The 61,191-nt window shown below is 45.1% G+C and overlaps 3 protein-coding genes across 4 annotated transcripts; 1 reads left to right on the forward strand and 2 right to left on the reverse strand.

Moving 5' to 3' along the window:
* Positions 1-26,175: 26,175 nt before the first annotated feature.
* On the forward strand, positions 26,176-37,538 carry LOC142885802 (rho-related GTP-binding protein RhoA-D-like). 2 transcript variants are annotated; one of them, XM_076022519.1, is made up of 6 exons: positions 26,259-26,325; positions 29,648-29,727; positions 33,349-33,504; positions 34,680-34,800; positions 35,586-35,716; positions 35,862-37,538. In XM_076022519.1, exons 3-6 carry the CDS (start codon positions 33,349-33,351, stop codon positions 36,033-36,035), a joined length of 582 nt encoding a protein of 193 aa, XP_075878634.1. In that variant the 5' UTR covers positions 26,259-26,325; positions 29,648-29,727; the 3' UTR covers positions 36,036-37,538. The 2 variants fall into 2 exon arrangements, with proteins under 2 accessions (XP_075878633.1, XP_075878634.1); XM_076022518.1 differs by lacking the exon at positions 29,648-29,727 and having other exon boundaries at positions 26,176-26,325.
* LOC142885800 (putative helicase mov-10-B.2) lies at positions 36,590-47,832 on the reverse strand. The gene is made up of 23 exons (XM_076022516.1): positions 47,397-47,832; positions 47,184-47,286; positions 46,336-46,517; positions 45,702-45,801; positions 45,422-45,566; positions 45,079-45,328; positions 44,851-44,961; positions 44,581-44,758; positions 44,200-44,342; positions 43,897-44,070; positions 41,940-42,052; positions 41,663-41,859; positions 40,356-40,453; positions 40,122-40,219; positions 39,932-40,030; positions 39,735-39,837; positions 39,527-39,644; positions 38,797-38,988; positions 38,625-38,696; positions 38,413-38,538; positions 38,238-38,326; positions 38,016-38,128; positions 36,590-37,932 (listed from the first exon to the last, which is right to left on the reverse strand). The coding sequence occupies exons 1-23, from the start codon at positions 47,528-47,530 to the stop codon at positions 37,859-37,861; spliced, it is 3,012 nt and encodes a 1,003-aa protein (XP_075878631.1). The 5' UTR covers positions 47,531-47,832; the 3' UTR covers positions 36,590-37,858.
* A 636-nt stretch (positions 47,833-48,468) lies between these two features.
* On the reverse strand, positions 48,469-60,426 carry LOC142885801 (putative helicase mov-10-B.1). Its single transcript, XM_076022517.1, has 17 exons — positions 60,256-60,426; positions 60,016-60,160; positions 57,221-57,356; positions 55,967-56,118; positions 55,710-55,874; positions 53,329-53,441; positions 52,708-52,904; positions 52,288-52,385; positions 52,116-52,207; positions 51,924-52,022; positions 51,733-51,835; positions 51,514-51,646; positions 49,497-49,667; positions 49,333-49,392; positions 49,125-49,247; positions 48,957-49,045; positions 48,469-48,822 (listed from the first exon to the last, which is right to left on the reverse strand). The coding sequence occupies exons 3-17, from the start codon at positions 57,338-57,340 to the stop codon at positions 48,756-48,758; spliced, it is 1,782 nt and encodes a 593-aa protein (XP_075878632.1). The 5' UTR covers positions 57,341-57,356; positions 60,016-60,160; positions 60,256-60,426; the 3' UTR covers positions 48,469-48,755.
* Positions 60,427-61,191: the final 765 nt, after the last annotated feature.

Raw genomic sequence — 61,191 nt, forward strand, 5'->3', positions numbered from 1 at the left:
CTAGGCTTACCCTGCACACACACACACACACGCACGCACGCACGCAGAGACACAGAATCCTCACATCAACCCTACCCCCTAACGCTCCTTTCTCACAAGGCCATTCGCCGTTGACTTAAGGTTGGAGACGGAGGGAAAAGCAGGCAACTTGCACATTAGCCACCGCCTCCGTTTGGCCGATGATCTATTCATGAGGCTGGAGAACTCATGTGTTCAGGAGAGGCCTGGAGAAGTTCAGACAGGTGTTGTTTGTGACTTGAAAAGATGTTCCAAAGTTGAGAGCGAGTCGGCGGCCAGCTCCCACAACAACAGAGTGACGCAGCCTCGGTGCCAAACAGAGAGGCCCCGGTCCCGACGGCAGTCGCACTTTTTGATTGTGTTCTGTAATCTGCCCCGCTGACAGCTTTTTTTGTTTTCCTGTCCTGGCTAACGACCTAGTTCAGTCACGCAGAGCGAGCTTTCAATGGACTTTAAATAAATTTGTTCTCAAAACGAAAAAACAAAAAACAAAACAAACACAGACGCCAGTGCTGCTCAAGTGATTCGGTGCGACGTTAAGTGCGCTTACGTCACAGGATGGCGCTATGTGGCAATTAGGATAGTGTGCTCCCTTACTTACTGACTTACTGACTTACTCAAATGCAGATTAAAGGGAGTTGTTTCCATACATTTTCTAATGCGACGTACTTCATGATAAACATCTAAAGCATTTCTGGAAACGCATAAAGTACTTTGCTCCGACACTTTATAATAGGGCTACTGTAATTCAATCATGTATTTGCATTTCAAGCAAGCTGAACCACCTGAGAATCTCTGTTATGTTACGTTGCCTTCTGAAACATGACATTGTGAGGACGAGCACTCAAACGCTTCCTGCCTATCTGGCTCTGCTTATCCTCAGTGCTGCTTTTTCTCTCCTTTTTTTTGCACCTGTGCTTGCTTTGGACATGACCCGCTGGCCTCCTCCCTTCCTCTTTCACCCCCTGAACAAACAGCTCCATGTCGGATGGATTTTCTCTACACCATGCCTCATTGCGTTCTCACTCCTTTACTCGACACCTCCGGGGATTTAAGGACCAAAAAAAAAAAAAAAGAGAGAAAGAAAAACAACTGTCAATGTCAAGGAGATTTTTCAAATCACCAGCCCACCATGCTGAGAAGACTCGGCTGTGAGAAGTCATAAATTTGTGACATGCATACAAAGTAGTTTTGTGTTCAGGGGCACCACTGTAAACATCTTTGTTTTGTTGTGTGTTTTTTCCCCCTGTGGGTGCGCGTCACCCCTGCAGCACCGCGGACAGCTCCCTTTGCCGGCTGCTGCTACTCGGGTCAGCACCCCCAGACAGTTCCCCGGTGTACCAGGTGAGGCACAACTACCGCAAGAAGAAATCAGGACTGTGTGCACTGTAGTTGTTAGAAACAAGACACCTTGTAAGTTCCTGTCACTGAAGTTTGCCATCATTCGCTCCTGTTCTTGTTAATGACCAGCAGGGGCCTTCCGAGGCCTTGTTAGTGCAGTCATTATGAACTCAAAGTGGACCGATCCCGCCTTCAAGGCAGCCTCAAAGCTTAGAGTCTAAGGTCCAGTGTGGTGTAACGTAGGGGGAAAAAAAACAGAAAATAAGAAAAAAGAAAAAAAACAGCCAGTCGACTACGGAGGCATTCGCACATCAAAGACAATCATGTTTATGTCATCCAAAACTGTGAGCTTTCTACAAATACACCTATTCAAACCATCTGTTTGCCTTATTTGTAAAACTCATCGTAACAGAAAACAGCCTGGATCGTAATGTCCTTTTATTGCACCGACTTCCGAATGTTTTTTTTGCAGCGTTTTGCCAACACTGCAAGCATTTTGTTGCCAATGTTTTTTGATTAGCGTTTTTTTTTTTTGTTTTTGTTTTTGTTTTTTTCTTGACGGGGTTTGCAGCAAACCCTCCATACTGGCATGTCCACTTGCAGAATGTCCACCGGTGCTGGCTGGCACTGCTGCTATTAAGGCTTGAACCCGGCACATTCTTTTATGCATTTGTCTGCGATAAGAAGTGCGAGCTGTAAATATGAAACATGTTGTTATTGACCGTCTTGTGCGGGGATGAAAACTAAGACTACTTTTAGTTTATAGTGATTCTACACCTCCGCAAACATTTTTATGGATATAAATGTATAAAATGTTTGCCAATAAAGCCGTCCAAAATTTTGCCCGCTGCAGTTCTGATGACAGGCAAAACATGCAATGTGTCTTGCACGCTACCCAGCACCTTCTCGTTTTCACCTTTTTATCGCACGAAACAGAAAGACAAGAATCACTGTGTGCACGATAACGCTGATCAAAACAGAATGTTGTTCCTCGAGGCTGGAATATTTAATCGCACAACATGCTGTTTTCTTTGTAAAATGCTGTATTTTGAGGAGTGGGGGTCTTGCTCTTTTTCTTAATTAGTAGGTCTCATTAAACAGGCTCAGGGGCAAGAACACATTATGTGAGATCGGTAAACAAGCTGTAAAATTAAAAGGAAAATATAGTGTTGGAGGGGTGAAAAATTGTTAAATTTAGCAGATCTTTCTTTTTATTAAAGTTCAACATTCAACATTTGGGCATGTTTTTTTTTTTTTTTTTTTAAAAAGGCTTTTGCGGCTGCTTTATTTCATCGTAAAAAAATGAAAAAAAAAGAACTGAATATACCAAATAACCCAATAACGGGACTACACAAACTTTAAAGATATGACGTTATAAAGGTGAAGGGGGATAAGGAAGCCAATAAAAACTAATCCTATTTGAATTTTAAATTTCAAATGACTGATCCTCGTCTTTGACCTTCGCTGCCGTCTCATATTGCACAAAAAGTTGCACTTGGCAAAATCCAACTCTCCTTCAGGTGAAGAGGAGGAGCCGCAGAAAACACGTCGCCAGGAGCATTAACAACGCGATTCCTTGTGAGCGAAGCGCCGGAGAGTAATCGCCACCACAAATTAAGCTCCTCTTTGTGCCCTTCGCTGCCACAGCTGCAGCCCGGGAGAGGACACAAGGCTGCCTCAGCCTCATGACATAAAGGCAGGCGGAATGCTAATAAACCTGGATTCAATCAAATTGAAAGCAGTCTTTTGGTAATTCATGGCTTTTAAAATTAGAATCCTTGTTCTGTATTCAGGGCCTGTCTGTCTGTGTCTGCCGGGCTCAGACTGGGGTAATGTTGGGTTTTGGGTGAATGTGCCGGGGAATTTGTCAGCTTTAATTGCGTGAAAAAATAAAGAAGAAGAAGAAGAAGAAGAAGAAGAAGAGGGAAATACTGAAAACCTAGAAACAGTGTGACTGTGATTAAAATCCAGTTATTTTACAAAAAAAAAAAGAAAAGAAAACTGAAGAAGCACAGCCAACGCTTCGCTCTCTGCAGCCTGCACTGTTTTCCTTTACGTGGTGCCAGTTTTTCAGCCCCATCCCCTCCTCCACCGCTTTGCTGTCAGGAGGCAAGGACGCATGCCTTTCACCCATTCCTGCTAATGGGAACACATATCTGCTCATTCACTCGGCCCTTCTTTGTCGTAGTCTGAGGTGATGAGCAGGACGCTGGAAGGCGTGGAGGTCCTCTGAGTGCGTGGGAGAAGCAGAGGCTGTTGTTGCTGACGCTAAATGCATTTCAATTTTTTTTAATGTACGAAAGTCACTCAGAGCGGCTCGCGTGTGAATAGCAGCAGGTCCCTGAACACCCCCCCACCACCACCACCACCACCACCACCACCCCCACCCGCTTCTTGCGCTGTGGCCGATGGCAGTGCCTTAATATTAGTCATATTAAGAAGCTGGGATTAGTGAAAGAAACCATCTTAAGGATGTGATCCGAGAGGGGGGGGGGGGGGGGGGCAGATAGCACTTGTATTACTGTCAGTCGCCGTCTGACTCACACGCGCACACACACACACACACACTGGGAGCCTAGCGGCCTCGCCCGCTCCCTTCAACAGGATCTGTGGATGAACACGACACCCCCAGCAGCACCGCCCACTGGAGCTCCTGAACACCTCCTGAACACCTCCTCCACTGGAGCTCCTGAACACCTCCTGAACACCTCCTCCACTGTAGCTCCTGAACACCTCCTGAACACCTCCTGAGCACCTCCTCCACTGGAGCTCCTGAACACCTCCTGAACACCTCCTGAACACCTCCTGAGCACCTCCTCCACTGTAGCTCCTGAACACCTCCTGAACACCTCCTGAACACCTCCTCCACTGTCGCTCCTGAACACCTCCTGAGCACCTCCTCCACTGTCGCTCCTGAACACCTCCTGAGCACCTCCTCCACTGTGGCTCCGTTTGAATATCACCTATTGCAGTTCCACTGTTGTGGCACTGTTCACTCGGGTTGCGTCTACAGAAGGATTTAAATCGGGGGTCACCGACCTTTTTTAACCTGAGAGCTACTTCATGGGTAATGAGTCATATGAGGGGCAACCAGTTTGCTGCACTCTTCTGAAATGTCAAGTTTTCTTAGTTTTATGTGTTTGTTCCATATTATTATTATTGATACTCAGCCGTAGGAAGGCACTGATCACGTTGATTTCTCACAAAATATCAACAATGACTTAACAAGGTTGGAACCCATAATATCAATATTAGACACTGCATTATTCACAGAGCTCGCCTAAACTTCTCTAGACTTCATGTATAATTCAAGAAAATAGATAAAAACACAGACTCTCCAAAAAAATAACATTAAAGAGGTGTAAGGCCAAAAAAAATCCAATCGATCCAAAAAACAAAAAGAAAGGCGTGCAACACTCAAGTGTCCATCTCAGAAGACTTTAAAAGTCTTAATGACAGGCTAGCAAACACAAACGCGTGTCAAAGTCTTCCTCAGTGTGTCATGATATATGTTTGATCATTTTATTTTTAAGATATTGTCATTTTTAAATCCACATAAATGCAAGTGTAATTACAAAACAATATCAACAGAATAAAATACATTTTTAGCTGTAGCTCACTGGCTCGTGCTATTTTTAGAACAGGCCTGCGGGCGACTCATGTGGTCCTTTGGGGAGGGAGACCAAGCGCCCGCGGGCATCGTGTTGGTGACCCCCGAAGCACATCAGCATTGTTGGTTATGCCTTCTGCTGCCTGGTGGCTCCAGTTTCCCACTTCAGCTTCGAGTGGTACAAGAAAATATTGAAGCTGCGAAAAAAAAAAAAAACCCCGGCGGAGCAGACTTCCCATCTGATCGCATTTCTTCTTCAAAGAGAACTCAAGGAGAAGTGGGTGTTTTAGTGTAATAACTCCCATGAATTGCGTTGACCTCACTCATAATAAACCCAGTTGAGAGGATAATTAAGCGGAGCGCCGAGCGAGCTGAAACTGACCTGTTAACACAGTCAAAAAGCCATCCCAACGCTGCGTGACACAGCCTCGCCGTTCACACAAAAGAGAAGCAGAGAGGAGGAAAAAAAAAACCGCACACGTGGAGGTTCATTCTGGTTCTTCACACGTCGAGGCGGACTGGATGAACCCTCGAGGTCTCAGGTAAACACGATGGCGCTGGTTCAGCTGCGGCCTGGGATGAATATCTTCACACTCTCTGGCAGTTTAGCCAGAATTCTGCTGCATTTCAATCTGCCAGTCGCATTGCTGCTCTAAAACTTTTCACCTGCTGCTGCTGCTGCTGCTGCTGCTGCTGCTGCTGCTGCTCCGCGTCACTCCTTGTTCAAAGACTGCTGTCTCACGTTCACAGTTTGAACTCTGGTCTGATACAATCAGGCATCGGATGAGCGCGACCTTTGACCTCTGTCTGTTTGCAAAGCAACGCACGTTGTGCGGGGGGGACTTGTGGATACACCAGCTAGCCGATCAGACACGGTAGAGAGCAAGAAGCTCCATCCTCTCAATAACAGACCAGATAAGAAAACAGAAGCAAGGTGGGAGTCAAGCGCTCAAACACACCACAGCCGCCCACAATAAACACTGGGCTGCATGGCCAGCACTCTGCACGTGTGCTTCATGCTGAATTCATCATCACATAATTAGATATAATTGCAGCTACTCTGTGGGGGCACGCCTGGCAACCTAATGAAGCGTTCATAAAATAGATACTGGTCCCAATTAGAAGCATTTAATCGTGGGCAAAAAAGATGTACATGTAGAATAAAAGAATAAATGAATAAACAGACAAACAGTGTCAGGGGCCCACCAGCGGGGGGGGGGGGGGAAGTTAGACGCTATTAGTTGCAGAAAGGAGTCAGTGAGCAGCTCTGATTGCACTCTGTCAGTGGGGCCTGGAGTCTTCAGGTGTTGGGTTGTCCGTGTCGCGCCTGTGTGAAAACCTCCTCATTCACCGTCCTCTGCTCCTCTTCGTCTTCATCACCAGAGGAACAACCAAGATAAGGCTCGGAAAGTCGCTCTGGTGGAGAGAGAGAGAAGGGACACGAGCGCCAACCTAGTCTCACACACACACGCACACACACACACACACACACACACACACCCAAGGCCGGGACTAACTAAGCCCGTCTAATGAGCACGGTAATTGCTGTCTGGTTGCTCCACCACCACCGCCTCCTCCTCCTCTTCCTACTCCTTCTTTTCTCCTCCTCTTCCTTCCTGTCCTCCTTTAGTCCTCCCGCCCCCTCCACCTCCAGCTCCTCTCCTCCTCCACTTCCTTCTCCTCCTCCTCCTCCTCCTCTTCTTACCCCCCTATTCCTCATCCTCATCCACCCCCCTTCCTCCTCCTCCTCCTCCTCCTCCTCCTCCTTCAGCCGTAATGAGTCAGCCCTGACACCAACCACAGCCGCGCTTGTCTGTGTCGGTCCATTTGTAACTGCTGCTGAAAGTAATACCGTTTTCACAGCCCACACACACACACACACACACACCCACACACTGGCGGACAGCGCCGTCACTACAGGTTCATTAGCAAGGAGTCACACCAATCCCAACGCATCAAACGTCTTAATAAGTTGTGAGCTGTTTTTGCTGCGACGGCGTCACCCCCGCAGTTCACCGTCTGAAGGACGGAGTAGAACTGTAGCGCTCTGTGAACACCGTGAAATCAGCTGAAATTTCCAGGGTGAATTTTAAACGGAACCATGGATCAACAAGTCCAAGGTGGTCGATCACCATTATGGAGAGTGACGCTGAGCGCGGACAGAATCGATGCTGGAGGCACAAACCCATCTGTCTGTCCGCCTTCTTTCAATTTAATGTTCTTTTGATTTATTAATTCACTACCAGTCCTGAGAGGGAGGCCGTCAAGTGACGCAAGAGCCTTGTCTGTTGCCTTATGGAAACCTGTGTACTGTTACTTGACGGCGGCCATGGAAACCAGACTGAGAGAAGCAAAGGCCAACATCACTGGCGCGCTTTAGAAATACAAGTTGTGTTTGTAGTGCGTGTTGCCATTTTCTTCTCGAACATACCATCAACAACACAGAAACCTAGAGGTGACGCAAATGATGCACTGGTGGCTCGATCAGCAGGACATTGAACTCACCACACACAACATATTTCGCCCAGTGTATAACAGGAGGATCATAATGGAGGACTATCGTGGTTGAGTGGTGAACCAGGTGGAACGAGTCCATTTTTACTGTGTGATTCATTTCACCACTGCAGTTTTGTTTGCTTTTTTTCTCCAGAAGTGTTACAGCCCCCACTGTCCGGCATAACCTGACACTTTGTTTCAGAGAATGTATTTTTTTTTTTTTTTTTTAAAAAAGGAGCCACACAGCATTAATATTTGAAGCCACACAGCTCACACGGCACAGATCTGGTCCTGCGACTCTTCTAGCCAAAAGAGGCCGGTGGATGTCTCCACACTCTCTGATTGCCATTTCTGATATGCATGGGAGGCAGTTAAACGCCACCGTCATCGCTCACGTGCAAGGAAGGAACGGCCATCCCCGTCCGTAGATTGGAATCCCTGCATCAGGAGCGAGGGGCGGGCGGCGAGGAGACGGTCATTAAGAGTGTAAATGAAGGGAAACATGTAAGGACAGGGCCCCAGAGTCAATGATGAGGCTGATGGATGGCATTCAACGCAAATACACGATAGGTCATCACTCACTACACCCACCCACCCACACACGCACGCACACACACACATGCACACATCTCTGGCACATCTTCACACGAATAATCCCACGCTCATTCTCTCGCTTATTAAGCTCCTGCACATCCACTTACGTGCTACAGTGTTGTTCGGCATTGTATTGATGCCAGCACAATAACAAAGGCAACCTTGGAAACCATTAATGTGCACACACACACACACACACACACACACACACGCACGCAGATCATCACTCACCACTACCCAATCGCATGCCTTCCATTGCCAGGAGGGGGAGCAGCACCACACGTTATTAGCCTTTTTCTGGGTTTGTGTCTCTTTCAACACATCGACTACCTTAATTGAGAAGCTGTGTCCTTCATTTTGCGTGAATTGTCTAACATCACGGAATGCTGAGGGAAAAAAACCCACTAAAGGTCTGAGGAGCGTTTTACACGTTTTTTTAAATGACATTTGAATATATTTTGCTGATCAACTACAACGCTTTAGCTTGAGGCGGTGTTGTCTTTGATTGAAGCGTCTTAGAGCCTCCAGCAGCCCTGACTGGAGGACAAGTGGTGATGGATGGATGGATGGATGGATCCATGACTATATCAATTGTTTTTTCTTCAGGTTCATTTCGTTTTTCTTAAAAGGACAGTGGCCAGGCAGATAAGAAATGTCCACTTTGCCCACTCACATCCGTGTCATGCGGACATTTGATCTACCGAGGAAGAGGTGACAGATGTTTCCCTCCCTGTGTTCAGTTTAAGATACAACATGAACATAAATAGCAGCAACCTTCTCTTTCCTCCTGCTCTCCCCCGCTGCTATGAAGACCCAGTGTGGCTTAGAGCACAAGGTCCTGGGTAAACAGTGGTCCTGTGGAGTAACCCGCCACCCCACCCCACCCCACCCCCCACCCCCCCGGCCAGGTCTGCGTGTACCTGGGTAGCAGAGGCGGCGATGGAGTTTGCTCAGGCCGAGGCAATGACTGCCGCTGCTTCTCTCTCTGTGCGCTGCAGCAGGTACTGATGTCATTGTGGCTGTCACCGCCGCCGTCCCGCACACACACACACACACACACACACACACACACACACCATTTGGGAAGCAATGTGACATGACTGCGAGCGCGCGTGTCGGCGGTTCTTCCGCATGTGTGCCGGCTGCGAATGGAGGGAGTGAGATTCCGCTGAAGGAGGGGTGTCTGTGGGCGAGAGAAGGTGTGTGTGTGTGTGTGTGTGTGTGTGTGCGCGCGCATGTGCGTGTGCATGTGTGTTTGTGTGCCTGCGTGTAAAAAAAAAAAAAAAAAAAAGTATCTAAAAAATATATGGGCTTGGATGTTCACCTCTGGGAGGTGGGATAAGAACAGGGCTGGCAGCGCTGGAATGAATTTACGGGTCCCGATCTCCCAGAAACAATTTCTTTATGTGGGTTACACACATTTAGAGCGGCTACTCACCCCCTCCGGGGCCTCGAGTACGCACACCGCACACGGCTACCGGCCATCTCTGATGAAATGCGCAAAAAAAAATAGCATTTTATGGGGCACCTGCTTTTCATTTATTTTTATTTTCCCAGCTAGCCTGCTTCTCCTTCCGCTCCTCTTCCCTCCCCTCCATCTGCGAGCGCCTCCCCCTGTCCCTCTTCTCTTTTTTTCTGAGTTTCCTTTAGTAGATTCTATTAGCTCAGTGTGCAACAACTATAAGGAGGGGTGGGGCGGTCATCTTTTATAGAATGTAATCCCTCTATCAATCTACAGAATGAGAGAATTTTGGGCTGCCAAGAGGGTTTTGTGGGTGAATGGCAGTGTGTTCTGAATGTACACGTCACATGCATGTGGTGGCATATGGACACTAGTGTTGCCATTGCTGACCCGGTGTGTGTGTGTGTGTGTGTGTGTGTGTGTGAAGATGAGAAGATTGACTTTCAAGGCTGCTCTAGAATGGATCCCTTGCAGGTGGTCTTTATAAGAGCCGAGCACACAAATGAGTTTCCTTAATAAATCATGCAGCCAAACTCAAGCTGTGAAATATGACTCGTACGCGTAAAAAAGCTTTTATTCAATGTCAATATCTGGCCGGTGGCTGAAGACGCCTGCACTTGAAGGTGAATGAGTGTTGCTTGTTGCCCTAATGTCTTTTCACGCCCTTGTGAGAGCGGAAAGTGGGTTCGAATACCAGGGGCGGGCTTCAGTGTGGAGGTTTGCTCTTTGAAAATGAATGACTACGGGAAGAGTGGCGTATATAAGCGTGGATAATAAGGCACTGCTTTGCAAACCTAAAGAGTGTGCGTGCGCACACACACACAGACACAGACACACACACACAAATACAGCATTTCTTTTTTCTTTCTTTCTTTTTTTCTAGCAACGGCAGACTTGTGTTCAGTATATATGATGATGCATTATGTCCATTCGGCTGATGAACAATTCCATACCAGGTTTTTTTTTTGGGGGGGGGGGATTCTTGCCTAAACTTTTGTGTCCAGCCTGTCAGATGTCAGTGAGTGAACCGGAAACTTGCAACATCTCGAGGAGGTGTTCATCAGCCTCAGGGCCACATTAAAAATGCATCCGAGAGGCTGTCCAGCAGCGATTTGATTAAAATCCCCCGACCGGCGTCTTCTTCTCCCGCCAGTGACATCTCACTTGGCTTCACTTTCTAAACTTCTCACTTCTCGCCTTCACTGGGGGGGAAGACAGGAACGGGAGAGACAGCCAGCTCAACCAAAGTTGGGCGAGTTGCGGCGGCGGGAAGACAGAGCGCAGGGAGCCAGACTCATCTCAGAGGTTGTGGAAGTCCAAGAAAGAGTCACAAGTGGCACGAGATAAAAGTGTCCCCTCTTGTACCTGGAGCACCTTGTGGCCTCTACTTTGCCACAAAACGGATGTGCCACAGCGGCCACGGATAAAGGTCGCATTATTAATCACTAACTACAGTGCATCACGTGATCAGATGAGACGTGCAGGGAGGGAGAGTCCAAGGAACAGCAACGTCAGTGCACGTGTGCAGACCGGCCACTCGAAACACTGATGAATGCAACTTTATTTTTATTCCATTTCATTTTTTTCCAAGCTTGGAAAGAAGGGTTGCTCCGCATGCGCGCCGCATCCTCCCTGTAAAATGAGGCAACGACGTGCTCGTCAGTTTGAACACACACCGCCACCTGACTGGGTTTCATCAAGACAGCTGTTCTCGCGCGTCAAACACCTCCCGCACTCCAAAAGCGCACCGAGGCGGACACCTGCCCATTTACGCACAGCCGCGTTGAGTGTGTGTGTGTGTGTGTGTGTGTGTGTGTGTGTGTGTGTGTGTGTGTGTGTGTGTGAGACACAGAGAGGGGGGCGGGGGTGCACCACCACCACCACCTCCACCACCAGCACCTGAAACAACCGCAATCATTTGTCTTTGCCGTTAAATCTCAACCATGACAATAGAAGTGACACCGCAGCAGCGCAGCGGACTGATGGGATATTGCCGTGCAACGTTTCTGCGCAACGTCTCGTGCCTTCATGATAATGCCCATACATGCCTGAAATGGGGCACATGACAATCCATTCTGCGCGCAATCAGGCGCGTAACGCAGGGGTGCCGCTCATTTACTTTTTTTTTTTTTTTCTTTTCTTTTTTTCCTATTTTGTACACACTTCACATAGTTAACACGAAAAGAAAAACGCACTCATACTGTGGGGAGGGTGCACGTCACCTTTGCCGGTGTACCGAGAGGGGGGGGGGGTTCTGTCCTGCGGTGATTCGTACCTGTTGGCGCAGTGTGTCCGTTCGTCCGTTAGCCCAGCCGGGGAACCTCTCTCCTCATAGCCGCTCCGCTATCCGAGACGCAGGGGAGGCTCGCATCCCCTCTCCGGCACCATGCGGGGCTCCGCTGTCACACCGTCCGGCTGTGCGTCGACTGGAGCCGGAAAGTTAGTCCATCGCATCCACCTCCGCTGCCGGGTGTGAGTTAACTGGAAGCCGCTGTCAGCCGAAAACACCCAGCTTTAACCCAGTTCGCACTGTCTTCCGGCGCCCTGAAAGTTCGCCTCCTCTGCTTCTCTTTGGCTCAAGAGGTTAAAAATAGGCAAACACGCCGACGTTGGGGGGAACATCCAGCTTTAACTTTCCAGTGGGGTGTTGCTTCTGTGCAGAGAATCCTTTTTCATCCTCTCTTGGGGGGGGTGGGGGGGAAACACACACACATTTAAGAGTGGCCCAGTGTGGCGGGACAGAGCTGCGATGCAGTCGGAGAGTCAGTCAGACTGTCGGTGCGCTCCAGTCTGTCTGCCTGGACGATGCAGTGGCGCGCCAGCCGCTGTTGGCTGGTGCAAAGTCAAGCAGCGCTCCCTAGCGTTCACGAGGTGGGGGGGGGCGGCTTCGTTTTTTGCTTGGTTGTTGTCGTTGTTTTTTTTTTTGTTGTTGTTGTTTTGTTTTTGTTTTTGTTTGTTTTTTACGTGCACAGAGTGTGTGGCACTCACCACTATTACTGAATCACCAACTGCACTGGTGGTGAAACATAAGTTGTGAGAAGATGGAGAAACAAGAAGAGAGGAAGAGAAACAAGAGCTGCCTACCGCTGGGGCTCAGTCCCGAACAAGAGACAGAAGAAACAGAAAAACTAAGATCAACCGATAGTGCAACTACTAAGTGACTCACTCAATCTCCAGGTTTTAATCCAGAAATGTATTTATCGTAAAAAAAATAAAAAAAATCTACTGTTTACCAAGACAAAATGTGACATCTATTTAGATTTTTTTTTTTTTTTATACCTTTAATAAAAGTAGCAGCAGAATAATTCTCTAGTCAAACAGGCATTTTAAACAAGTAAAAATGTTCCGTGTTGTAACATTCGAAGGACTGAAACTAGACGACAAACTAACTGACTAACTGACGGCTAATAGACTAAAACTAGACTAAGGTGCCACTACTGAAGCCTAGGCTTGACTTCACACGATATGTATATTTTGCACATCCTCCTCCTGCGTTCCCTCCACCCCCAACCGTCCAGCCATGGAGAAGATGCATGGGCAGTCAACATGGCCGTGTGGCTGCCTGCTGGGAAACATGATATTAGCAGAAACGGGGGAGAAAAAGAGCTTCCCACTCTGTGGAGGCAGCGTGGTGGCCAACATGTGTGCAATGTGTGTCACATCAACGAGGGCAAAACAATATTGGCTGTTGCCTGCCGTCCGTCCGTCCGTCCATCCTCGGGTGTCCACTCTTTACTTCCTCCTGTTGAGCTCAGCAGAAGCAGCAGTCGTTTCTGTGGGTTTTGCTGGGTTTGTCCACAAATGATGAAGAAAAAAAGAAGAAAAAAAAAAAGGTTTTGGGTTTGCCTTTTGCTTTTTATGTGTCTTTTTTTTTTTTCTTCTTCTTCATTGCTTTATGTTTTCACGATTGTTTGGGGCACGTGTCTCAAATGTTTGGATTCAAACGTCATTTACGGCTGTATTTAAAAGGAACCGCAAAATGTGGATAAAGAACTCGAGCAGAAGATGAAGTTTTGTCTGTTTTGTCTTCCTTGCTGCTCGGGGTCAACAGAACCTGCAGCAGCGAACTCGTCTCTTTTCATTTCTCTTTCAATTCCATCTGTTGTCAGCTTGTCCCGGCGATATGACACGGCACATGGTTTAATTCACGTCCAATTTGCCATGTGTCCAGAGCATTACCGGGCCAGCAGCGAGGGCTTCCCTGAGGTTGCTGCTGTTAACTCAGATCTATGGTGGTTATTTGGGGCAAATTAGTCTCCGTTTTTGCAGAGCGGCCTTATCACTCCCCACTTGTTACCGAGTTTTAGTGGAGCCAATTTGAACTGGAGGTCAGTGAAATTTACCACCTCGTTCAGCATGCTGTCAAGGCCGAGGGCCCTCTAGCTTTCTGGGGTTTTTTTATCTTCCCGTGCTGTAGTTATTTTAGTGTAATTGGAGCCCAGCAGGTTCTTTGATGGCTGATTCGAAACTGTTCTTTATCTTCTCTTCCTTCCCGTGTGTTTGTGCGTGCTTGCGTGAGTGTGTGCGTGCCTGTGTGTTTGTTTCTCTCGCGAACCAAAGACATTTAAGGGTGTGTTTGCCAATGGATCTCTATTTTGGATGGTTAGGGATCCCAGACCCCCTACCTCTTCACTCAACCCTTCACCCCTTGCTCTCTCTCTCTCTCTCTCTCTCTCTCTCTCTCTCTCTCTCTCTCTCTATCGGCCGTGTGAAGCTCAAATTAAATTGAACACACTTGAGCTGAGCTGGGAGCATTTCCCAGTAGAACACGGCAACATGAGCGGAGGGGTGATCGACAACATGTCCCTGTCCAAATTGACCCGTGAGAACCTGTGTGTGTGTGTGTGTGTGTGTGTGTGTGTGTGTGTGTGTGTGTGTGTGTGTGTGTGTGTGTGTGTGTGTGTGTGTGTGTGTGAAATGGAACTGGCAGACTAAATAAGTTTACCCGCAACAAATGACTTTGTCCAGACTCAGTCACTCTGACCGCCTGACCAGTGCAGTTCATTTGAGGAATCAACCTCAGCTGTGTGTGTGTGTGTTGTGTGTGTGTGTGTGTGTGTGTGTGTGTGTGTGTGTGTGTGTGTGTGTGTGTGTGTGTGCGTGCGTGCGCTATATAAAGACATTAGGAATGAGATTGGAGTTTTTGTCTGTGTGCGTGTGTGCGCTAGTGTGTGTTTGTGTGTGCGATGCCATGCAGGTGATGATGTATGGTTGCACACATGGGTGGGAGGGTGTAATTGATCCACAGTGGGGGGTGTGGCTCGTGGGGGAGGTCTCCCTCCATTCATGTATCATTTCAGCCGGCGAGCTGATCTGTTACCCTGACAAAGGGTTCACGTCGCTGCTGTCTCCTCCCCTCCAGCCGTCGCCAGCACGATCTCCTCTCTTCTCACCCCCCCCCCCGCCCCCCCCGACTTCAGCCACCCGGCTTCCAGGATTTATTGCTCTTCCCTCTTTCTCTGCTTCCCTCTTATCATAGCCGAGCACTCTCCCCAGTTGTTTCTCCCACTCTGGCTTTCTTTGGTAACAGGGCTGAATCGCGGATAACCTCCTCGTGGGATTTGTCCCCCCCCCTGACGCCGCTCCCTCGCTGGCTGGCAACGCATTTAGAACTCAGCATGTGGACCCCAAGATAACAAATGGAAATACACATGCACGCCGGATGCCAGGGTTGCTTGGAAGCTCTCTAAAAATCAACCTAATTCCGGTGGGATCTGTGGCATTTGCGCGGATATGTTGTCGCCCACACACACGCACGGGGCGCTTGCGCGGGCACTTGCGCGTGCACACAACGCGCACATCTTCCAATTGGTGGCCTTCCAGTGACATGGAGAGGGATTTCACATTTGCCACTCAAAGACATCCGTGCATCTCTGCGACACCATAGACAGACGATTCCCAGAGATAAAAGCTAATGCGGGCCACCACGCTGCAGCTTGGTGAGTGCGAGTTGTGATATTGACGCGCAAAGCACAAAAAAAAATACAGCACAATCATATTTATTTGTCAGCTATTTCCTCCAGTCACTGCTCGCTCGGTGGGAGCACATCAACTCAACGCAACGTCTGAAATGGAGACAAACGCAGCTGGATTCTGAGATAAACTCACCGCATCATCACATGCATCGACCTCGTGCCAGGTGGCAAATTTTGCGTCACGGTGCACTAAGTAACTCGGAGACATCGGATGGTCTTTATTCACTCAAAAACAAAATAACAGAATAAGAGAGGCTCCGGCCCATTTCCTGTGTCTTCACAGATCAAGGAAATGCCTCAGCAAGCTGGTTCAATGTCAGTGATTGTTCTGAAACTGCTTTTATTCTCAGCCGGAATGATACAAATCATACCTGAACCTTATACCTGGACAGACCAATAGCAAATCTGGACGTTGGAACAAGTCTTTCTTTCATGAGCATGCTGTGACAATTATCTTGGCGTTGAGCTGTAAACTGATGTCTTGTTACCAATAGGGTGTTCACACGTCACAATTTTCCATTTTCCATGACACAGTCAGGGAAGAGATACTGTGGCTTGTAAACGGATGGGTTAGATATGGAATAAAAGAGAATAAAATAATGTTTACCGTCACAGTTGTTGGAAGGAAGGTTGGTATCAGGAAGCTACAAAAAACTTGAAGAGTAGGGATTAAGATTTTTTTTTTTTTTTTGTGAGATCGCTCAAAACGTTTTTTTTTTTTCCCAGATGGAATTTACTGTTGAGATAGAAAAAAAAAATGAAAAAGATATTTGCAGAGTGACGCTGATGTGACCTGCAGAAAAAATAAACCTGCTGATCTGACCCCAGTTTATTTCTACCCTCGGTGTTTGCAGACAACACAAGGTGCATAAACAAGCTTTGATTTGAGTCTGCGGCTCTCAGGCTCCTGAGGGAGGTTTTCCACTTCCATTTGGCAAATGTCACCCAGTCTGTGGATTTAGTGCGTGATTAAGCATTTACAGTCGTGCGCAGTGTTTGCGGGATTAACCCCCTCACAAGCACCGTGGATTGTTGTGCAAATTGAAAAAAAAAAAAAAAAAAGAATCAATAATTTGTGCCCATCATGAGAACTATAAACCGCTGCCGTACCAGGCTTTTGGCTCTGTGAGCGACGCGCAATTGTAGGTTTTGCGTTTCGTTTGGTTTTTTTTTTTGGGGGGGGGGGGGTTTTCCATGGGACTTGTTGCCAACTGGCACCATGCATTCCACCCGGCACAGAATACAGTGTAACATTTAATGTTAGTGTTACAACATCAAAGTGAGGATGAAGAAGCTTCATGCTTTCAGCGCCATGTGGCTCCTCAGTGGTCGTGGAAATAAACTCGCACACACGCAAGAGGGGCATGCACATTGTTTTGTGAGTTGCATTGGCAGGCGCTAACACCAGCATTAGCATATGAAAGACGGGCAGCTGGAAGCAGTAGCTGTCGCCAGTGTCGCCCGCCAACGCTTGTTGTGGTTTCCATTCGGATGGCAGCTCCTGTGTTCTCTCTCACCTTTGCGTTAACATTCGCCGCCGCACTCCTCCGGTGTGCCAACCTCGTGCTCAGTCCTTTTTTTTGGGAATGTATTTTTTTTTCCTGTGACTCGTGTTTTGACGAGTCACAATTTTTTTTTTAAAGATTGAAATCCTAGAATGCCCCAGTCCTCCTCCCCCCGATCCCACCCGACCCCCTCAAAAACCTCCTCCAATCGGCCAATCTCTCTGTTCATTTATGAATACGAAACAGCTGAAGAAGGCCTTTTTATCTGGCCGTCAGATGTGCCACATCGGCTAAAAGAGAAGGAGGAGAGAGAAAAGTTAGAGTCGATCACTTATCACACGCTGTCAGTGAAGTTGAAAGACAAGGCCGCCCTCTGCAAAGAACACTTTATCTCGGAGAGCAGCGGGGTGCAGCCTACCATCTCATCCCTCGCTCCCCTCGTCTGCTCCTCGCCACGCCTCAACCCAAAGATGTAAATGTTCAAACGGACTAATTCCTTGGCAGCTCCGCCAAGCATGAAAGACCGGTCCCGCCCTCATTGCTAATTGATGGCCTCGCATCACAGTGTGAGCGCGAGATGAGCCATGCTCGCGTCTCTCATTAGCCGTAACTGTACTACAGTGGACCCCATTAAAATTACACTCTAGACATCCAAAGACACACCTTCCTCTGATCTCCTCTCCGTCTAATTCGTTCACTTTAAATGTCACTTCCACAAGAGATACTAAAGAGGGGCCTGACTCATAATGGTGAGCACTAGTATGCATTTAATGGGTCTTGTTCTGTTGCTAGACATAACTAAGGTACAAGACAACTGTATATCATTTATACACTCAAAGCCGCTTATTTTTTCTTTTTTTTCTGCGGCAGATTTGATGGAACGTGAGCCGGTTCAACTTTCATTTCATTCAACTAGATATAAGTTAAGCGTCTGCAGTTTTTCTTCCTTAAAATGATCAACATCATTTTTTTTTATTCATTAAAAGTTCAGTGTGTCAAATTTGGCCGAATTGGCTGATTCATAATTTTCACATTGGAAGAATCTTAATATACTGCCCAACAATGCATTGATAAAAGTGTGTACTCACAGTAAAATAAAAGTAATTTGGTTTTCCTACCTCTAGAACATTTCTTATTTATATATAAGAATAAACACAGACACAGAGCCTTGCTCCTCACTGGCAAGCTCTGGAGAGGGATGGGGGAGTGAAAGAGTGCTGCAATCTAAAATGTCACCACTTGATGTCGCTTTTTCTTCTCAAAATCTCCAAATATTCCCCACTTAACCTTTAGCTTGAAACAACTTGGAATGACAGCCCTGTCAATGACACAGTGCCTCCTGCTGTCCCGGTGTACCTTGGATTTCCTTTGGCAGCAGCCTCTCATAAGAACCCGCCACCGTTTACAGCAACACCTCACACAGCAACATCAGCGTTCCTTGTTTGGCCATAAATGCGAGCTGGCTCACTCATGTTGTCTATGTTTGCAATGGTCCCCAAAAAGGAGTCAAACAAATCAAACATACACCGAAAGAAAATCAGTCGTGGCACATATGCTAGTGCCTGATTCTAAACCAATCTCAGGCCTGAAAAGCTGTCACGAAGCAACAGTAACTTTCTTTTGGTCCTTTGCATTCAGTGGATGATTAGATTAGATTGGATTGGATTGGATTAGAAACAGGTCAAAACAGGTACTTTGGAATTCTTGTGCGTTTCCTGAGTCTATGTAAAGATACTAATTACGAACTAATAACTAATAAATCTAAAGTCTCTTTAGCGTCAATATGGTAAAGCTTGTTATTGAGTCACATCCTGTTTGAAATGTTGTGCAACAGACTAGAACAAAAAAAAACAAAAAAGTGTTTCCGTGCTTCTGCACAGCATGAGATTTGCTGACGGCACTGAATGTCATTCGGTGCTGCATTTGTCACTGTATGAGTGGTGCCTCACACATCAGGGTACAGCTTTGTGTCCTGTGTCTCTTATTAAGCTCCAAACAAACAAAAACAAACCCCGTGCTGTCACCCAGTAGATGTATTTTTGACACTGGGTGACGCGAAATGGATTGAAATGATGCGTCAGCTTAACCACCTCCTTGAAGAAAGACCAGCAGGAAAAGTCCTAAACTATCAGTCCATTAAGACTTTAAGAGTTCCTTGCAAGTCCTACTGCTGCAGGTCACAGTTGGACAACACATCCATGTCCAATGAGCTGTAGCTGCAGCTTTGAATAAACTTTGGTCCTCCACTCTCCAGCGAGGTCGCCGAGTCACAGTGTTTTAATACATCAGACATTGTGATGAGGTTATTTATCATCCCCTGTGATCCCCTCCCATGATGTTTAGAATAAAAAGGGAAACAATTTCACAAATCCTCTTTTAAAATAGACACTCAGAGGCCCAGAGCTCTGCCACAAAGCGCGCTCGCGCACACACACACACACACACACACACACACACATACACACACACACTAGCACACTAGCACAAGGCTCACATTGCACTTAGTGTCCTACATTTGAAGGTCCAGTGTGTGTAAAATTTGGCCTAATTTCTGATTTTTATATTGGTGAAAATGTAATATTATGCCCACAAATACATTATTAAAAGTGTAAACTCAAAGTATAGTGAAAGTAATTGGTTTGCCTACACATAGAACGTTTCTCACGTATATAAAAGAATATACATAGAGCAATGAGGGTCTTGCTCCCAGTTAAATGCAATCTTGCACCGCCATATATCTAAAGAAAGCCAGTGTGAATAATCCACCCCACCTGAGAGCGTGTTTTGTATTTAGGGTGAACACTCACACCCTCAAATAAACCAATGAAGAAGAGGGTGTAGGAGGTATCTAGGGCTGTGTGCAAAGGCCACCGTAGTTCACAGGCAAACTCTGGAGAGGGAGGGTGGGTAAAAGAAGGCTGCAATCTAAAATGTAACCACTTGGTGTCACTGTTTCTTCTGAAAATCTCAAAATGTTACACGCTTAACCTTTAAACGTTGTTAAATGATGATACGATGTGACAGATAGAGTCACAGTTTCCACGACAGTCCAACATATTTCATCAAAGTTGACAGGAAAGCATGTCAGCATGCAGAGACGACTCAGGCCTCCTCTGTTTGGTCACAGTCTCCCTCCTCATGTCTCCGACTCTTAGCTCCGCTCATCTGAGCAGCAGGGCCATGAGGTCATGTTTGTAATCTCCTGAGCACAATGAGATACAGGCGTTATAATACAACAGCACAGCCGTAATCCCAAAGCTTTTCAGGAAAAACAACGGCCATAAAAATCCCGGATTATGTTGTTCTAGGCTACCGGTTCAGGGCCAGTAATATAAATCTTTCTTTCTTTCTTTTTTAATCCTCTCACACTTTTTCCCTCGCCTTTCCCTCTTACAGCCTCACTCTCTTTCTTCCACAAATCCCGTAAACAGCTTTGGTTCTTATCGGGATGGTATCGGATGAAGGGTGGGGGGGGGGAAGAGGCTCTATTCAGACTAAAAAACAAAAAAGTTGAGAGTTTTCTCACAAATCTATTTGGCCACTCCACTCTGCACTGTCACGCAGCGAGCAGAGACGGAGCACACGCTGACACAGACAGGGGGGAAAATGAGGAAGAGCCAGGCAGCGTTAAGTTCCTTCGACTTTAAATACTGTAATTCCGCTCGGGGCTGAAAAGTATAAGCCGATCGTGTGCCCTTAAACCGTCCCTGCGTGCAGCAACCCGCAGCGCCACGACTCTGTGTACACAAACTAGATTAGACGCTCCGACATAAACGCTTTACATACATATGAGAGGCACATCCGGGCACTCTTGCCCAAATGAAACAGGATTAAACTTTTTTCATCTTTTTTTTTTTTTTTTTTTTGCAGTCTCCTCAACTCATCCTTTTTATGCATGCGCACGCGTGGGCCCACTGATCCCTGTAATCCCGGCGAGGAGGTGGAGGAGGAAGAGGAGGGGGGGAGAGGAGGCGACTGTTTTCAAAACTCCGAGTGGAGCACCATCGGCAGGGGGAAAAAAAACAAGCTTCCAGTTCCAGCTTGAGGTGGGAACGCCCACAGGTTTGAGGTGCCTGATGGCCAATAGAGAGCAAGATGGCCTTAAAGACGTGCAGCCCCCAGTGGCCCCCACAGAGGCGGAGCACGGCCACTGAAGACAATTCCGTCCACTCGACGCACGCTGCCAGCAGGACGGCACTGCATCGATTCATCCCTCTGCACGCCTCAACCCACCCCACACCCCTCACCCACTTCCTCATTTCCTGCCTGTTGGCAATCCATCCCCCATCACAGTTCGGGGAGCATTATATAGGGACAAGTCTCTCTTCTTTTCCACCCAGCACGGCACCTGTCTTTTACTCTACTGACTCTACTTTGCTAAGGAAGAAGGGGGGAAAAAAACAGCAGAAGGAGCTGAGATAAAGGACACTTTGGAGGAAATGTGTGTGTGTGTGTGTGTGTGGGGGGGGGGGGGGGGGGGGGGGGCGAGACGAGACGAGACGTGAGCCCACATTTTCTGCTACTAATGGCAACGTTTCAACAACAACAAAATAACAGCCCGAGTAGGGAGCAGGCATCGGAAATATCAATCATTTAAATGTGTTGTTTTTTTTTTTGTTTTGTTTTGGTTTTTTTTTAGCCCACTTATCCTCAATGCGGGAACATGCGTCGTTGGACGGCGACATTAAACGCATGAAACATCGTTTGCAATCAAAAAGCCTCAGACGAACCGACAACAGCAGTGATGGCGTTTGTGGGATTGTGGTGCCCTCTAGTGGCCGTGTTTGCTTCATCATATTTTCGTCTTCAATGACGTTTACTACCCCGCGGCCCCTCATCCCACCACCCCAGCAACCGCACACGCATTTTAATCATTTATTTATGTCCACATAGAAACAATGCATGCAGGGACACAAATAATAAAGGCACATTTCAGTCGGCACTCACAATTAATATGGACGTCGCTATCGCTCATGGGTACAAGGTGCAGCATCTCTGCCATGGCGGCTGCCAATAATTGCAGAGACAGATCAAACCTTGGTGAGCCTTTTAGCTTCCTCTTTGGACATCCCAAGCAGTCATAGTCCTCTGACAATCAACCTGTGGACATGTCCTGGGCTGCCAAATACAAAAAACAAGGAGTGCACACCTGTAGCCTAGCTCTGAGATGGGATTCACGAGAGGTTGGTACTTCAAGACTTTAGTCATGAAGGCCTCTTCTAGGCTTGTGTCAAAGGTGCAAACTATCTCTAATACAGACACTTCTCTGGACTCTTCATTAACCACAACAACATCTGGTGCGTTAGCAGACCAGTGTGAAACAGCACATTGGTCATTACAGAGATGAAACATTAGATGCATTGACACTGGCATGTGTGTACAGCTTCACTGATGCTGGGAAGTGGTGTGGTATGACCTTTACTTTTGGTTCACTGTTCTGTCATGACGTGCTATGTGACAGAGTTTCAGTGACCTGTTCTGTGGTGTGATGCAAGCAATGAGGAACCTGAGTGGAGGGAAACCAGACAGAAAGTTTTAGTCTGGTAGGCAGGACTTGTAATCTGCCCTTGAGTGTGAATATGACAACGTGCTCATCAAGGGCAGTGTTTCTGAGGAAAGAATGAGAAACAGAGTCACCAGCTGTGGGATGACATGCTAGGTTTCCCTGGAGTTTCAGTCCAGTCCAGTGTTGTAGTTGTCGATGTAGGTGGAGGTCCATGAGAGTACGTCTGGCCCCTTTAGATGTTAAAAGGTGCCTCTGTCCAGCAACTGGGGCTGTTGCGCTGACATGTGCGAGACACATATACAGTCCTCTTTCCCACTGGGTTTCCTCTTGAAGCCGAGGAAGTGGGGCTCCACCCCCTCATGTCAAAGAACACGGAGGAGCAGGCCAGCTTCCTGACGTCCTGGTCATCGTTGTTGAGCATCTTGAGAAGATGGGAGATTCTCACGCTTGTGTAGATCCATCCTACATTGGGGACCCAGAGCCCTCCCTCCCACTGCAGGTGAAAGATGATGTCACGGATGCTGTGTGAATTGAGACCGAGCCCCCTTCAGACTACGCTCACCGTCTTGTTGTTGATTTCACACAGCAATTTCCAGGGGATGTGGACATTGGAGAAGAGGTGCTGAACTTTAGACAGGGCCACCTGCCTGATGGCTGATGTTTACTACCCCCGACCTCTCAACCTACCCCGCCAACCACACACACACACACACCGAACTTAATCAAGCTAAAGTAAAATAACAATCAGACCTGTGGAGTCATTATTTATAAACAACATTTTTTTTATTCCCTTGATTCATTATTATGGAGTTCCTGTCTAAAATGTCAGCTGTGAAAATTTTGGATGTGGGGAGCAGCAGATTTACTATATAGGTTTTTTTTGTTTTATTCGGTTAAAAAACAAACATGCTGTTTAGTTTGAGTAAAGCAACACACATACACACACAGAGAGAGACAGACACACCATTAACTCCATGTATCCCGTGGTGCTTTGTGTCTAATGATCTAAGATGGGGCTGTTTGTGTGACATCTGTGCAAAACTCTCTATCCTGTCCAGGTGGTTTCATGTTGACACCACCACTGACCTCAGTGTCCCTGTGGTCTCATCATGGCTCGGCATGATGCACTCAGCCCTGAGGGTAAACTGAGGACGGACGATCCACCTCCGCTTTCCTCTCATGAGTAAACTTTCTCAGAGTCACGACTCAGTGGCTCTCCGCTGCCGCGGGCTTGTTTTTCTCATCTATTTTGACCAGTGGGGGAGGAAGTTAAGCGGTGACAACTTCAGGAAAGACATTAATACTTTGCAGTCAAGGTTACGTGCAACCACAGTGTCAAGGGTTCGCTTATTGTATGTGCATTTTTTGGTGAATAAACTCTGCACTTGAAGTTTGGATATTGTCTTCCCCTCGTAGCAGTTGTTCTTATCAACGCAGGAAAAGGTCTTATTCAGTATGAAAGCATCAGTCAAATGATGTTTTGTCTTCACTTCCTGTCCTCCCAGTCTAATCGCCTCATTCAGCTCAATTCACAGTCAAAAGTGTTCAAGATAGTACATGCTGATGATATGATAAAGATGATTTATGCAACAGGTGGAGTTTGAACTCAGCTGGCTTTCTCAAGACCCCTGGCTTAAAATATGGACATGTACAGTAAATCCATCCAGCAGTGTGACAGCATCTAGACCAGGGGTGGGCAAACTTTTTGACTGGTGGGCCACAAAGGGTTCTAGAATGTGACAGAGGGCCCGGACCAGGAGCAGATGGATGGAGTGTTTCGATGACCCCCCCTCATAGAAGAAAAAATAATAATAATATGGGATATGTAGAAAACATGTGCTTCAATGTCAATTGAAAATGAAAAAAAGCATTGCAACAAAAAAATATGTCTTTGACGCCACGCAGCAAGTTCGGCAGGCCGGATTAAAAAGCTCAGAGGGCTGCATATGGCCCCCGGGCCGTAGGTTGCCCATGCCTGATCTAGACATTACACGTTAATGTCTAAGTTTCCAGACAGTACAAGTTATTAAAAAGAAGAGGAAAGACACATCTTGCTAATGAAAGGATCAACTGAGAAAAGCACACTTGAAAAGTATTGCGGTGCATGATAGCTCCCCACTCAGCTCCAAGTCATTGCAATCAAAATCATTTTCGAAAATTTTTCATCTATCAAAAGTAACGCTCATTGGCAGTTAAACAGACAAGAGTTAACACAGCAAGCAAAAGAAGATAAAAATGTCCGTCCCACTCTCCTCGTGTCAGAGTCCCAGATTCAGCCCTTCAGACAAACTCCAGAAATAGCAGAGAGAGGCTGGGAGGTGCCACTCTGAACAGCTTATCTGATACTACAGCATGAGGGTATAGAGCTCATCGAGAAAGAACGAGCTGCATTCCTGTCAAGACAGTCGGTATTCAGGAGACAGGCTTTTTGCTGGATAAGATTGAGGTTCAGGATTTTTCAAATTTGACTTTGTTATGGATTTTTTTTTTTCTCTCCCACTGAGAGAGATAAAAAAACACTTGTTTTTGCCACCAACAGGATGTTTGTCTTAAGATGAATGATAATAGCTGCATTAGCTTACAATGGCTTACTGTGTAGTGTATCATAATAGGCCTACTGTTGGGTTTTGAAAGTGTTTCCCTTGCCTCTAAACTGCACTGAGCTTTGGGGTAATTGACCCTATGATCCCACAGAGAGAATGGCATGTTAGAAAGCTTAAATCCCAGTTGGGTGATTTCCTGTTGCACTGTGTGAGAAAAACACTGGGTCAAAGTCCATTTCCGCCCACACAGTACAAAAATACAAAAACTTTTGTGATTGTGTGAGATTTTTTTTTTTTTTTTTTTTTCTTAACTAAAAACAACAATATATCAGTTAGGTATCAGAATTCCAACTCGTTGTGTAATTATTTGAAACAAAAAGTATTCAATACGATGGGTCTACTCTAGTTCAAGTTCAAGGGCGGAGGCGGCAGAATAACGGTCAAAATGTTTGGGCCAATGGCGTGCAGTTGCTTATGTCTAAATAAGCGTGCTGCATTCGAGTACACTCGAAATTGTTTCAAACAGAAGTTGAAGAACTGAACGGTGTAACACAAGCAAAAATCGATACCGGAATGAAAGTCGGGGGTGAAAAGAAGATAACGGTTCATACAATATCTCAATGTTCACTGTAGGCTTAACATTGATATCTCACCAAATTCGGTGCAACTGGTTTTACGCTCGGTAAGCAGGTGATCCATTTTTATTGGCCATTTTAAACGTTCTTGTTGATGATGCAAAAATGATTAGAATTGCGCGTACAAAAAGTACTTAAAAAACACAGATTACCGCTGTTGGAAGGATTCACATGATGGGCATTCAAATTCGTTGCACATGGTGCTTAACATTCCACTTCAAAGCCAATTGGTCTGTTTACGGGTTTTACGTTGCCGTTTTTTGTTGTTTTTTTGTTTTTTTGTTTGTTTGTTTGTTTTGGTTTTTATTAAGATGTAAATCCACAAACGGCAGCGGTGCGTGTGTGTGTGTGTGTGTGTGTGTGTGTGTGTGTGTGCGCGCGCGCGTGCGCGCGCGCGTGAAACGCTTGAACGTTTGCGTTCGCAGCCGTGCGACTGCGAACGCAAACGCACTTGCGAGGCGAGCTTTAAAGTCCGAGGCGAACGTAAAGGCAGCAAAGGGGGAGGAGTCTGAGAGCCACACGGAACTTGGGCGTCTGGCGGACCCCTCCTCACTTTGATATCAGCTGCTCCTCACAAGTGCGCTAACCGTCTGGGAAAACACGGCGCTCCTCGGTGTTTACACGCACACAGCGGTTCGAGGTAAGCCGCGGCTGTCCGCTACTGTTTTTATATATATATATATATATATATATATATATGTATGTATGTATGTACTGAGCGCATTTTACAGATATACATTTTTATTTTAATTTTAATTTTAATTTTATTTTTTTTTAATTTTTATTTATTTTAATTTATTTTATTATTTATTTTTTTTATTTATTTTTTTTTTTTGGGGGGGGGGGGGGGGCGGTGCGCAAACTGTAGCCCGATGTCTGTCAAAGCGACCCCGCGGTTCGCCCAAGACAAGTTGGAACCTGTTACTTGTGACGGGAAGTTTCCTTTCGCCATGGACGCGGCGGGGGTTCGTGGGACAGGATGGAAGAGACGCGCGTGTCGTCAGGACACAGACGCGCGTGCTCCCACTGGCTCGGAGGACTTGAGTCCGTTGTGTTGCGTTGCGTTGCGCTGTGCTGCGCTGTGCTGTGATGAAAGGCATGCCACCGTAGTGAGACAAGTCACCACACCCTCGTTGCGCTGCAAGTCAGATCCCCTCGCGTCCCTCAAAGCTTCAGTTCCCGCGTCTTGTCGTGGCTCGTCTCGTCGGAGCAGGCAGTCCTCCCGACACCTCGCAGGCCCAGCATTCCTCCTCTGCTCCGCGACCCCACACTCACGGGGGGGGGTTCGTTCAAGCGTTCAAAGTTTTCTCACATACCTCATTCTCAGTCTTGTATCTGAAACCCTGTTAGGGCTCTTGGGGGCATGACGTCATCTCTGCCCTTACAGCTGATTGCTGACCAATCAGCTGTAAGGGCGGAGAGGTACCGCTGCAGGTAGTGAGCGAGTGAGTGGTCAGAGGAAGGGGGGGGGGGGGGAGTCATCGCTCGGCCAGTGCAGATGCAGTGGGAAGTGATGTGTAAACTGCAGAGACAAACAGTGCAAGAGTGGACACACTGGTCAACATTCAATAACATGGTCAACGCACTGCGCTAAATATTACGACAGTGTTCTCTCCTCTCCCCCTACAGTGCAGATGTGTGTCGAGCTCAGTCCTCAAAGAGCCCTGATAAATCTGGTGCTGTGGACTGACAGCAGGGCTTTTCCCGCGCAGAACACCCTCAGGAAGTGATAAAGATCCTTCTTCATGGAATAGATAATGCGTTACAAAAGTGTAGTAAATGTAATAGTAGCAAATGATATATATTTTTTAAACGGTTGGGAGGGAAAGGTTCATTGCTCATTCCAGGAACAGCAGTGATGAGTTTGACCTCAACCCTTCACCAACAAAATACTCACAAACTGATGTCATAGAGGTTGTCACACAATGATATAACGACTAAAGTTATGTCAACATGGATGCTGGGATCTGGCGGTATCCAATATAAGAGGGATCTAAACTCTTCGGTTTTGTAATCCTGCAAATAATGAATTTGTATCCCAGTTTCCAAGGAAAAAATGTCTGTGGTCTCACTCCCAGTGTGCTTCTAGCTGTAAGCAGGCCGCTTCACCGAGAGTCAAAGAACTCAGTAGGTCAGCGTGAATGACTCCATGGAAAACCATAATAGATCAAAACCGCTGTATACTGGGTGCAAGCACTGCCAGAGGCCATTTGACCGCACCGCTGCTTTTTTATTTATTTTATTTATTATTTTGTTCTCCCGCAGCCTGTTGTCTACTGCAGAATGTCAATAAATGGAAATCTTTGCCCAGTGTTTCCCACAGAATTAGGATTTATTTGTGGTGGTGAGGTTTGGAGAAGGGTTTGGGAGGAGTGTGAGTGGAACCACAACTTCAAATGCCCAAGTCAGTATTTCTTTGAGAACAAAATGGGAATAAAATGAATCAACGGCTGCTTGACCACACATTTTTTTTTCCAGTTAGCTTTGTTAGATCAATGATTTTATCTAGTTAATCAGTTAGTTAGCTAAATAGTATGTTTAGTTCTGAATACGAGTGGGTCTGTTGCTGTCATAAAGCTAGCGCAGGCATGCATGCTTGGAGCATGAACCCATCTAGCCTCGCTCTATAGCTGAATATTGGCGTTCTTGTAGTTGTCCCATCTGCTTGACATCATTCAGCAAACGTATTCAGTTTGCTTAAAATATGAAAATATGGATTTTTACAGCTGGATCAGGTGTCTGTGTCCGATGTGTATCTTGTTTGACTCCCAAGGCTTTAACATGCAAAGGAGAAAAGTGACGTGTTTTATTTTAGCTGTGTGCTTTTAACATTTTATCCTATATTTAGTATTTCTGGCTTTCGCTTTCCCTATGCTTAGATGTTGCCAACTGTGTGAATGGCATAGCCAGCGTTTCAAACGATGGTGTCAGCACAGCAAAATACAATTCAAATAGCTAACTTTTGATGAGATTAATGAGCCTTAAGGGTTAGTGAACAGTGGCGGGCGGTACTGTCACTATATCAGAGGCCTTATCAGGCAGGACGGGGGTGTCGGGACACATCAGCAATAATGTTGTCCTCAAAGGGAAGGATAGACTTTATCAGTTATGACTTCTATGGGTATTTCTCAACTCCACTTGTTGGAAGGAAGTGATGAGCTGATGTGAAAACACTGGAATCTAGTAGTCACAAGAGTTTAAGGTCAAGGCGGGCCTTAAAAGCAGCATAGACTGTGTTTTTGTTTTGTTTTGTTTTGTTTGTTTTTTTTGTGGACGGATCAGATCAACCCAAGGGCTTGGCACACTGTCGGAATTAGGACAGAGAACATTCGTGTATTAAGATGGAGCCAATGAAAGAGTCTGGATGTGCCTCAGGAAACTAAAATTCAAGGGTGAATGCGCGTGTTACTCCTGCAAAGCCAGTAATGAGAAGTTACTGTTGTGCAAGCCTGATCTTTTCTTAATAGATCCTAGTATGTTGTTTGGAGCTGTTTGCTGCCATCGCGCCACTTAATATTCTCCCTAGTGACAATAGGTCAGTACATGCAGGCCAAAGCCTTTTGATGAAGAGTGATAGTGTCTGTGTGTTGTTCTTTAAATTGATCGAACCTGTTGACGGAGTTTGTTGTTGGCGTCATTCAGGGGTTCAACAAATATTTGTTTTTAAAAGAAATCAGTGATTGTAGAATTTCCCAACGATTTAAAATCTGATTAGGATTAGGATTCTTGCTATGATCACTCATCACCCTAGCACCCTGGCAGTGACCTTACACCTTAGCGTGGCATCACTCGACTCAGAGGACACGAGGAATATGCAAGTTCCTTGTGAATTCCTCATAAGCCGTCTCCCACCCAATGACTAATTTATCTGCTTTTTTTTTTCTTTTTTTCTTTTCAACGCTTAAATTATGAATCAAAGACTTGCGTTAAGTTTTTTTTTTATTTTTTTTTTTTCCATCCAGAATTATCCTCTTGCGTTGCCCTACGCTTCACTTTCCAATCAGGAAAGTGTGTGCCAGAGAGTGAGCGCTGTCGAGAACGGGTGAGACATTCCTCATAGTTAATGTCCTCCAACTCCATCTTTACACTGTCACTGTAGCGTGTGTGTGTGTGTGTGTGTGTGTGTGTGTGCGCGCGCGCGCGTTTATTCTGTGACCCGTGCTTAATCATATGGAATGCATTTCACGACTTGAACCAATCAGTGTGTTTGCAGTCACTGTAGCTAGATAAATATTTGCTGCACCAACAAGCAAACCCCCTGTTTACATCTTCACTGACAAGGAGCACGGAATTTATGGCTGAACGCTACTGTGTTAAGCTGTTGAATCAAAAGTCTGGTTTTTCTACTGTTTTCTATCCGTGCTTTTGTTCCACTCCAATTTATAACACTTGTCTAAATCTGAGTCCAAGCCCGGAAACAGTTCACCACTTTTCCCGTGATCGCACAATGTAAAATTGAGTTCTCTGTGAACTTTGTGCATCCGGATCTCTTCTTTTTTTTTTTTTTAGTTCTTGTGTCCATCTCTAGCTGCTAAAGTTAGCCAACAGGGAGGCCAACAGATCCATGGATTCTGTCTTTGTCACATCGAAACAGCGCATTCTCCGCGCCACGGAGTAATCTCCCAGGAATGTGTTTTCTTGTACCTGGTGATGTCACGTGGGGTCAGTGGCAGTAAATGTTGAGCCAAGTCTAATGGCATTTTAGGACCCCTCCCCCCCTCTGCCGCTCTGTGTTTAAACAAGAAAGGTGACTTTTCTCCCTTGCAGGACTAACTTCTTTCCAAACACAGCCTCTCTCATCTTCTTATCCACTACCTCATTTCTCAAGAATTCTGTTTAAAAAAAAAAAAACACTGTCAGAGCGTCAAAGGCAATAACAAGTTCACAGAGCTTCCATTCCAAATATAATACACAAATACATTGCTATCTATGAGAAATAGCAGGCAGGTGAATAAAACCTTCAAGTGGTTGTTGCTGTTGATTTTGAAAAATGCATTCGCCACTACTGCTGTGAGAACCAGTTTATCCCTTTTGGAAATGGGGTGGGAGGTGGGGGGGGGCAGGGGGAGGTCCTCATTTAATTCACTCACAAATATACAATGTATCTTAACTCCAAAATATTATCTTTATTTGTAATGCAATGACATTTTTCCTAATTGGGGCCATCAGTGGTATATTTCTATTTGACTGGGGGTTCTGAATGTGTCTGTGTGTCTGACCTGCTCGTCTGAATTCCTATTGACTCAATCACAATTTTAGTGAGAATTGTAAAAAATTAAGTTTCTTTTGAACTGACTTTCCAAAACGTTGTTGTTATGTAACAACCCCTTCTCCCGCCCCCCCCCCCCCCCCCTTCCCCCCTTCTCCCCTCCTCTGGGCGGGGAGCCAAACATGAGTGCTGGGCCGTTTCCTTCCATTCACTCAAGTTGGCCTGCATTGTGACATTTATAATATCAGCCTTTACGTCTCGTACCCCTTTATTAAATGGGCCAGTAAGTGCTGAGTTGGAGCGAAACACTCAAGTTAGCTGATCCATGTCATTACCGTCTGGGTTCCACGTCAGGAAACGCTTAACAGGAGCTTGCTGGCCCTGCCAGAGCTCGGTGAGAAACACCCTGCTTGATGTGTAACCGCCTCAGGCACCAGCAAAGTCTGGTCCAGCTGCGTGTGTGCCGCAAGGAATGAGAACTTTGACCTTTTGCTGTCCAGCGACGATGGGCATTATGCAAGACGGGGCCAGCGGCCCTGAGACACACGTGTGGGAAGGTATTCCCATGCACATGCACTCTGTCTTGGAGGCGCGAGCGTGTGAGAGTGCCGTGCGGTAGATGCCGTGAACCTACGCTGGCCTCCGTCTGCTCCAATTGTTCTTTGTGCCACAGACTTGTGCAGCTGTAATAATCATGTGACAGTCTGAGTCTGCAGCTCCTCTTGGCGCACTCTGCGATGAGTAATATCTAAAGCAGACTAAGAGACACCCTCTCTTGAATTAATTATGATCACACTTGCACCACCACCACCATCCTTCTTATCGCGATTACACCCCCATCTTTCCCCCGCAAAGACTAACTGAGACCCACTTAGTACGGCATCAAAAGCAGGGCAATCTTAATTTTTGATGGTTTACCATAACACATAACACGAGGTAGAGGGTGACGATATAGAACAAAGTATTGCTGCGCAATAATTTTGGTGCAGGGCAAAAAAGTAGCGCAACATTTAGCTCTTCAAAACGTTGTGGCAGCAGCTTTTGGGCTCGCCGGAACCGGCAACACCAGGAATGGCTGCTCGCCGCTGCACTGTTTCACATACACCGTGGAGGACAGTTGAGGGTCACAGAAATAAACGCAGATCTGTCGGTGTTGTGTTTTACATTGGCTGTCCAAGATGATATTTTGGTATCGTGACGACACTAACCCTTAAGTGGCAAAACAATAAAAGGCCGCAGTTGCTGTTCTGAACAGGTTCATATAGAGTTTGTTGTTTTTTTGTTTTTTTTTCTAAGAACGACACAAAAACTCCCTTAATGTGTTGCTCTGATCACTGGCCCATGGCTCTCGGCATCATTGTCCATAAACTGGACTTCTTTGTGCTGCACAAAATTCTTTGTAGGACCTGACCCACTTTCTGAATCTTTCTGGGTTTGTGTGTGTGTGTGTGTCCCTTCCCTCTGGCAGTGACAGTATGATATATGGAATTGCGGCAGCCTCCTATCACACAGAACAGGTGGCTTTCTCCTGAGACAGGCCAACAACACGCTGGCCTGATTGAATGTAAGGGAGAGGAAAACAAAACCGAGCGGCCGTCCTTAGCGCGCCAAGGAAATGCACTCTGCGTTGTTGCCGTGGAGGTGAAGAAGTGATTAAAAACCTAAGAACAATTCTCATTGAATTAAAATTAAGTTAAAAAAAAAAAAAAAACTATTTTTCTCATTTGCTGCCTGTCTTTAAAAGTCACTCAGTAAGTTGTTGCGTGTGGATGGGAGAGGCATTTATATTTGTTCTTGCTGTGGTCACATGATGCGGGCTGGGAAGATTAAGTGAGTCATTTCAGTGGCTGGTATTCTTCACTTTTGCCAGTATTGCTAACTTGTCCCAAGGGCTCGGTACTGCGTACCCGACTGACTCCAGATGTAATTGGGAAGTGCATCATTTATCTCAACCTACTGACGTCGTACTGTGACGTTGCTTCTTTCTCTGCCTGGCCGCCAGATGCAGACGCACCCTTTAATGGCCTGCAAGGCCGAGAGGCTGGAGAAGACGCGGTGTGAGCAGCGAGCCACTGGGATGCAGAGGCTGGCGGCTGCTGTGATGGCGTGTGTGTGTGTGTGTGTGTTTGTGTGTGTGTGTGTGTGTGTGTGTGTGTGTGTGACTCCTCCTGTTAACTTCTGTTTTATTCGGGGGGTTTTTTTCCCCCCTGCTGCTGGTCCAGTTTTTCCACCTCAAACAGGAAAAGGAAGAGGGCGCGGCTTTGAAACGGACCTCAACCTCAGCGTTCACCTCTTGCACCAGTTCTGATTCTATTGTGCCCCCCCCCCCCGCCCCCCGCCCCCCACCTCTGCCCCCTTTACGTTCGCTTGCTCAGCAGTTTACGGTGTTTTCGGTGGTCCTGGTGCCCTGGAGCCTTGCTGTGTAGGCCAACCAGAGTGTTTTTCTCCTTTCAGATGGCTGCTATCAGGAAGAAGTTGGTGATTGTCGGGGACGGTGCGTGTGGCAAGACCTGCCTGCTCATCGTCTTCAGTAAGGACCAGTTCCCGGAGGTCTACGTCCCCACCGTGTTTGAGAACTACATCGCCGACATCGAAGTGGACTGCAAACAGGTAGATGACGGAACCACGGAAAAAAACAAAGTAGCCCCACCTGTTCCGTCGTTTCAAAGTCTGATTTCCGGCAGTGTGTCAACAGCGATCATCTAGCTGTTAGACTGGTGCTCATTGGCATTGACTGGAATGGATGATTTAGGGAATTATAATACGCGCTGTTGCTCATAAACTCTGCCTTTTATCGCGCCAAATAGACGTTGTGCCTGAATTTGTCTCCCACGGGCCACATTATGCAGCCAAAGCACCTGGTCAACAGTCGTTAGTGATGCAGTTAAAAGCAAATAAACAGATTGGATTCTTATTATCTTTATTATGGGCAACAGTGTATCAGAGGGGGGGGGATCTGCTTCAGCTCTGTCCCAAAGTGAGCAGCTGCTGTAATGTGGCCCTGGTGACCTTGTCTCCGCCGGACGACCACGCCCCCCCCCCCCCCCCCCCCCCGCCTGCTGCCTAAACGCTTATTGCGGCAAAATTTCCTCGGCGTCCTCTTCAGTGTTACAAAGACAGAGATCCTTCAAGCCCCAAACAGGAAGTGGATTCGTGCAACTTTCCCGCCCCCACAGCCCCTCTCAATCCACCAAACACGATGACTAATATCCTATTTCCTTTTCCCGTTTCCTCTTCAGTGTAATACAAAGGTCACCGTTGAAGGTAGAAATGACCTAGCCGCAGTATTTGCCAGTCACAATCGAGTGGGTCCGACAACGGAAGTGCACACAATGTGCGCTGCTCACCTGCAGATGTTTTTACCTGCAGTTGAAACCTCTCTGGGCGTATGGAAGACTAGCAGCAAATTGGAACAGGGTTTTTTTTCCCTGCGGTGTTGTTTGGTTTCGCAGGGAGCCGTCATCAGAGCCAGTCGCGTCCAAGTTGTTACTGAGGCACTTGCGCTGGTGCTACTGCATGCCACAGCTCATTAGATTAGGATGAAAGGCACTCTGGAATGGGTTAAAACACTATTACGTTTACAGAAAATGGACCACACACAAAAGTGTTAATGAATTAATCTCTTTTGGTTGTTGGAAGTTGATCAAACGTTCCAAACACTTGGAGCTGCACTTTCCCTCACTCAGCCTTAGGAGGCTGTCATCCTTGCATACTCTTCACTTCTACCCGTCTCTTGTCAGATGTGGGTAGGTTCGGAGCGCCCGTCTAATTCCTTGCTTCTGCAGGTGGAGTTGGCCCTGTGGGACACAGCAGGTCAGGAGGACTATGACCGACTGAGACCTCTGTCCTACCCTGACACAGACGTCATTCTCATGTGCTTCTCCATAGACAGCCCCGACAGTTTAGGTAAGTTTTGGTGTCCCACCGGACACACAAACTGAAGTAGAGGTTTAATCTGGAGAAGTAGTGGTTATGGTAGGGGGAAAAAAACATTGTTATTTTAATAATGAATAGGTTTGTTTTTTTTGTTTTTGTTTTTTTTTTTTAAATCACGGGCCTCAACGGGCCTAAATTTAAATGGAAATCCCATCATAAATATTGCTTATCCACATAATGAAAGGCACGTTGTCAACAATTTGAGCCTGTCTTTCTGCTGTAAGGCCCGTAAAACATGAGGGTCTCGTCAGCCAAGCCCTGAATCACTTTAATTCAAGCTAATGCAATAATTCATTCACCATGTTGATAAGCAGCCACAAAAGAATTCTTTCTCACCTGTTTTGGCTATAAACCAATAAGTGGTGGTTCCCTGCAAGCACTGCAGCTAGAGAAGCTTCTCTGTGAACAATTGTGACACATTTGGTCTCAGCTTACACACACACACACACACACACACACACACACACACACAGGGAAGGAGTCAAATGAGGTTTTTTGGGTTGTATTTCTCTGTCTTGATATGGGCAACGCTGTTATCAGCGGAAAGCTCAGTTTTTGGCTGGCAGTCTGAGCTGAGCCTGAGGGGAGGGGTCAGCGGCCTCCCTCTGTTTATGTCCCTGCAGTACAGTCACACGGGAAACATCTGCACCCCCGCCCCTCCCCCACCCGAACGGTCCTTCTAGGGACGGCCGTGAGGAATTGACCCGAGTGCTGGCCGCAGCCTTTCCCTTCACGTCTCCGTTTCACCCTCGCAGAGAACATTCCAGAGAAGTGGACGCCCGAAGTCAAACACTTTTGTCCCAACGTGCCCATCATCCTCGTGGGCAACAAGAAGGACCTGAGAAATGACGAGCACACGCGCAGGGAGCTGGCCAAGATGAAACAGGTGGGCGCGTGCTTTAAGTCTAACAAATTTCTTTTCAAAACAGTGCCGCCCTTTTTTTTTGGTACTTTTGTAAAAAAAAATTTAAAAAAAGTTTGTAATTTTTCTTTTTTTTTTACCCTTGCTTGCGAATGCGCAAAACCTGCAGGAGCCGGTGAAGTCCGAGGAGGGCAGAGACATGGCCCACCGGATCGGCGCCGTGGGCTACCTGGAGTGCTCGGCCAAGACCAAGGACGGCGTGCGGGAGGTGTTTGAGATGGCCACCAGAGCGGCCCTGCAGGTCCGCAAGCGCAAGAACAGGAGGGGCTGCGAGCTGCTGTGAGGGGACAGACTGCGGACCAATCAGCTCCTCGCATCCCCACCTGCCCCCTCCTCAACCCCCTCACGCTCCTCCTCCTCCTCCTCCTCCTTCTCCTCCTACCGGGGAGCAACCTGAAATCAATGGCTTCCGTGAACCACACTTGCTTCACGAATGCAGACGCGCCACTGGGGATTATAAAAGACTGACACGCCTGTTTAAAAGCGAAACACATCAGCCTCTCTGGAAAACAAACAAACACTCAGCTAATTACATACTGTTTTTTTTGTCGTTTTTGCGGTTTTTATTATTTTACTCAGCCTGCTTAAAGGACTCACCCATTCCTCCTCTATGAATGTATGTTTTTTTGTATTTATATGTGCATATTCTTGGCAAATACACCGTGAGTCTGCCTGCGCTCAGTGTTTACAGAAGCAGAGCTCTGTCTTCGGCTCCCGTCCTCCTGATCTTTTTTTTCTCCAGCTCTCTCTAACCCTAACCCGATCACAGCACATCTTTTTTTTTTTCAATCTCTGCGTTGCATTTTTCTTTTTTTTCTCTCTCTCTCTCTCTCTCTCTCTCTCTCAACCTCCGCTATCGAGAGTGTCTTCACGCCGCCTCATTCACTGTGACTTATGGGTGGGAGTCTGTGGACTTCACCTTGCTTTGTGTCTTCCATTGGCGATGTCTTAATACTGACACTGGCGACAGTGGGCCGTTGTCACAAGCGCACAGCGTTGGGCCACGCCCACACTCTTTGCGCTGACTGACTCGACTCTGCCGAAAGAAAAAATATAATAGTCACCGGCGCGTCCTGTCTAACGATACTGACGTTTGCACATCACTGTGCATCACGATTTTGTCTTTCACTCGACCACAGTTTGAACTCTGTTTGCCTGACAGCGAGATTTGGAAGTTGTTGGTTGCCCTAAGAATTAGCACGAGCTGTGTAACATCGCAGGAGGAAAAAGGAAGCATCTGTTTATAAAAGACAAAGAATTTTATTCAAAGAAATTATAAGAGTGGCAAAAATACAGCATGTTCCCTTCCTTTCCTTAAGTTTGCCAAAATGCCTTTTACACAAAATAGGCCTGAAATGTCCCACATAACACCCATTTTTAGCCCCATAACCAATAATTATCAAAAACAAAAAAAAAAGCACGTTGAGCCCTTTGTTTGCAACCTCCTGCTAAAACTGACGCCTTTGTTGCATCTTCCACGTGTTCCAAATGGGACAAAAACAAGGCGATTCTTATTTCTGAGAAGTTTACTGACAAGCTGGGTGCAGTTAAGAGTGCATTTTCTATGGCGTTGGACCTAGAAGATCTGAGGCTCTTTATCTGCAGGGCTTTAAACACCTCTTTATGAATTCATTTACTCAGATTGTAGGCTGCAGCCATAGTCATTTTTCCCTTGTCCGGTTTGTCAATTGCTAGGGAACAAGTTTTGACTGTGACCGTGCTTAGCAGGAGCGGGATGTGATATACCTGAATGAGGTATACGTTAATAAAGGATTTTTGAAATGCTGCAATTACCCTTAAAGATTTATTTCACTGAAGAAATGTAAAAATGTCAGAGCTTTTCGTCAGAAATGCACATATGATCTACACACAATTGTGCTCTATATATACACCTCACATAATTTGATCAGTAGCAAAAGGATTTTCAAAAATCACCACTAAAAAGACTCTTTAGCAAGAGGTCTATTGCCTATTGACAGTGAACCTTGTACAGTTTGAAGCCTTTTTCAGATTATTCAAGCACACATCTAACAAACAGCAGCCCTAATCAATTAGCCAGTCCTTTAGCAGGCAGTATGTTGCACTTTCTTTGTTTTGATTTTGGGTTTACAGGTCATTCCTCCACTCAGGTTCCACGTGCCGCTGGACGGCACTCTCCTCAGTCTCCTCCGGTGGGACATCTTTTAAAAGATAACAGTTATAGCGTTAAAACGCTGAATTTTAAGTATCAACTTTGAAGAAGAAGAAAAAAATGATATGTCACCGTTGGACTCAATTGCAATGTAAAGTGCAGCAAATCTATGTACGACATCCTCATCCTCCTCCGATGCGGTGAAACCTCTGTATCCTTCTTCGTCTTTGCAGTAGTTGATGAACCTGCGGAGGAAAATAGAGAGAAAGAAAAAGCGATGAATGGGGATCATTTTATTTGAATGCTCTTCTTTTCCCAGAGGGGACCAACTAGAGGTAACCTCGTTACACATACCGAGCCCAGGTCGCATCTGAGGTCAGCACTTGGGGGTTTCCCACCACAATCAGCAGGGCTTTAGCCCGGGTCACAGCCACGTTGAATCTCTGCATGTTAGTTAGGCCAGTTTGTCAGAGCTCTCCGCTGTGTGTATTCATTTAGACTGTATGTCAGTGTGTTTGCATCTTGTTACCTTTTTGTTCTTGACAAAGCCAAGGCAGAATTTTTGGTCGAACTCGGTGTAATTTGGGCTGCTTCGGACCGTAGACACCAATATGACTTTCCGCTCCTGACCTTGGAACTCCTCCACAGAACCAACCTGGAACACACGCAAACACACACATAGGTAAGACAACAACACAGTTACATTTGTTACAACCTCTTACTGTTTAAAAAAAAAGTCACCTTGAGGCCATTCATGTCCTTGGATTTAAACTCCTTCTCAACTTTTTCAAGAGCCCGGCGGATTTTCTGCACCTGTGAAACAGCCATAAGAAAAGAGCTCCTTTAGTCCACACATTGGCACAATTTGAACGTGTACCTTGTACTGTATTGGATGAGTGAGTGTGATGCAGACCTGTTTCCTGTAGGGGGCGATGATGCCTATATCGCGAGGTGCAATGTTTCCATGGCCTTTCTTTCCATTTGACTGCAGCAGTTTTCTCACATAGTCCATCAGCACCTCCACCTCTGCCACATTAAAGAACGAGGGGCTGCTCTCCTCACGCTCGTCCATACCGGTCACCCCGTGAAAGATGAGCGGGAAGTCCTGAGAGGCAGAACCCGAGAACATGGTTGGTTGCCATGTCAAGTGATTTGGTTGCCATGTCAAGACTTTAAACCATGTATCCACTGACTCTTTAAGTGTACCAGCTGTGCAGATTTTAGTTGCATTGCCAATTGAATTAAACATTTTCTTTCTAACAGGAAAATTAAGTTTGCTGTGCCTTCCAGTGCCCTGACTTTATATTTACATAAAAGGTGGCTCCACTTGTAAGCTATATTGCAGCACCATGATTTTGCAATGGGACAAAACGTATTTTCACTTGCCCTCAGAGCTCTCGTAAAAATAATAGAAAGAGGTGACATTAAGTGGGGCATCAGGAAAGCAGAATTAATGAAGAAAAAACTGAGCCAAGTGAAGTCACACACTGCTTGGCAATGTGGTCGAACCTCTGAAGCTCAGCATTGCACGATAAGTCAGGTATTAAATTTTTCAAATTTCTGCCTTATGAGCCAAGAATCAGGATCCAATCAATCAAAACAGTCTTAATAAAGCTGGCACTTGCTTGATGAAGAGTCATTACCCTTTTTGGGAGGTGTTGCCAACTGCAGTAGGATTCTCGCAACATCTGGTTTGCGCACGCCTGCAGCTCTCCGTCGTAGAACAGCTCATTTGGAACCTTCAGAATTGCAGGGTGCGACCTGGATAGGATCAACACAAAGACGTTCGGTGAATTATTATGAATTGTGATTTCTTCTCAAAGTGGCCTGCAGTAACCCCGACAACCAGACCTGTAGTTGTGTAGCAGTTTGGTGACGTAACGATTGTCGAACACGCCGTCGTTCTTCTGGTAGAGCGGACAATCCTTCATCAAGCGCCCGAGGAGGGAGACCCCTTGCAGACACAAGGAACCAAATGTCATCATTCAGTTAGTACAGTCACAATGCTAGTAACAGGGCAGTGCATGTGTGAGTGGGTGCGGTCGTACCCATGCCGTATTTTACTGCGAACGGAGATCTGACAATAGGTCCCAGTTGCTTGGGGTCTCCCGCCAGAACCACTTGACCCGACTTTGCATCTAGCAGGCCTTCATTATGAAGATGACCACAAACAATGTACACATAGAAGAATATGAACGCTACATTTCAGGAAAACATGATGAGGCTCGCTTGATCTACCTGCCAGGGGAATTAAACACTCTGTTTCAACAGCGTGTCCTGCTTCATCCACGAACATGTGAGTGAAATGACCCTCAGTGAGACCTCCAGTGACCAGCCTGCAGTGAAATTAACGAGACGAGCTGAACGGGTGGATAGTTGTTGAATGCCAATTTTTCTTAATTCTCGAGTTATTAGTCGTTATATTGAAAAATATGAGGTGTGAGTCAATTGCATTGTGAGCGTGCTGTTTACCTTCCAGCTGTTATCAAGGTAGTGACCACAATCTTATATTTCATCAGCTCCTCTTTTGCAGGAAATATGTAACAATCCCCCTGCAGGTTAGAGCATTCCTGTGGAAGTGCCACAATGTTGAGTGTCCGTGTGTGTGTGTGTGTGTGTGTGTGCGTAAGCCAAAATTACAACTGCATTGACGTGGTGCAGCAGCAGCGGCAGCAGTACGTAAGAAGAAGGTAGGTAAATTTAAAAAACGTCATATATCCGTAGAATTCATTAGCAAAAGCCCCACATGAAAACGTGATGTGGTGTCCAAGTTTTCAGGTGAACAACAACAACATGCAGATGAAGTTCTAAAAAGCAAGCCCTCACCGAAAACGCCTTTTATTAGGGTGTAATGTTACAGTGCATAAGAAGTGAGAGGGGGGAAAAAATGCAACATATGAGAATGGTCGATTGCCCTGTGAAATAAATAATGTACACCAAAGATGTTGACGCGTCACTGTTCACTGAGTTGTCCAATACTGACGCCTAGCGTTTAAACACAAATATTGCAAGCAAAAGAAGCAACATGGTGCCGCGAGTCGGGAACTTGATTGAAGTACTACTCTGCTGCTAGCAAGTGGCTGTTAGCATTAAATTAGCTTGGTCAGTGGTATACAAAACACGGCCCCAAGTGCAGACAGCTAATTGGAAACGGTATGGATTTCCTTTCATCCGAAGGCAGCACTGCGAGGTAACATCTTTTTGACAATTTTTTTTTTTTGGGGGGTGGCGGGGTAAACGATACCGATGGAAAAAAAAAAAAAAAAAATCCGATAATGTCCTGTGAACATATACCTATTATAATCTTGAGACTTCTACAGTACGTGACTGCATAATGGTGACCTTATGGCTCTAACAGGACTGTTTTGAGTAAAACATGTGCCTCTTTTCTTGAATGGGTACGAGGTCAATTGTCCACTGTGACTACAACAGCCTCTCCCTCCGGGTAGGAAGTACCAAGCTTATATTTGTTACAATAAGTACAGACTCCTCTCTGTGCTCGGAGAGCTCCTCCCCCTAAACCTTGGCCTTGTGTGAGATTTGTGTTCACTGCTGATTAAAGATTACACCGACTTCAGCATCTTCTTTGAGTATGTGGTGAGTCTTTCCTCCCACAAATACCTGACTTGCATACAGTGCTCCATCAGCTCACATGGAACGTCTCTCCTCCCGACAAACTCGGTTAGTCTACTTGGTTAAGGGTTCGGCTCGTCATTTTAGAACTGAACATACTGTCTACCTTGAGTGAAGCATCCTGCGTTGAATGACGCAACACTCACCGTTAGCTCTTCGGGAACCATTTTAGGATCCCGGCTGCTGGCGTACATGCGAAACACATTGCGCGTTTCCACATTTTCCAAAATCTTCCTGCAGAGCAGATCAGCAGCGCTGTTGGAAGGAGCACATGCCAGGATATGGCAGGCAGCCTCTCTTTTCGCAATCTGCTTGACCGCCTCCACCATGGTCACAGTTTTGCCTGCATAGACAATGAAATAACAATTTTGACTATGTTGGGCCTAAACAAGAAAAGTACCATCATCCTGGTATGGGCTGTACCTGTGCCAGGTGGGCCAAACACCAGGTAAGGGGCAGGTCTTGAAGTGCCAGCCACAATGTGCTGTACGGCCAGATATTGCTGTGGGTTGCCCTCCAGCTTTGCATCAAACAGCCTATTGAGAACCAGACAGAGGGACAAAGTTCAAGTCATATCAAAAACCCACCATGAAACATCTGGGAATCTTCATGAAAGGCACGATTAAAACCTCCACGATTGCGACGATAAATGCATGAGCTGTTATTTCGATAACCCAACCAATGCCACAGGAGAGAAACCAGCGCGTGCTAAATGAACAGCCAATCCCAGCAGAGAAACAACGGCGCGCCTCCTTCCTTCCACCCGCCTCCTCTCGCTCGCAACAACTCAGATGGGGAGACACACACAGCCGTCCGCTAAAGCTCGTTATAGGAACACGTAGAAATGAGTAGCGAGGAGCAGAAGTCGAGGGAAGTGAAGAAGAAACTGTCCAAAATGTGCCCGAGAACTGTACCCCTGACACCGAGGGTGAGGAGGAATGTGAAAACGTCCGGCAGGATGAAATAGTGGCGAAGAAAGGCAACACCAGTTCGGTGATTTGGAATTGGTTCGGCTACCTCAGGTCCGACAAAGTACAGGCTAACGCTAAGTGCAAATTATGTCGGAGAACAGTCCCAAGCAAAACGGGATACACCACGAACCTCTTTCAACATCTCAACAAGTACCACGATAAAGAATGGTATGAAAGCCAGAGTTTACGTTTTCATGCTAGCCTCCCCGCAGCTAATGCTAAAAACAACGCACTGCTGCAAGAGCCCAGGGGGAGTGTGCTGCGTGATACTCCCGCTAGCACTAGCAGTAGCCTAGCTAGCGACAGTGCTAAGCACAGTTGCTCGTCAAACAACAATACAGTCAGCCTTTAACGCAGCTACCCCGTACGAGGGGGAGGGGGGGGGGGGAAATCGACGCAGTACAGAAACATAACCAGAGCAGTGACGTGCAATATTGTACCGTCTGTCTGTACCTCTTTTTATTTTTGTTTTTATTTTATTTAATCAGTTCAGTGCACTACCTCTAAAATGTTTGAGAGATGTTAAAAACAAGACACATAATCCTCAACATGTAAGTTATTTTATTTCAGTACATCTAAGATGTAAAAAATAATACAAATGTCTTGGTTCTGTCGGGTTGTTGTTGAATGTTTTGTATTGTCATACATTCTAACAATAAATATATAAAAATAATCCTTCTGGTTTCTTTGCGGTCCAAGGAGAATACTAATATTAAAACTATTATTGATTAAAAAAAATAATAATAATAATTCATATCGCGATAATTATCGACATCGAGCAATATAAGAAAACATTGTGATAAAAAAAATTGCCATATCGCCCAGGCCTAGCTTTTAGGGCCCTAGAATGACTAGCGTACATACATATGACACTTTATTCTAACCTTCCAAGGCAACTGGACTGCACAAGCTCAACTCTGATCCCATTCAACCGTCTTACCAATACCTATAATGAATAGTGTTGTCAAATGTCTTATGGTCTCATTGACTTCCATGATCACAAGGTTTCCTGGATGAACGCCTGCAAGACACTGCCACGAGCTGCCCTTCATGCATTGCGAACCTCTGAAGGTTCTCAATTGTCCAGATCATTGTAGTATCAGAGGATTAAGAAGTTACGGCAACAGGACTAGCTGTCTTGGAGACATTTCACCTCATCCCTTTGATCCAGTTTGCCTTAACTTAACCTTCGAGTACTCCAGCTTTAGCGTTCTTTTAATCTTTCGGTAAGAAATCTGATTGATCTGATCTGACAAAAAGTTCATCTATTTGCCTTCCATGTTTGCTTCCCCTTTTCATACGCTTGCACTCGCAGCCATGAGACCCTAACCAGATGGATACTGAGATTTAAGAGTGGTTCTGTTTAGAAGGCCGCATGGATTTTATACAGAGCTGTAGCGGGTCCGTACCTGAAATTGGGAAGCGGAATATTTGGGGGGATGACATTTGGGTCAGGGAACAGCACCTCTCCCAGTTGGTATGTCACAGCCAGCTCTGCCGCTCGGTGCTGAACACGCATAGTCAGACGGTTGACGACAAATTCAACGTGGAACTTCATGTTCTCCACCCAGCGATCCACAAATCTGCAAAGAAATGCGCAATCATGGGGGATTTTTTATTTTTTATTTTTTATTTTTTATTTTTTTAATTATCAGAAATGGTAGTAAATGTGCCATTTAGGCATACTGTGTTTGTGTGTGCTGTGGTCTTACTCTGAGCTGAAGCCCAATTTGACACAGTCAAGCGCTACACTGTGCACGTAGCCGCGGTATTTCGCTTTTGGCTCTCCGGCCGGATAGGCCAGCAGAGAATCCCCCCGTAGCACAGATGGACGGTTCTCAGACACACCCGGGACCTAGCGGAGCACAATCGTTGGCAGAATTATTCCAAATGTGTCAGATATTTACTTTGTGTTTTTTTACGGGATTTCCTGTTGAACATGCTTGAGTGTGTGTTGAACAAAATATGTCAGTGTTCTGAGACAGATTTTCCAACGAGTGCAACGGCACCAGATAGTGAAGTTAGTTCTTGCCTCAAAATGTGTTTGCCTGTTTTGGGGACGTGATTTAGTAGTTAAGGGGGTTGGAACAAACCTTAAGAACGAGCAGTTTCCTGTTGAATGTGTCTCTGGTCATGGTGGCTGCCTCGATGTCAGGGTTCGGGATGTTGTATCTCTTGATGTCCACCTCCATCTGTTGCTCCTCCAGATGCAACAGCAGCTGAAACTTCTCCTTGTGGTTCTGCCAGCTCAGCGGACTTTCCAGCAATGTCCTTTTGAACAAAGCCAACAATAAGCTTTCTGTCTGATATTTTCCCTTCATGAAGTTGACCTGTCATGACTAGATGTTAGACGGCAAAATTACCTTTTATCAGAACTGTAGCCTAACTTCAGTGTCTGAATGAGGCGGTCCAAGTTAGTTGGTATTTTATACGGTTTTAGTGGAACCTCAATTCTCAGCTGCATCTTTGAAAACCTGGAAAGGTGAACAGTAAAGGCACCATTCGAATTCATTGATACATTGACACATAGTTGTTCTACGTGGAAAATTATTCAGTTTCCTGCTTATTTCGCAGTGACTAATAAGTGGTACCCTTCAGGCGGCAGTCCATCCACGATTGGGCAATCAACTTCAGGGGTGCGGATAGGGAGACACTGAGGTCTGTAAGCCGCTACAGGTGCCAGCTCCCTCCCAAGGGTGGTTAGGCAGTGAGCCTCAATAAAGCGCACAATGTGGAAAGATGTGGAGGACTGCAGGTCCAGTTTGAATTCGAAGGCTATGGTGGCTGGATAGACACCAACCATACTGCATCTCAGCAAAACCTGAACTTCATAGCTGTCACCTGTGAGAGGACATTCATAGTTTTGTTTGTTTGTTTTAAAGTGATGTCCACACATTGTCTGCCTGTGCATATCTGAAATGATTTGTGTGTTACCTGATTTTAGACACAAAGGATTTGCCCTGGTCACTTTGTGCTCATCTTTTAGGATCATGTCCCTCAGCCAGTGCAAGGGTGTGTAGTACATGAAATACACAGGATGCCCTGCAGTGTTTTCCACTCTCAGATTGACACAGCAATCCTTACAAACAAACAAACAAACAAAAAACAGACACGGCAATGTCAAACATGTGTTGTAACCACCATGCAGGATTCCAGTGAATTGGTAGACGGCCTTCACAAGTGCCAGAATGCCAGAATGTCACGTTCTCAATACCTGAACTTCATCCACATCCACAGGCAGCCGAAGCCTCCCCTTCTCAAACTGGTAGTTGGAGTTGATGCTGATACCATTTTTATCAGAGATAAACTGAGTCCTGAGAATGCCAAAAAAAAAAAGTGAAGTATATAGAGTATATGTAACTGTCGTATTATGTGTTCAATAATGTAAAGAAAATAGATCCCATCATTCATAAGGTATAAGAGCCTTTTGTTTGTGTTTTCAACTTATTCTCTTGACTGTGTGGGGTTTTTTTTTTAGTTTTTAGTTTGTTTGTTTTTTTTAGAACAGACATTTTCCAAAAATAAATTTATGGTTGAAAGGATGGTCTTTAGATGTAATATGCGCATAATTAACCTCATAGCACTAATCATTACAATAGCATCAAATGGTTCTAATGTGTTCTTCACAGATTTTGAAAAAGGACAACAAAAAGAATATTGTTTAGTAAATTGCCAACCATTTAGTTTTCTATTTAAAATAAAACTATCCTCTACAATATAGTATATTAAAAAAAATCTGTGACTGTAGTACAAAATACATTTATTTGGGATTTTATTAGGACTTTGCTCCGTGCCATTTCACTGCTAAATGTCAACGCGCTTGCAGAACAGACTCTTGTTACTGTTACCTTTCTTTCTTTAGTTTGTTCACCAGGAGACTGGCCAGTCTCCTCCGTGCTCGAACCCCTGACACTGCTTCATCTCCGGAGGTGATCTCCTGCTCTGTCCCGGGACTGTTGGCTCCTTCATAGGGAGTCTCTGGCTGACGACTTCTGTGCGAACGCCATTGGTCCATGTAGAGACTTTTGACCTGTGGAAATCACAACGTGTCATATAAACCATCAAGTTATTTAGCCCACTCTTTTTTTTCTTTCTTCGCTGCAATAGAAGACGCATGAATAATATTAGGCAAACAGACAACAGATGATGAGATGAATGTGGCCAGTCCAGTTCACTTCCAATTTCGATGCCAGCAAATTTTGAGGCCCCTTTCGGGGTACCGAGGGGCTTTCCAAAGGATGCCCCCCCCCCCCCCCCCCCCCAACATCTGTTTTCACTTATCTCATATTACGGGGTATAAAAAGGTGATGTTAACATTAGATCATTGGAGTTGTTCACATCTGACTACCTGACTCCTTCAACATCAACACATCTCGGATCCTAACCCTGACCCTGACCCTGACCCTGATGGATGCACCACACCTCCCTGACGCTGGACTTCTTTGCAATGAACTTGCTCCCACGCGATCAAGTCTACGCATTGCCAATGCAGTGGTATCGATACCAGGGTGCTGCACATCAGTAGCCCGCGATGGAGCCGCCTCACGCCCACCTGACTTGACGGAACTGACTTGCCCTGAGCTCGTGACAGCGGTGAAATCATCGACGATGCTGCCCGCATATGCGAAGTTGCAGCGGTTGAAGGTGACAGCTGCTCTGACCGTCGGATAGCAAATACGGGAAACGGAATGCATACGGAGGGGTTGAAGCGAATCTGGTCCCTGCGTCTCGTTATTTTGTGGGACACCTTCAGGGCATGGAGGACTGATCCGAAGTTTGGGTCTTTGGCCCCCACGGTCCTAGGAGGAAAAAACAACAAACAACAACAACAACAAAAAACAAGCTGTCGCATTATCCGCGGTGCAACATCTCAGCAATATTAATCCATTAATAAATACCGACAACTCACCGGCTCCTGAATTCTGTGTTATAGATGTCTCTTAATTCGAGTCTGTCTGTAATGGACGTCCGATCGGACTCTTTTAAAAATTCAAAAAAATCGAGTCCGATCCGACAAGCTTGAGCTAAATTCTTCACAGGCATGATCGATTTGGCTTGCGGGGTCGAACACAGTGCGAAACGTCCAGGATTTGGGCCCCCACCCCGACGTCTGCGGCTCTGGAGCTCTTATTTGCCTCTCGCCAACGCACCTTTACCACCTTGACATCCGGAGAGCCACCGTGGGCGGTGTTTGCCTGCGTCTCGTTGGCAGTAAACGACACCACCGCCTATGGCAGGCACGCCGAGGTGTGCAAAACAAGCCCTCAATTGCAGCGCGTTCGTTCCCGAGAAACGAAACTTAAAGGCGTGCAAGTCGTCGGAAGCGTAGATCTAAAGTGACGATTCGAAACGGAAAATAAGTGATTTGATGTGATGAGTCAGCGGTTAAGCACGGAGGCAGCAGGTAGAATTGAATAAGATCCGCGTCACTCTTGTCTGAATTTCGACGATGCTCTGCAGCCACACAGCAGCCTTCCCCGTCTTCGCATGAGAATCGAGCTTCCGTAAATTCCACTTATCAGATAGGGCCGTGGGCGGGACATAGATCATTTAACAAAACGTAACGATAATTAAAAAAAAAAAAAAAAAAAAAACGAAAAACTATAAATAAAATAAAATAAAATAAAATAAATAAAATAAAAATACAGTGCTGTGTAACCTCGACCAGACCGGTGGTGTTTAAAGAGTTTGGGTGCAGATCTGCAGGCTTCCTCATCGTGGACAGGAACAGGTTGAAGTTGAAGTTCTCCTTTCTGCCGACCTTATTGCTGACCTTTGCCTTCTGGCTGTCCTGTTTCTTGGCCCGTCAACATTAGACACTGATCGAACCGCAAACAACAAGACTGGATGTTATATACCATTACAAATGCATCTTATTCTTTATTTGTGATTCTGAATACTTTAATATATGTGGCTGTGAGTGTTTCTTTGTGTTTCTTTGTTTTTTTTAAAGTGTTTAATAAAATACAAAAAGGCTGCAGTTTGAAAAGAAAGCTTTAATTTATGAAACAATAGTCGTTCACAAAATTCATACTAAGGAAAGGAAAACATCAGTGGCAAAAAATAATTGTCATCAGCATCAGTGAAAAAAGTTTTAACATTAAATCATTTAGAATCAGGATTTCTTAGAAAAGCATGAAACAGTAACAGCAATGTTAGTAATAAAAGAATGCCATCAAAATCATCGTCGTCGTCATCATCATCATCATCATCATCATCATCTCATCATCATCATCATAACGTGCCGTAAATACTGATGGTTGGTTGATTATTTTTTGTCATTGGGTTTTTGGTCATCTCGGTAGCCTTTTTTTTCTCGACAGTAATTGATGAAGCTGTAGATAATCAGAGGGAAATTAACAAAGTTAGTAAGTGTCCTTTTAAATTAAAAAAAAATAAAAAATCAATCAATCAATCAATCAATCACTAGGAGAAGTGCAGGGGAGGTAGAGCAGAAGATGAAACGTACTGGTGCCAGGTATCCCCTTGTCTCCACACTGTGGGGTCGCCCACCACAATCAGCAGGGCCTTTGCTCGAGTCACAGCCACATAAAATGCCTAAATGGAACACAAATGTATTCGTATTGGCCTCAGTGTTTGTATGTGCACATTTTCGTTTGTTGGTTTTTACGTTTACCTTCTCATCCTTGACGAAGTTTTCAGGGTTCCCCATCAAACTCCCAGGATTTCCGCTGCTGCATATCGTGGACAGTAGGATCACCGTCCTCTCCTGACCTTGGAAGCGTTCCACTGTACCAACCTGCAGCACATGCAAACACCTCACATAAGCAAATGAGCCACCGCTTTACTGAGTGGGGTACATGTGACACATTTATTTTGCCCACCTTCAGCTTGTTCTGCAGGTTTTTGCCAACCGTTTGAAGAGCCTTAGAGATTTCCTGCACCTGTGTGACACACAGGAAGCGAAGCAGTTTATTTGCCTGCTCCATTCAAGTTTCAGCTTAATGAGAAGAAGTTTCATTCTGTGTTGAATTGTAATAGTACTGACCTGCTTTTTATAGCGAGCCATGATGCCGATGTCACTGGGCTTGATCACTTTTGTCTGCAGCAGTTCTTTTACGTAATACATCAGCTTGTCCACCTCCTCTGTGTTGTAAAAAGAGTTGTTGCGGTCGCGCCGTGCAACACCGTACACAGAATGGAAGATGACTGGAAATCCCTGAACATGAGAGACATGAGACACTTTTATTTAAATTGAAAAAAAATGACTCTTGATATCACCGGCGGTGCAATGATCACAATCGTAGACTGCCAATAAAAAAGACCCCTGAAGTGTGCAGTGCACAGTTCCTGGATAGTTCCAAAGAAGATACACGAATAAAGTTTCAACATGATGATTATAATAATAATAACTTAATATAACCAAGGCTTTGTTTTTCATGACAATAGAATCAATCCAAATAGATGAACGTCCAGTGAGTGAAATTTGGCCTGATTTTTATATTGGTAAAAGGCTAAAATACCTTTGTCTTCGTTGAGAGCCTCTTCCGGCTCTCAACGAAGGCGGACCCATCTTTCTTTCTGTCTTCTCCCTTATCTTCCCTGCCTCGCTTCTCACGTCTCGTCCAGTCCAGTCTCGACTTTTTCAGAGCCTCTTACTGCTCTGTTCTCCGAACTACAACATGGAATTGTTCAGCTGGTCTCTCAACGCAATTGACAAGATCATCTCTACGAGACACGCGGGTTCGGGGCAACCTGTCTGCCCCGGTGGAACGTTTTGCTGCGGGCTATAAGTGATGGACGGCTAAGAGAGGGGGCGGCTCGTGTGCCTGGGTCAGTCCTTTCTGTCGAGGATATTGAGGATGTCTACCTATTCGGTACCATGATAACAGGTCAACAGGTTATGCTTTGCCCTGGATTATTGACAAATTTGGAAAACGATGGCAGAGGCTGGCCATGGTGATTTTTGAGGTGGGCAAAGCCGTTGGCGCTCAGACTCTGGCGATTTCGGAACTGAAACACGATGTGGATGTCATCTCAGAGAAGCTTTCGGCTTTGCAAAGGCATCTGGATCGTTTTGGAGACCAGAATGGACAAACAGAGTAGTCGAGTCTATTGGAATGCGACTGCTCGCCTTAACCCAAACAATCCTAATCTGTAATTCGACCCCCATTCGCACTGGCACAAGGTCGCTGCAGTGTAGGCGCAGCGACCCCCCCACTGCCCCCCCCCCCACACACACACACACACACTTCTCCCACAGACACCTGCGGATTGTTGACTTTGTCTGGGGCAAAATCGCAGACGTCTCCACAGCAACCGCTGTGTTATCGCGATGACATCCTGCAGAGCGAAACACCAAGATTATGGCGTCGGGCAAAGCGACTCTCCGGCCCTACGCACACGCACACACATCCACGGACACTTACACACATGCACATGTTCCACCGCGTTCAACAAAATATACACTATGTTTAACAGTTCCCATGTTCTGTAAATCACTCCATCCTCTTCAGGACAGTTCCTTTTGTTCCCTTAAAAGGACATATGTGTATTCATTAACATCTGTGTGTATACATCTGTGATGCTGGAGCTGTGTCTTTGGAGTTGTTCACATCTGGCCACACGACCTCCCTCGGGCAGACCTGGGTTCCTTGCCTCACTTCTTTTATAATAAACTTACTTCTATATATTCAAGTCGTTGTCATCGAGGATTCCTTCATCACCATCTACACATCCCAGCTGCTGCCTGACAATACACACCACACCCACTCTGTACTCTCACCCAGGAGCATCGTTTGAGAGTTGTTCTTTTTCCCCCTCCTCCATCTATGTGTATATGTATGGACAGAGATTGCACAATTTTGCTGTTTTTTGGTACTTGTGATAATAAAGGGCTGTTCTATTCTATTCAATAAATACATTAATATAGAAGAAAAGTTCTTATTTTTATGTAAGAGTATACATATAGCAAGGGTCTTGCTCCTAGTTAGCTGCCATCTTGCACTGGCATGTTTCTAAGAAAGCCACAGTGGACAATCTAGGAGACTCCGATGAATCGTTACCAATGATGGAAGATGCTCCCAGTTGGCACAAGAATTTCTGAGTTGAGTCGATGGCAAACTTGTATCTGGGCAGGCAATCAGCTCTCCGTCTGAGAAAAGGTCCCCTGGAACCTTCAAGATGTCTGGGTGGGACCTGAGAATGAGAAAAAGACAAAGTTTCTAACAGTGATTTCTTAGGGGGGGAAAAAAGGTGATCAACGTTAATCTCTGCAACCGCACCTGTAGTTGTGCTGTAGCTTCGTGACATAGCGTTTGTTGAACACGCCGCGTGTCCTCTGGTACGGAGGAGAATTGGTCAGCCAGCGCTCCAGCAGGGACACTCCTGCAGGCGTAAATAAGCAAGTCTGATTGTCTAATCACTGTGCTGCAAACAGAGCAGTGCCTCCCAGTGTCCCTGTGCGCGGTCTTACCCCTGCCATGTTGTGAAGCTAATCTTGATTTGACGATAGGTCCAAACTGTTTAGGGTCGCCTGCCACAACAAGCTGACCTGAGTCTGTGTCATGAAGGCCTTCATTTCAGGGAAAAGTAAAAAAAAAAAAAATAAAACCTTAAACAGAGTCATTTCAATTACGTAAAGCGTCATGCTACTCATTTCATTTACCTGCAATTGGGATTAAACATTCAGTCTCTGGAGCCCGCTCTGCATTGTCTAAGAAAATGTGGGTGAAATGTTTTTTGGGCATGTTGTTGAGTCTGCAGAGAGAGGAGAGTAAAAACCTGTCATCCATCAGCGATGTGCATGCGTGATCTGTCGTATTGGAGCCATTAGTTACCTTACGGCATTGAACAGGGTGGTGACAATGATCTTGTACTTCATCAGTTTTGCTTCGGGGGGGGCAAAGAACTTCTTACCATTCAGGTTGCAGCAATCCTGTAAAGTTTTTGCAAATTTTTTTAAATCCCACTCTCCAATGGAACAGCCTTGCACAATCACTTCTTTAAAAAAAAAATTGCTCTCAGAGGATAAAATGAACACCTGCTAGGGTGTGGTGTCACTATCCAGTGAGAGGCATTAGTGAGTAAACAATGCCCTTGATGCCATCACAGTTCTGGACTCTGTAAAGTGCAGTAAACAGTAAACTGCAGGATGGGCTTTTCTCAATTCAGTGACATTGAGACAAATATTATTGTTGGAAAACGTTGACAAAATGTTCAAGTATAATTAGTTTAAATGAGAAAGAGATGGCACTGACGTGTAGGTCGCTGGGAACGTTGTTTGAATCCCTACTCTTGGCGTACATGCGCAACACCTTAGACTTGTCCACCTTTTTCACAAGCTCCTGGCAGATGAGGTCAGCATCCTTGTTGTGAGAAGCGCAGGCCAAAATGTGGTTGTCGGTGTCTTTCTGTTCTATCTGCATGATGGCTTCCACGAGAGTCACAGTTTTTCCTGCGCAAACACAGTGACATCGCGCTACATTATACTGTAGAGTAAATCCGTGCTTTCGAGGCTCTCTGTATCAAAAAGTCAACGTACACATCACAGTCTCAGTTTGGTATGACCCCCTTTCAAAGGTGCAGCAAACGGTGTCACGGTGTCATAAGCGGCATGATTGTCGGTTCCAGACAGGGTGCTGGTCTGAGCGTTTCACAACTCTTAACGGTCAACCCTTCCAACCATGAAACACACTGCGTCCGCTCACTGGCCATTTTATCATTTTCATACCGTATATTATATTAGATACCTACTAATAGTAAGACGAAGCCTGACAAAGTAGCGGTCAGTGAGTATATTGCTTATTATTAATCACTATTATTTTAAAAAACAGAGGTTATTATTCAGATTAGCCAATGTTGAATATATGTAGCCGTACCTGTTCCAGGTGGACCAAACAAAACATAGGCTGCAGGTTTGGATGTGCCAGCCACGATGTGTTTTACAGCCTGATACTGCTCGGGGTCGTTCCTCAACTGCTCATTAAACAGCCTGAAATGGCAACAGCAGACAATCACAAGGTAATTTATTATAATGATCACCCAATTGTATAAACTTTGCAATCCCTATTAGTCGGTATTGGTGGTGGAAAAAATAAAGATACAGATGCAGAAGTGCCGAGTAATGAGCAATTTCATGGAGAAAGGGTCGGAGCTCCGAAACACAAGCACAGTACAAACAACCGAACAGATGCAGCACGCGCAGGCGCCCGAGTGTGTGCGAGTGCAAGTGCAAAGAGATAAGGAAAGTGAAGGTCTCTTATACCTTGGGCCGGGGGGGGGGGGGGATAAGGAGAGGCAAAAGAAAGAATATAAGACTAGCTGGACAGATTTACAGCTCACCCTGGCGGGACACGAGGAGAAGTCTCCGGAAGGTCAACCCCTTATGAAAGGTCGACCCCTAGTGCACTGCACAGGGGAATCATGAGATTCCGACGACTACAAAGGACCTCATAGATGTTACAAGGCACGACGGGCGAGCACATGAATGACAGCATACACACCAGGGTGAATACAATATGCACATGTGTAGCCAATGACAAAGGACTCATACAAGGGTAACTATAGACATGGACGCCTGAGGGTCATGTGCAATACTCGTGGCTACTAAATGATGGTTACATGGCTATGCTGATGAAACTAACAGACTACATGCACCCGTAGTGATTATATGGATAACATATGCTAAACAGAATAAAATAATAATACAAGAATGCTTATTTTCCATTGCAGTCGGAAAATTGCATTTGTGCTTTAGAAAAAAACAACCTGTCAGCAACCTTTACAGTGTGACAAAAGCAAGGAGGAACTGCTGCTAGCTTTTCTTTAACGCAAAAACTGGTGAGCATTATTTCAGTGAAAGAACAATGAACGGCACTGGGGACTTCACGAGGTACTGCGGACTGTGTTGGAGCGGTCTTATTTAGTGTTGGCATCTTCTCTTCTTCTTCTCCTGCCGCATTATCCGGAGTCGGGTCGCGGGGGCAGCAGCCTCAGCAGAGATGCCCAGACTTCCCTGGCCCCAGTCACCTCCTCCAGCTCATCCGGCGGGACCCCAAGGCGTTCCCAGGTCAGCCGGCAGACATAGTCCCTCCAGCGTGTCCTGGGTCTTCCCCGAGGCCTCCTCCCGGTCAGGCCCGGAACACCTGGCCCAGGGAGGCGTCCAGGAGGCATCCGGAACAGATGCCCGAGCCACCTCAGCTGGCCCCTCTCCATGCGGAGGAGCAGCGGCTCTCCTCCGAGCTCCTCCCGGGTGTTGTGGAAAAAATAAAACGCTCTGACCAAGATCGACTTGTGAGGAGTTTTTTTTATGAGAGACAAAGTTCTCTGGCACAATACAAAATGAACAGCAATGCAGTCAGGATGCAAGTGCGAGAGCAAGTGCAAGTGCAAGAAGCAAGTTGCAAGTGCGGGGCGACAAAGACTGTGGAGGGTAGTTCTAGGAGGAGAGGAGATGAGATAAGGAGTTTCTGGAAGGTTCATTCAAGAAGTGTCTGAGCACACACACACACGCGCACACGCACACACACACACGCACACGCACACGCACACACGCACACGTGCACACACACACACACACAGGTTTTCGGTGGCCTTGCTCCTAGATCAGACGAATGTAAACAAAGCAATGAGTACAAATGCAATGACTATTCCAGAAGGCAATGTATGCAATAATATGAGTACAATAATTTTCCATTACACCGGGTGGCTGAGCTCCTCCCCCTGTCCCTAAGGGTGCGCTCAGCCACCCTGCAGAGGAAACTCATTTTGACAACTTGTATCCGCGGTCTCGTTCTTTCGGTCACTACCCAAAGCTCGTGACCACGGGTGAGGGTGGGAACGTAGAACGACCGGTAAATCGAGAGCTTCGCCTTTCGGCTCAGCTCCTTCTCCACCACGACAGACCGCTACAGCGACCGCATCTCTGCAGAGGCCACGCCGGTCCGCCTGTCGATCTCACGCTCCATCTTCCCCTCACTCGTGAACAAGACCCCGAGATACTTGAAGTCCAATTGTCGTTTTTTATTGAAAGGGGATTTGATCCTTGAAGTAATAATGAGATTTCAAGCACTCCCTGAATGACAGTACATACCTGGCTAAGACATGCAATTTGAGAGCAGGGATACATATCATTTTTGTAACCTATGTCATGATTGATTACCAATGTGTTACCATGTCTGTTCAGAGAGCTCCTCCCATAATTCTGTTGTGTGAGATTCTGTGTGCAGGTTGAAAACTAAAATGCACTTGCATGCCTGACCTGAGGTCGTCGGGATCTGGGATTTCCAGAGGAGGGTTGGTGGGTAGCTGCGGGAACAGCACATCTCTCAGTCCACCTGCGTTTTCCACTGCTTTTCTCTGATTATTCATATTCCAAGTGTTGTCTGTGAGCACGACATCAATCAGCGTTTGATGCTGGAAGTGTCTGTAAAGAGAATTGTCGATCCACTGATAAGATAGAGGATCTTCAGGCCCAACGGTGCTTTTTTTAATATTCCAATTTTAGCATCCTCCCACCTTTCATTGAAATGATTGAAATGGAGGGTGACGTTGTTACCCTCCACATAAGTGACCCAGCCCTTGTATTTCACTTTCCTGTGTCCTTCAGGACACACCAGCATGGTATTTCTTGGACGCCACAGGAGATACTTGTTACACCAATCTGGGAACTGCAGAGATAGGACAAATTCTTTTTGCAGTAGATATGCACACAAAATATGTTTTTCGTTTTCGTTTTTTTTTTTTTTTTTTTTCCAGATATCGTCACATTGTGTAGTCAGGACTACTGTAGATGGAAGCATCTCTGGACTTTGATAAACTCAAGCCCATGGAATTTATTTTGCATAGCCATAACACTGAAAGAGAAGAGTCCTTTAAAACAATTTTGGAGGTGTCTATCTGAAGAGGGTTTTACGAGAACAAACCAAAACAAGTTGCGATCAGCTCAACACTTTGTACCGGTGCAAGTTTCGGACGTTTGATAAATGTTGTGTCTCGATGTGCATGTTTCATTTTCCTTTAACATTTCTTATTTTGTTATGATATTACAAACGCCAGTCAGTAGAAGGCATTCTCTATCCCGCTGCTGTTCTTATGTTGAAATGGAGAAACTCTAGAGGGGTTTGTAGTATCTTCCTGTTTCTGTCACAGTCAATCCTGCTTTACTCTGCTGAGTGTGTTGGATTTAACCTTACAAATATAATAATAATAATGAAGAAACACACAGGAGTCAAGTATGTCTTTCTCGAGAGCAGAGACGGCAGGCAACTTCAGTCACTCTCCGTCCACCTGACTCTGAAGTGCCTTCGTCCCGCAGACCTATTTTATTTGCATTAGGGACGGTCCCTGGTTACATATAGCTTGCGGTTTATTTTTCCACTCTGGGCGGTTATGTGGAGAGTCCTAGAGTTTACATTTCCTCCGTTTGGAGTTTCCATCTTACAGAGCTTCTGTTGCAAATCAATGCTTTCACGCTGGCGTGCATAGCACATTCTGATTTCGCTTTTAAGCATAATATGGGATAAAAGCAAGAATATGTTTAATTTCCCAACAGAGTGTGTTTGGTCCTGTCAAATTATCTGCACCAAAAGTTCTTGCTTTTGTCTCAGCAATCCTTATGTTCTTTCAAGTGTTTTTCATGAAGGAATAATTACCATTCATTCATTGAATAATCTAAGATCCAGATAACTGGGCAAAAGATAAATGTTTAAATCAACATGGAAATTCATAGGATCATAAAGGTGGGTGTCTTCTGAAAAAGAAAATACTGACCTGAATCATGTACTCATTCTCATATCTTGTCATGTGCACTTTCTTGACAAGTATTTCTGCTTCCCATTTCAGCAGCTGAAATTGGTGGCCGTGGTACGTCTCCCAGTTTACAGGCTTCATTGTAATGTCAGTGTTTCTAAACAAAATAGAGGAAAAATCAAACAAAATAGAGTGTCTGTCTAAGAGAGTTACTTATAATATTGCTTATTATAATACAATAAATGTCCTTCCAGATAACAATAACAATATATAACAAAAAAAAAAAACTTTCTTCTAAGTTTCAAAATGGTCAGATTTTTTTCTTCTCAAGGCCAGTGCACATTCCTCCACTACTCTACGAGGCCACGCTGGTCTTGTTCTTCACAGCAACAAGCTCACAGTTGAAACGCTCTCTCCTCAGTGAGTACGTGAGAGAGAGAGGGAGAGAGAGGGACGGAGAGAGAGAGAGGGGGGGGAGTCAGTCCGACCATCTTCCCTCCTCTCTGCAACTACACATCTCTAATTTATGAGGCACCGTGAAAGGGCATCTTTGATTTAAAGTCTCTGCATACCAGTAGCTTTAAGAGAAGGTAAAAACCAAACCTATACATACTGTTGCAATCAGACATTTGTATATTGTGCTATTATATTTGTAACATTACATTTATATTTTGGAATTATTATATTGAGTTGAATGTATAAATGTATTGAATATTACTATATGTAGTGCTTTGGTGTATATTTGATGATCATGATCAGTGAGCGAAGACTGTGTAACTCATTAAGTCTCATAAACAGTGACCTGGGGTGACCAGAGAGTGCTCAGCTGAAGGAAGTGCCTTTGCGACCCTCATAAAGTTTGCGACCCATCCAGTCACAGGGATGGGAACTTGTGGCCTGAGCTCGTCTTGCTGCAAAATGGTTTCAACAGGTCACACCGGAAGGAAGGATGGACCATTTGGCTCACGGCCAAATAAGGACCTGCTTCCTCATTCACAAATAATGACAGTAACCCCCAGCAACCAAGGGGAGAAAAATGGACAGCCAATCAAAGGACGACACTTGAGAAGACATTCAAATTAAGAGTCAGATTGTTTGTCTTTGCATTTAAGGACTTTCTTGAGAGAAAGTTGTCAGTCTGACTCCGGCGACGGCCAGGACTCTATGGGGCGCCGTTTGTAAAGTTTGTCATGCTTAAACAGCAACATTTTCTCACATTAAGCTTCAAATCGTGTTTTTAAAAAGTTGTGTGCATTTAATTCTTTAAATCGAAACGTTAAATCGAAATGTTAAATCTAAATCTAAAAGTTAAATATAAATATAAATGTTATATCTAAATGTTACAGTTAAATATTTCGGGTGAAACTAAACATTTAGCTAGTATGCAAATTCAAGCTGCCCCCCCCGAAAAGATAGTTGTTTATTCGTTATTTGACACTAAAAACAGAGTTCAACATTGTTGAGCTTTTATTGTGGTACTTCCGGTTGCTGGCAGCTTGAATTTGCATATTAGCTAAATGTTTAGTTTCACCGGAAACATTTAGGTGTAACATTTAGATTTAACATTTAGATTTATGTTTAACATTTAGATATAGATTTAACGTTTCGATTTAGATTCAACATTTAACTTTTATATTTATTTTTTTATATTTATATATTTATATTTATATTTAACATTTATATTTAAAGAGTTACATGTGCTAAAAAAGTGACTTTCAAAAATGCACACAACTTTTTAAAAACACGATTTGAAGCTAAATGTGAGAAAAATGTTGCTGTTATTTTAAGCATGACAAACTTTACAAACGGCGCCCCATAGGACTCGACTCCAGAGATCTCTCCATCAGATCTTTGTAACAAATGTCTTGTTCTTCTTTTTACGAAAACTTGTTCAGATTCTACTTGTCTTCTTTTCTTCATTAAACAAACACGCGGTTTGGTAGCATGATATTAGGTAAAGGAACCAAACCAACAATTGTATAAAACTAAAACTGTTGTTAGTAATTTACACCTATTAGTACAAACTGCTGAAACTTGAAGCAATATGCCTCAGATTAGATATATCTATATGAATACATGCATATTTATTACTATTATTTGTAGTAGTGTATTTTGAAAACTTGAAAACAACAAAAATCTGCCTGTAAATGTTGTTCTTTTATGTGCATATACAATTGACTGAACGTAGGAATAACATAAGGATGTGTGCGTTATTATTATATTATTTTTTATTTAGGTACTTTTTATGTGCCTGTTAGTGCCCAAAGATCACAAGACCAAACGGATACCAGTCATATCCGTAGTTTAGGTTTTTCATCATTGCCACAACAAAACAAAACAAAATAACAGAAAAAATATATATTTTATAACAAAATACCAATTTGAATGTTACCAAAGTCTTTTTAGCATTGTTATAGTATATATCAATATACTTGTAGGTATATATCAAACGGCAAACGATTCGATATTTTATATATATATATATATATATATACATATATATATATATATATATATATATACATATATATATATATATATATATACATATATATATATATATATATATATATATACATATACATATATATATATATATATATATATATATACATATATATATATATATATATATATATATATATATATATATATATATATATATATATATATATATATATATATATATATTTTTTTTTTTTTTTTTTTGTAATGACATTTGGCACACATTTTTCTAATTTACATCAGCACACAAAGGGGGGGGGGGGACTCCAAAGCCCGTTACATTTAAGACAAAAGACTGACGGAGGACTCACCTTTCGGTCCGGCTGATAGAGTGAATTAATTGGCAGCTGATTTGATTTCTCTGTTTTTGTCTCGATCGCTGAAGCTAAAGAGCGGGAACCAACTTAAAGTGAGTGGTGGTGTGTGACGTCAGGCTTCAGACGAAGGGAAACGAAACTTAAAACGAGGAAAGCAGATAGTTAAAATAAAAATAATAAATGGAGATGCCGCAAAAATTTGGAGAACACTGTGTTAAAAATCGTCATACATACAAGTCGCCGAATTCCTCTGGGTTAAATGCAACACGGCTGATGGTTTCGGTATCTTGAAGACGCTTCGCGTCTCACCCGGAAGGTTGCTTCATTTCCGGAAGAAGAAATATGTGAGACGTCTTATTTATATCAAGATAGAGCAAAAAATGATTATCAAATTAAATAAATAAAACGCTTTGACCAGGTTCAACGTGTAAGAAGTTTTTTTTTTTTTTTTTTTGATGCAAGAACAAAGTTCTCGGGCACAAACGCAAATGAACAGCAATGCAATCAAGACGCGAGTACACGTGCAGATGCCAGGGCGAGCGCGAGCGCGAAGAGAGAGAGAGACTGTGAGGAGTCATTTATTGGAGGCAGAGGAGACGAGATAAGGGAGAACACAAGGAGCTGGGAAGTGGCTCCAGCACGCACACACATCCGCTGCCGGCTTACAAGAATATGGGAATGTGACAAGACAATAGTACGTCACATTATGTGAAAAATGGGTGCCCATGGTCCGCCGTACGTTAATTCCTTCCGATGTACACGGAGGTACTTTCCACAAGCAGAGGACACGTCAAAACAACGTAAATCTAACAAGAATGCATGTAGTACAATAATTTTCTATTATTATTATTATTATTATTATTATTATTATTATTATTATTATTATTATTATTATTATTATTATTATTATCATCATCATTATTATCGTTTAATTCTGTTTTACTCTCCTGTGTGTGTGACTTTACACAAGTACAGCATTTTAAATGAATGGGATTTTATGATAAATGAATCATGTCATATTTACATCCTTTGCTGCGGACTGCATATCTTTGCGCATTTTTTTTATTGGTTGTACGGTCATTCGCTACCATTTCGAGTGGTTATACGACGTATACCAGCGTATCAGACCACACCGCTGCTTTTAATTCTCAGCACTGGTACAATTACACT

The sequence above is a fragment of the Nelusetta ayraudi genome, unplaced genomic scaffold (genome assembly GCF_046127955.1).
Source record: "Nelusetta ayraudi isolate G7.1 ecotype Tasmania unplaced genomic scaffold, CSIRO-AGI_Nayr_v1 ptg000012l, whole genome shotgun sequence".
NCBI lineage: Eukaryota > Metazoa > Chordata > Actinopteri > Tetraodontiformes > Monacanthidae > Nelusetta > Nelusetta ayraudi.

What these genes read in the sequence shown, in the direction of transcription:
- LOC142885802 (XM_076022518.1), top strand. Translation starts at nt 33,349, where the DNA reads ATGGCTGCTATCAGGAAGAAGTTGGTGATTGTCGGGGACGGTGCGTGT. An exon ending in TCGAAGTGGACTGCAAACAG is followed by an intron (nt 33,505 to 34,679) that starts GTAGATGACGGA and finishes TTGCTTCTGCAG; the next exon opens with GTGGAGTTGGCCCTGTGGGA. An exon ending in AGCTGGCCAAGATGAAACAG is followed by an intron (nt 35,717 to 35,861) that starts GTGGGCGCGTGC and finishes CAAAACCTGCAG; the next exon opens with GAGCCGGTGAAGTCCGAGGA.
- LOC142885800 (XM_076022516.1), bottom strand. Translation starts at nt 47,530, where the DNA reads ATGCCTGTGAAGAATTTAGCTCAAGCTTGTCGGATCGGACTCGATTTT. An exon ending in AAACTGCTACACAACTACAG is followed by an intron (nt 39,645 to 39,734) that starts GTCTGGTTGTCG and finishes GATCCTATCCAG; the next exon opens with GTCGCACCCTGCAATTCTGA. An exon ending in TCAGATGCGACCTGGGCTCG is followed by an intron (nt 38,129 to 38,237) that starts GTATGTGTAACG and finishes TTTCCTCCGCAG; the next exon opens with GTTCATCAACTACTGCAAAG.
- LOC142885801 (XM_076022517.1), bottom strand. Translation starts at nt 57,340, where the DNA reads ATGAAGCCTGTAAACTGGGAGACGTACCACGGCCACCAATTTCAGCTG. An exon ending in TTCAATCATTTCAATGAAAG is followed by an intron (nt 55,875 to 55,966) that starts GTGGGAGGATGC and finishes TTCTCTTTACAG; the next exon opens with ACACTTCCAGCATCAAACGC. An exon ending in GTTTGGTCCACCTGGAACAG is followed by an intron (nt 52,905 to 53,328) that starts GTACGGCTACAT and finishes GTGTTTGCGCAG; the next exon opens with GAAAAACTGTGACTCTCGTG.